General features: G+C 46.6%; 1 long non-coding RNA gene across 2 annotated transcripts; it reads right to left on the bottom strand.

The window, feature by feature from the left end:
• Positions 1-14,597: 14,597 nt before the first annotated feature.
• LOC139266747 (uncharacterized) lies at positions 14,598-51,397 on the bottom strand. 2 transcript variants are annotated; one of them, XR_011593758.1, is made up of 4 exons: positions 51,320-51,397; positions 39,633-39,871; positions 27,452-27,755; positions 14,598-14,783 (listed from the first exon to the last, which is right to left on the bottom strand). It is a non-coding gene; the product is annotated as an uncharacterized lncRNA (long non-coding RNA). The 2 variants fall into 2 exon arrangements; XR_011593759.1 differs by lacking the exon at positions 51,320-51,397 and adding an exon at positions 51,246-51,290.
• Positions 51,398-72,089: the final 20,692 nt, after the last annotated feature.

The following is a 72,089-nucleotide window of genomic DNA, read 5'->3' as shown; positions in this document are numbered from 1 at the left end:
TCTGTTGTTGTATTGTCAGTCATTTAAATGCTTCTATGAGGTCGTTATCCTGTGACAAGCCTGGGTTGTTGGTTGAATTGTATTCCTGGCAGCGTCCTCTTCCCCGGCTGTGACCTTGCTGTTTTGCCCTGCATGTCTTGGCCCAGTGACCTTCTTTCCCACAATAATGACATTTTCCAGGTAATTTTCCTAATGACTGTTTATCAGAATCCTGGGATTTCCATCCTATAGCCTGCACAGCTCAGACTTTAGCTCCCATATCCCTGTCTAATTGGTTACATCGATCCACCAACGCTGCAAAGTTAGTTCCTCTACCTTCCCAGTCCGGTATCACTACCTTAAGCATTTTGGACAGTTCTGGCTTTAGACCTGCCACAAAAGCTGCTTTCAGGGGTCCAAACACTTGTCCATCCATTTCCTCATCCCATATGATTCATACCCGAATGTTCTAGCCACGTGCATCTAAACTGCTCGTCATACTCCAGGACCTCCTCTGTTCCTTTCTGTTGGCAGGCTGCAATTTTTCCCCAGTCTGTCTTAGCTGGACTGAAGGCTTGCAGCCAGTGTTTAATCGCATCCCACCCTGCGTCTAATTCTTGCTCATCATAGAAGTTTCTTCTACCTTGGCGTGCAATTTTCTTCCTTGTGTTTTTGGCACCATTATAGTCAAAATTTGCACTCCGTCCCAGGGATGAAGTTGATATATATTTCTTAGACGGTCTAATTGGTCCCACGTTTTCACTCCCCCTTTCTTTGGATTGGGCAACTCCTTGGACCATTTATCAATTTTCTCTGGGTCTGCTGGATCATGAAATAAATATTCTGCATACACCCTTTTCTTCGTTTTTTTGGTTCCGTCCTCATCCGCAGTCTCTTCTGATTTGACTACAACTCGTCTTTTTTTTAACGGGGCAAAGCGCACCCCTAATTCTTCATCCTCTGACCCTGTATTGTCGGAGGACTCAGAATCCGTATCTATTCCTTGGTCGTGTCTTCGGGTTTGCGGTTTTAATTTATCCAAACATGGGTACCCTGGGAATTGACCGATACATTTCCCTTTTCCTATTACTGTCTCTTGACCTAATGATTTTTTCCATTCTTTAATTTCACCTTTAAGATCTTTAACTTTCACTTCCAACTTTTCAAGTTCAAGTATTTTCTGTCTTAGTTGTTCACAAACCACTTGCAATTGGTCCTTTGTACTGGTCAGGTCCCTATCATGTTGGGACCATGTCATGATTTCATTCCGCTGTCGGATCTGTCCCATAACGGCTAGGGACCATCTGGTTCGTTCTTTATTTTTCATACAGGTCGTTTTTCCCCAGACCCTTTTGATCTCGTCCAAGGACCATTGTCCTTTGGAGGTTCCGTACTTTTGTTCAATCTTGATACAGGTTTTAGATAAGTCGAATTGTTGCTCTATGTATTCTTTCAACTATTGGAGGATTTCATCTATCGAAACCTCAGGTGGGGCCCGCCCGCCTTTAACAGTTGTTGGCAATTCTTTGCTCTTATTTTCTGCTGCCATAATACTAATTTCTTTACTGGGGTCTCGAGTCGTAGGCTTTCCAGCCAGGTCAGTGGGTCGGTAATTAATTAACTAACACACCGCCGAATTTAGACGTCTATATGGGACCTCGAGCCGACTACCAACCGGAAGGTTTGCAAACCGGAGGCTTTCGGAATCGCGTAGAGGGGGAGGTGAATTTAGACAATTGACGGAGGACTTTTATAAAAAGAAGTCCTTACCTCAGTATGTAGGTCTGATGTCCAAAATTCAGTTTCTTCCCTCAGCGATCCTGTTCGTGACGCCAAAATTGTTAGATCTTTTAATTTTCAATGAGATGCGAAATCCGGTTGTAGGTTTAAAGTAACTTTATTCCAGCAGCAGCAAACAAGTTCCTGGCTGATTGCCAGGTCTTTGTCCTTCTGAAGCACATGGCAAAAAATGGCTGTACTTATACCTGGAGCAATTTACAATAGTGAGCTCGCCCCCTTTGACCTTATTGGCTCAACCGATTCAACAGTATGCGTTGTTAACCCATAATTGGCTCTCAGCCTAAAGTCCTGAAATGTCAAGTGTGAGTTATGGCTTAATGCATTGTGCCACTTCACATGTAGCACAATCTAACTGCTATCTGTGTGTTCTCCCAACTTTGCAGCCTGCTTGAATTCTCTATCAATGACTGCCCGCAAGTTCAGGATTTAATGCATGCGTTAGGATGCACCTGCACTAAATCCTGAAGTTGCGGTCAGTTCCAAAGGGGCAACAACAGCGAACCCTATTCCTTCGCAGTTATTACCCACCACAAATTCCGGGCCGTTATGTATGATACTTGCATACTGCTAACTGAACACTAGATTGCACCTGATGGGAGTAAGCACATTGTAACAATTACATTTCTCATGTGTCGTCTTTGTTATTCTTTGAGGGGAATGTTTTAGCGCGTCTGGAAATAAAAATAAAAGTTAATTATTACCATACCAATATGAGAGATTGTTTGAACATAACATTAAAGATCTGCAGCTTGCCATTAAAGGGGGTTGAGGAGTGCAGCAACTTTGTGAAGGTGCAGGTGGAGCTGATATGTCGACATGTGTACAATGATGGTCATGGGGAAGACTCCCAGTTTCAGGAACGATGCCTTGGAGGTGCAGTGAAGGAGGATGGCTCTCTTCAAAGCAGAGACTCAAACTACTTGGGAGGAGGTCATAGGGCAAGTGAGTGCAGTTTCTCAGGGCTGCAGATGAGGAAGAAGTTCATTAGCAGCAATAGAAATGCCAAGTTAAGCATAGTTACCTTTGCATAGGTTAGATTTTCCATCATTTTTTCATGCATACCACCCACTTAACGTCCATTTTAATGCTGAAATGAGGTGTAACACCCAGATATCGCCCATTTAGCCACAAAATGGAAACTGATGCCCATTTCTCGGTCACTTATCGGCGAGCGTTACTTTCAGCATGTACGTAACTCCAATAAAAAATAATACCGTCCGCCCACTTTTTTTGGACGGAAACATCAGAATGGGCGAACACAACGCCCATAATATCACCCAGCGTTACTTTCGGCGCGTAATTTATGCCGAAATTCAATAATGCCGCCGCCCACTTTTTGTCGTAAACATCACATTTGCCGAAACTAACGCCCAGTATATCGCCCAGCGTGACTTTCAGAACCTTGCACACATATCGCCCACAATTTCACTTGGCGAAAAAAACGCTGTGAAAAAGTTGAACTGACCTGAACTAATCACAGTGGTGTGGGCGCCATTTTGTAAATCGCAGGTTGCTTAATTGAAAAGGCTGCTTCAACTTCGGGGGAGTTTGGATGTACTCTGGAGTTCTTTTAAGGTGATGTGACCATCTGAACAGACATCTTATCATACTGTGGACGATTGGATTTTACTTTAGGTGTCTTAGTGGGGACATTTATTGCTTGTGAACAATCGACATTATACTTATAGTTATTGGAATTGGGCCAGCCATTTCACAGCCTGCCTTGATGACAACGCAGATGCTGCAGAGTACAAATGGCGCAAAGTCTAATCCACAGCATTATGTGCCCAATCTAAGACGTGCCAGACTGATGAGGAGGACCAGACTATACACCCCTTGCACTTACAGGGAGAAGTGGTCTTACCTCGACTTATTGAGAACACCTGTCTTCGGAGACTGCGCTTCCACAAAGTGGTTATCAGTGAGATGTGCCAGCTCATCAGGGCAGAGCTGCAGCCTGCCAGCACCATCTGGACCGCACTGTCCGTTGAGGTCAAGGTGACCACGGCAACATTTGCGCTATATCTCAGCATGCCACACATTGCTGCATTAGACAAGTCACTAAAGCCCTGTACGAACGTAGGATGTACTTTATCAACTTTCCTGTGACCAAGGTGGCTCAGACTGACAGGGCTCTAGGATTCTACCGAATTGCTAACTTCCCCAAAGTGCAGGGAGCAATAGACTATATGCACATCGCTATGCGGGCACCATTTCAGGACGCAGAGGTTTTTCGCAACCGAAAAGGATTTCACTCCCTGAAGGTCCAACTCATTGTCAACCACAACCAGATAATTACTGGCAGTGAATGCCAAATTTCCGGGCAGCATCGATGAGGCTCACGTCCTGCGTGAGAGCGCTGTATCTGTCATGTTTACCAGTCAGCCACAAGGTCAATGCTGGATGCTTGGTGACAAATGATATGGCCTCGCCACCTGGCTGATGACCCCCCCTGCGTGAACCCACACCGAAGACGAGAAGCGATACAATGAGAGCCACAGAGCCACTCGCAATATCGTGGAGAGAACCATTGGCGTGCTTAAGCAGCGCTTTAGATGCCTGGAGCACTCAGGAGGGGAACTACAATACAACTCTGATCAAGTAACTCAATTCGTGGTGGTGTGCTGCATGCTGCACAATTTGGCTATCAGGAGGGGGCAAGAATTGCCAGAAGGGACTGATGGTCCACCTCAGGAGAGAGAGGAAGAGGAGGATGAGGAGGTGGACGCCGACCTCTGGCCAGACAATCAGGCTGACGCTGAAACCATGCCCCCACCCCCCTCTAGACCTCAGGAAAGGGCCCGTGGTTGCTGCATAGTATCATTAGCCAATCTATCTTAGCCAATTCATGCCTCATACCTTCAAAGTTACCCTTCTTTAAGTTCTGGACCATGGTCTCTGAATTAACTGTTTCATTCTCCATCCTAATGCAGAATTCCACCATATTATGGTCACTCTTCCCCAAGGGGCCTCGCACAACGAGATTGCTAATTAATCCTCTCTCATTACACAACACCCAGTCTAAGATGGCCTCCCCCCCTAGTTGGTTCCTCGACATATTGGTCTAGAAAACCATCCCTTATGCATTCCAGGAAATCCTCCTCCACCGTATTGCTTCCAGTTTGGCTAGCCCAATCTATGTGCATATTAAAGTCACCCATTATAACTGCTGCACCTTTATTGCATGCACTCCTAATTTCCTGTTTGATGCCCTCCCCAACATCACTACTACTGTTTGGAGGTCTGTACACAACTCCCACTAACGATTTTTGCCCTTTAGTGTTCTGCAGCTCTACCCATATAGATTCCACATCATCCAAGCTAATGTCTTTCCTAACTATTGCATTCATCTCCTCTTTAACCAGCAATGCTACCCCACCTCCTTTTCCTTTTATTCTATCCTTCCTGAATGTTGAATACCCCTGGATGTTGAGTTCCCAGCCCTGATCATCCTGGAGCCACGTCTCCGTTATCCCAATCACATCATATTTGTTAACATCTATTTGCACAGTTAATTCATCCACCTTATTGCGGATACTCCTTGCATTAAGACACAAAGCCTTCAGGCTTGCTTTTTTAACACCCTTTGTCCTTCTAGAATTTTGCTGTACAGTGGCCCTTTTGTTCTTTGCCTTGGGTTTCTCTGCCCTCCACTTTTCCTCATCTCCTTTCTGTCTTTTGCTTTTGCCTCATTTTTGTCTCCCTCTGTCTCCTTGTATAGGTTCCCATCCCCCTGCAATATTAGTTTAACTCCTCCCCAACAGCACTAGCAAACACTCCCCCTAGGACATTGGTTCCGGACCTGCCCAGGTGCAGACCGTCCGGTTTGTACTGGTCCCACCTCCCCCAGAACCGGTTCCAATGCCCCAAGAATTTGAATCCCTCCCTGCTGCACCACTGCTCAAGCCATGTATTCATCTGCGCTATCCTACGATTCCTACTCTGACTAGCACGTGGCACTGGTAGCAATCCCGAGATTACTACTTTTGAGGTCCTACTTTTTAATTTAGCTCCTAGCTCCTTAAATTCTTTTCGTAGGACCTCATCCCTTTTTTTACCTATGTCGTTGGTACTAATGTGCACCACGACAACTGGCTGTTCTCCCTCCCATTTCAGAATGTCCTGCACCCGCTCCGAGACATCCTTGACCCTTGCACCAGGGAGGCAACATACCATCCTGGAGTCTCGGTTGCGTCCGCAGAAACGCCTATCTATTCCCCTCACCATCGAATCCCCTATCACTATCGCGCTCCCACTCTTTTTCCTGTCCTCCTTTGCAGCAGAGCCACCTACGGTGCCATGAACTTGGCTGCTGCTGCCCTCCCCTGATGAGTCATCCTCCCCAACAGTACTCAAAGCAGTGTATCTGTTTTGCAGGGGGATGACCACATGGGACCCCTGCACTATCTTTCTTGCACTGCTCTTCCTGCTGGTCTTCCATTCCCTATCTGGCTGTGGACCCTTCTCCTGCGGTAAGACCAACTCACTATACGTGATACTCACGTCATTCTCAGCATCGTGGATGCTCCAGAGTGAATCCACCCTCAGCTCCAATTCCGCAACGCGGATCGTCAAGAGCTCGAGGCGGATACACTTCCCACACACGTAGCGCCCAGGGACACCGGAAGTGTCCCCGAGTTCCCACATGGTACAGGAGGAGCATATCACATGGCCGAGCTCTCCTGCCATGTCTTAACCTTAGATACCCTTAAATTGGTAATAACAATAAAAAGAAAAGAAAAGCTACTCACCAATCACCAGCCAATCACTTACCACATTGGCTGTGACGTCACTTTTTGATTACTTTCTACTTCTATTTTGCTTTCTCTCCCGCTGTAGCTGCACCGGTACGCCTTTTATAGGCCTCTCCGACACTGCTCCCACCTCTCACCAACTGCCGCTGGCTCTCGATCTCCCGCTGGGCCTTTTATAGGCCGCTCCCCTCTCACCAACTGCCGCTGGCTCTCGATCTCCCGCTGGGCCTTTTATAGGTCGCTCTCGCCTCTCACCAACTGCCGCTGGCTCTCGATCTCCCGCTGAGCCTTTTATCGGTCGCTCCCCTCTCACCAACTGCCGCTGGCTCTCGATCTCCCGCTGGGCTTTTGACAGGTCGCTCCCCTCTCACCAACTGCCGCTGGCTCTCGATCTCCCGTTGGGCTTTTGACAGGTCGCTCCCCTCTCACCAACTGCCGCTGGCTCTCGATCTCCCGCTGGGCTTTTGACAGGTCGCTCCCCTCTCACCAACTGCCGCTGGCTCTCGATCTCCCGCTGGGCTTTTGACAGGTCGCTCCCCTCTCACCAACTGCCGCTGGCTCTCGATCTCCCGTTGGGCTTTTGACAGGTCGCTCCCCTCTCACCAACTGCCGCTGGCTCTCGATCTCCCGTTGGGCTTTTGACAGGTCGCTCCCCTCTCTCCAACTGCCGCTGGCTCTCGATCTCCCGCTGGGCTTTTGACAGGTCGCTCCCCTCTCACCAACTGCCGCTGGCTCTCGATCTCCCGCTGGGCTTTTGACAGGTCGCTCCCCTCTCACCAACTGCCGCTGGCTCTCGATCTCCCGTTGGGCTTTTGACAGGTCGCTCCCCTCTCACCAACTGCCGCTGGCTCTCGATCTCCCGCTGGGCTTTTGACAGGTCGCTCCCCTCTCACCAACTGCCGCTGGCTCTCGATCTCCCGCTGGGCTTTTGACAGGTCGCTCCCCTCTCACCAACTGCCGCTGGCTCTCGATCTCCCGCTGGGCTTTTGGCAGGTCGCTCTCCTCTCACCAACTGCCGCTGGCTCTCGATCTCCCGCAGGCCCTGGTAAAATGATGGAATCAATTATTAAGGATATCATAGCAGCGCATTTGGAAAATGGTGACATGATAGGTCCAAGTCAGCATGGATTTGTGAAAGGGAGATCATGCTTGACAAATCTTCTGGAATTTTTTGAGGATGTTTCCAATAAAGTGGACAAATGAGTACCAGTTGATGTGGTATATTTGGACTTTCAGAAGGCTTTCGACAAGGTCCCACACAGGAGATTAATGTGCAAAGTTAAAGCACATGGGATTGGGGGTAGTGTGCTGACGTGGATTGAGAACTGGTTGTCAGACAGGAAGCAAAGAGTAGGAGTAAATGGGTACTTTTCGGAATGGCAGGCAGTGACTAGTGGGGTACCGCAGGGTTCTGTGCTGGGGCCCCAGCTGTTTACATTGTACATTAATGATTTAGACGAGGGGATTAAATGTAGTATCTCCAAATTTGCGGATGACACTAAGTTGGGTGGCAGTGTGAGCTGCGAGGAGGATGCTATGAGGCTACAGAGTGACTTGGATAGGTTAGGTGAGTGGGCAAATGCGTGGGAGATGAAGTATAATGTGGATAAATGTGAGGTTATCCACTTTGGTGGTAAAAACAGAGAGACAGACTATTATCTGAATGGTGACAGATTAGGAAAAGGGAAGGTGCAACGAGACCTGGGTGTCATGGTACATCAGTCATTGAAGGTTGGCATGCAGGTACAGCAGGCGGTTAAGAAAGCAAATGGCATGTTGGCCTTCATAGCGAGGGGATTTGAGTACAGGGGCAGGGAGGTGTTGCTACAGTTGTACAGGGCCTTGGTGAGGCCACACCTGGAGTATTGTGTACAGTTTTGGTCTCCTAACTTGAGGAAGGACATTCTTGCTATTGAGGGAGTGCAGCGAAGATTCACCAGACTGATTCCCGGGATGGTGGGACTGACCTATCAAGAAAGACTGGATCAACTGGGCTTGTATTCACTGGAGTTCAGAAGAGTGAGAGGGGATCTCATAGAAACGTTTAAAATTCTGACGGGTTTGGACAGGTTGGATGCAGGAAGAATGTTCCCAATGTTGGGAAGTCCAGAACCAGGGGTCACAGTCTGAGGATAAGGGGTAAGCCATTTAGGACCGAGATAAGGAGAAACTTCTTCACCCAGAGAGTGGTGAACCTGTGGAATTCTCTACCACAGAAAGTAGTTGAGGCCAATTCACTAAATATATTCAAAAGGGAGTTAGATGAAGTCCTTACTACTCGGGGGATCAAGGGGTATGGCGTGAAAGCAGGAAGTGGGTACTGAAGTTTCATGTTCAGCCATGAACTCATTGAATGGCGGTGCAGGCTAGAAGGGCTGAATGGCCTGCTCCTGCACCTATTTTCTATGTTTCTATATTAAGACTCTTACGTCAGCAGCTCATAAATGAGGGCTTTGTCTGAAAGAACGTTGCTGTTACTAACAAAGCTGACACATTGCCGTGTGTGCAGCTGAGACATCAATGCTGGGCATCACCTTGGTGCTAGTTAAAATTTAAGTTGATTGAAGTTAAGTTTAATTATACCCTTTCATGTTAAGGAATCACCAGTGTGTAACGGTGTAGCTATCTGAGACAATGCGCAACAAGGTTATGTTAAATAAAAAACAGTTAACCTGACCATTTGTCTGAAATCATAAGTATAACTGTCAAAAACACCCCATCCCCACCCCATGACACATTTTATAACATTGACATCAATCCAAATGGTCAACATTTCCAGCAACACAGAACACAAATGCAAACCAACAGGGTGGCCCCCTCTTCCCTCACCCCATAGCTTACAACAACTTTCATACACCGAGATGGAGATATAACACAGCCATCACCTGCGGACATGCATCTCACTTTCCTTCCCCCACCCTTCTTCTGCCCACCTCTACCCCTTCCCCTCCTTGCTCCACGCTGCCTGGCCGAAGCGCTTCTCAGGCGGTACCTCATTGGGGGGGATGAAGGCAAAACCGGTGGTTGCACGGATACAGGAGCCAGGGGTCCCGAGTGTAGGGGGTGCTGTGTGGGGTCAGTTTGCCTTCCCTGACCCAGATTGTCGCTCCCACTCCCTGGTTCTCGAGCTTGGATTTATTAATCAGGGTATGATAAAGTGCAGCAGACAACTGCTTTGTACAAAGAAGGTATGGATTTTATTCAAGAAAGCAAATAACACAAATGCACTCCAATAAAACTGTAAAATCTTACAAAAAGGTTCTAAACAATGGGGAATACTTTATTATAGGTAATAAACACAACAGAAATACCTCCCACCTCCCACTTACTCTCTAACTAAGTTAGACTCTAGGGCAACAGGGATAATGCTCAGCAATCCTTCCTTTGACAGTTAGGGCTGTTTCGTGGTTTCGGGGTTCTTTGATTATAACTGGTTTGCCTTGTCGTACCCCAGACGTGGCAGAAGGCCTCTGCTGCGTATTGAAGCCAGTTGGGGCAAGTTCTTTTCTCCGATGTCGCGATGATTCTTCCTGCTTTTTCTTGCCGTGTGCTCTCGATCTTGTTGTTCTGAAGTGCTTGGTCAGAATAGAGATAGCTCTCTTGGTACGATAGGCCCTATTATACTTTGAGAGGCTTCCTCATCTGCGCCCGAATCAACCTTGGTTCTTTGTTTAAGTTTTGCAGCCCAGCTAACTGAAACTTGATTAAGTGGTTTTAATCTGGTGTTGATAGGCTTTTCTCAGTTGATGAGCTTTTGTCCATTGTGATAGTGCTGTTTTTTTTCCGGAAGTCTGGCCTGAGCCAGATATTTCTATGCCTGTTGAAAAGGTGTTGGAATATGTATGTGACATTTGGGTCCTCAGGGTGGGGTGGATAATGTTTCTTCTGTGGTTGATTGTTTAAATGTAAATGTCTTCTAGGGACAGGTTTTGAGAGTAAACAGCTCCCAGACAATTTGATTAGCTCCAATGTCCAAACTGGCCCTTTAGAGATGACCCCACCCCTTTTCTTGCAAACCCAACATTCACCTTTTAAAAATCCTAAATTCGATTAAAGTTCACAGTTTCTTCCATGTGCACTTTAGGATTTCAAACTTTCTGGTAGATAGTTCCAAATTAAATTTCCTCTCCAATGAGTCCAAATACTGGGGGGGGTTCTCCCACGAATTTTGCACCCTTCATGAAGTAGGAACCTTCTCCGATCCAGAAGCAAGATGTTGCTCCTGCCTCGCAAGTGTCATTGGTAATGGGGGCACAGCACCTTGGGGTGCAGTGCCTTGCTCCGGGACCACTGGGAGGCCTCTGCCACCAGTGTTTCTGGCTGTCGCCTCCAGGGCCTCCGCCATCCACGGAATGTACTCCGTCACGGTGCTGGACATGCTGGCCAGCTGTCAGGATATGCCCCCTAATGTCTGCTGACCTATATCAACAGTTCTCCTGGACAATTCTACTATGTCGCCGGTCAGACTTGCCGCTGGTGGACCAGACCTGCCGTGTCTAAGAAACCTCCGCGGGGTCGGCGCCATTCTGAGGTACCCTGTGGCGAGGTGCTTGGCCCGGTACCTCCAGAGTGGAGGTGTGAATGGCCGCAGGAGCACTAGATGGCATTGGGGTTGAATGCGTTCTGGAGCCTGGTGATGCAGGCAGCTCAAACTCCATGCTTTCATCTGTAGAGAACGAACCCAGCAGATTGACGGGCAAGAATCGGTGCTTCTCAGCACCAGATGCAGGATCGTCCGGTGAGTCGGGCCCCGCGCCCCCACCTTCTGGGCTTGGTGGTCTTGCCTGGGGATGTGCTGCTGGCTGAGCTGCAAAACACAAATGAGGTTATTAGAGGAGAAAGGGGTGCTAGGGTCACAAGGTGATTACAGTGCTATACACAGCATATGCACGTCAAAAGCATCACCGCTATCAAAATCATCACAGACATCACCTTTCATGACATCAACACATTTTGTATTGCATTGTTTCTCATGAGGCCAGCATTATTTAGAGAACACTGTTAGCAATCATCTATCATATATTATTGTTCGGATATGAGTGGGCGTGGCATCTATTGACTTTGCATGAATGGTGTATACTTTACTCACGTGGCATCACTTCAGGTTCTGCAGCTGCTTGCGTGGCTGACCGGGGGTGTCTCCCCACTAGTGCGAGCACCTGCCCCTCTATATCAGTGATGTCGATGATAACTGGTGGCCCCCTACCCCTTCGCCTTTGCTCGGCCCGAATCCTTGAAACCTTCTTTTGTAAAAGGTAACAACAGCACGACATGGCATGAGATCATTGCGTGATATCATTGCTAGGTACTGTCACAGAGACTGATACAACACATAAGCAACAGATGTAATCATGATTATTATGATAATTATCATTCTTTACCTAAAGACGTACACCGTGAATGCAGGCTTGGAGTGCAACAATCCCAGTAAAAGTGAAAGAGCTCACATTTGATTTTAATCACTCATGACACTTACAAATCAAAGTATATAAATACATAAGTACATGTAATTAAATGTTATACTTACTCTGGCGGATCCGACAAGATCGTTCCATCACTTTCGGCATTGGTTGCCCTCACGCACCTCGTTGGTCGCCGACGAGACCACCTCTGCTATCTCGGCCCATATCTTCTGGTAGGCCTTTGGGGTGGGCTTCCCACGCCCTCCTTGAGTCAAATCACCCCAGCGTGACTCGACCTCCTGCATGAGGGAGGCATTTGCCTCGTCCGAGAATCTCCTCGCTCTCTTTTGTCCTCCCAATTGTTCCTCTCCCAGCTCACTGCTCTCACCAGTGTCAGGCTCCACAATGTGCTGTGTCTCCTCCTCCAGTACCTCCATTATAGGCACCAGATGAGCGACAATATCTGGCTGGTAACAGCTAACTCTTTTCTCACAATGTTGCATTAAGGTCAAAATTCTCCCTCCTACCTCCTAAAACAGCCAAACAAGCAGCTACACCACACCCACATACGCCTTCACTCCCTCTCTGCTCCCTCTCTTTCTGGCTCCTCTTATGCGCATGTAATGATGACCCCTGACCTCCTGAAATGCGGGAAATGAGCGTTGCCATCCATTGCTAAGGATGGCGACACTTTATGGCAGAAGGTCAGTGAAATTTAACGCTAATGCCCATTTCAGATCGCTTGCGGTAACGCCCATTTTATAAAATGGAAAGTAGGCGTTTTGAAAATGGGCGATAATCCAGCGATCTGAAAACCCATATTTACCGCCCACGCCAATAACGCCCATTTTTGCCGATCTGCACAAAAGTGGAAAGTCTAGCCCATAATATGTATTGGTACTATTCCTTCGCACAAAGTCTGGTCCCAATGTCTCTGACCATTAACTTCTCCTTCAGGAAGATCACCTGGTAGCTCCCTACCTGTAACACATCTTCATTAACAGAAGCCATATTGACACTGTGGAGGACAACAGTTCCATGCACAGATCAATCACATTAAAGTTATCCGAGAATACCACTGTGCAAATTCATGTGAGTAGTCGTGGCTAGGGGAAGAAGAGTTTCAGCAGCTTTGCCACTTTCTAACATCTTGTATGAATGTGCTCTACTTACAGTCTTAACCCCAGCTGGACAGTGGCCGGAGGTGCCCATCACTGAATGTAGTAGTGAACTGTGCTCCACTCTACCTGCCTGTGCATCAGAACTGTTTCTGTGGACCACCTTCTCATCATTCTCCTCCTCTTCCTGGGGGCTGCAGATCTCTGGTCCTCCTTCGACTCTTCTGACGGCTAAATTGTGAAGCATGCAGAGCACAGGGAAGATCTTGCTCTCTTTGGCTGCACTGTGCAGCAGCTCCCGTCCTGATGATTGCAACAACACAAGTGTTGCTTGAGCATGCCTACAGTGTGAGATCTATGGTAACTCTGGTACTGCCATAAGCTTCATTGATTTGGCAGATTAATGGTGTCTTGCACTGCGACCCCTACTGTTTGTCTTAGAATAGACTGAATGCAGTTTCCATGGTTCTGATTCTTGTCAGGAATACACGGCACTTTTTCATTTGCATGTTTTTCCAAGTCTCAGGGTGAGACCTTGATGGTGGTGAGCGTACGTCACAAGGTGGAGCTTCTGACTCGTGCTGCAGTCACATCCTGGCCATTTCCCTCAGGCAATTTAATGAAGGTACAGTCAGTCTCGATGCAGGCATGAGAAACACACTTTCCACTGTATAATTATTCAGACAAAGTCTGTGATCACATTTTGAGTTTGGGTAATGCCATTACTGTTGTTGTACAAAGAGTAGGGGCCATAGTGAAGACACCACTGATCTGCTACAAACAGGTGGCCTGATAAACAGTTTCAGCAGATGCATTTGGCATTTCTCCCAACTAAACGTCACTGAGATTGAAATCCTTTACCTTGCAAAAAAAAAATCTATACATAGACAGGAAATGTGAATATTAAATTCCACATAATGCCTACAATAATAACAACAACTTTCATTCATCTGTTTCCTTTAAGGTAGAAAGACGTACCAAGGGGCATCATAAACTTGTATTCAAACTAAAAATGGACGGCAAGACAAAGAAAGAGATATTAAGTGGGATGATTAAAAGCTTGGTCCACGAGGTGGGTTTTAAGAATGGTCTTAAAACAGGAGAGAGCGAGAGAGGCAGAGGGATTTAGGGAGGGACATAATTGAGCATGAGACCTATACGGCTGAAGGCATAGCCGCTAATGGTGAAACAGAAGGGGCAAAAAAACATACGTGGCTAGAGTCAGAGGGATGGAGAGATCAGAGTTGGGGACAAGGTTGAAAGGCGAGAGGAGGTTACAAAGATAGAGTCACAAGGCCACATAGGAATTTAAGCACAAGGATGAGGATTTCAAATTTGAGGCATTGGAATGCAGGAGATAATGTAGGTTAGTGAGGGCAGCGAGGTCAAGCGAGTGAACTTGGTGTGACTTTGGGTGAGCTGATGTTTACAGAGGTGAGAGATGGAAAGCCGGCCAAGAGAGCATTCAGATCCTCAACAGTCCTTCCAGGTGAAACAGCGATTTACATGAACTTCTTTCAATTTAGTATACTGTATAGTTTGCTTACAATGTGGTCTCCTCTATTTTGGGAAGTACAAGTGCAGATTGGGTGATTGCTTTGTTGAATACCTCCGTTCAGTCCGCAAGTGCTGAGCTTCTGGTCGCTTGTTACTTTAATTCTCCATCGCATTCCCACTCTGTCTTCTCTGTCCTTGGCCTCCTACACTGTTCTGATAAACCTCAATGGAAGCTTGAAGAACAAAACCTCATATTTTAATTAGGCATTACAGCCTCCCGGACTCATCATTGAGTTCAACAATTTCAGATCGTAAACACTGCTCCCATTTTTTTGGACAGCAGGTGCTGGTGATGATTCTGCTGTTGCCATTTACAGCTCCTCTAGATCCACCTTTTACTTCTTCACTTGTCCCCTAGTTTTAGTTTCCCCTTTGAGTGGAAATATCCTCTCTGCATCCACCTTGTTGAGCCCCCTCATTATCTTATATGTTTCGATAAGATCACCTGTCATTCTTCTGAACACCAATGAGCATAGGCTCAACCTACTCAACCAATTTTCATAAGTCAACCCTCTCATCTCAGGAATAAACCTAGTGAACCTTCACTGAACAGCCTCCAATGCAAGTATATCCTTCCTTAAATACAGAGACCAAACTGTACATAGAAACATAGAAAATAGGAGCAGTAGTAGGCCATTCGGCCCTTCGATTCTGCACCACCATTTAATATGATCATGGCTGATCCTGTATCTCAACACCATATTCCCGTCTTTTCTCCATACCCCTTGATGTCTTTTGTGTCTAGAAATCTATCTATCTCACTCTTAAATATATTCAGTGACTTGGCCTCCACAGTCTTCTGTGGTAGAGAATTCCACAGGTTCACCACCCTCTGAGTGAAAAAATTTCTCCTCATCTCGGTCCTAAATTTCCTACCCCATATCCTGAGACTGTGACCCTTTGTTCTAGACTTCCCAGCCAGGGGAAACATCCTCCTCGCATCCAGTCTATCCAACCCAGTCAGAATTTTATACGTTTCAATGAGATCCCCTCTCATTCTTCTAAACCCTAGTAAATACAGGCCTAGTCAACCCAATCTCCCCTCATACAACAGTCCTGCCATCCCAGGTATCAGTCTGATGAACCTTCGCTGCACTTCCTCTATGGCAAGTATAGCTTTTCTTAGGTAAGGAGACCAAAACTGCACACAATACTTCATGTACGGTCTCACCAAGGCCCTGTAAAACTGTAGTAAGACATCCTTGTTCCTGTACTCAAATCCTCTTGCAATGAAGGCCAACAGACCATTTGCCTTCCTAACTGCTTGCTGCACCTGCATGTTTGTTTTCAATGACTGATGTACAAGGACACCAAGGTCCATCTGTACATCGACACTTCCCAAGCCATCACCATTTAAATAATACTTTGTCCTTATGTTTTTCCTAACAAAGTGGATAACTTCACATTTATCCACGTTTTACTGCATCTGCCATGTGTTTGCCCACTCACTCAAACCTATCTAAATCACCTTGCAGCGTCTTTGCATCCTCCTCACAACTCACAATCCCACCTAGTTTTGTGTCATCAGCAAACTTACATTTGGTTCCCTCATCCAAATAATTTATATATATTGTCAATAGCTGGGGCCCAAGCACTGATCCCTGTAGAAACTCTTACTATCTGTTTTTATATTTCATGCTAGTTTACTTTCATAATCTATCTCCCCTCTCTTTATTATTTTTTTAGTCTTTCTTTGCTGGGTGTTAAAATTTTCCCAATCCTCTGGCCTCCCAGTAGTCTTGGCCATATTGTATGCCCTTGTTTTCAATTTGATACCATTCCTTATTTCCTTAGTTAGTCACGGATGGTTATTCCTTCTCTTTCAGTCTTTCCTTCTCATTGGGATATATTTTTGTTGAGAGTTATGAAATATCTCCTTTAATGTTTGCCACTGCTCATCAACCGTCCCACACTTTAAATCTATTTTCCTAACTTTGTAGTCTCCTTTATTTAAGCTGAGGACACTGGGTTTAAGACCCAACATTCTTACCCTCCAAATGAATTTGAAATTCAACCATGTTATGGTCATTCATTCCGAGAGGATCCTTTACTAGGAGATCGTTTATTAATCCTGTCTCATTACACAGTAACAGATCCAAGATAGCCTGTTCTCTGGTTATTTCTGCAATGTATTGTTCAAGGAGACTATCCCAGATACACTCTATGAACTCTTCCTTAAAGCTACCCTGGCCAATTTGCTTTGTCCAATCAATATGAAGGTTAAAATTGCCCATGTTATCTCTTATCTGTTATATTTCTTACACAGTGATAGTGAAATATGGTGAAAGTGAAATACCTCAGAGTCAGAAGATTGTGGGTTCAAATCCCACTCCAGGGACTTGAGCACATAAATCTAGGCTGACACTCCAGTGCAGTGCTGAGGGAGCTACACTGACAGAGGTGCCGTCTTTTGGATGAGACCCCATCTGCTCTCTCAGGTGGACGAAAAAGATCACTTGGCACTATTTAGAAGAAAGCAGGTGAGTTATCCCCAGTGTCCTGGCCAATATTTATCTCTCAATCAATATAAGAAAACAGATTATCTGGTCAATATCACATTGCTGTTTGTGGGAGCTTGCTGTGCACAAATTGGCTGCCACATTTCCCACATTACAACAGTGACTCCACTCCAAAAGTACTTTATTGGCTGTAAAGCGCTTTGGAATGACAGGCGCTATATAATGCATGTCTTTTTTCTTTTTCCCTTCCTGATAAAATCAAGGGGAATATATGGTTAGAGCACGTAGGTGGTGGATCGATCATGGAATTGTGCTGATCCATAAAGAACTCCATGGATGTACAGCTTTCCCAGTAAAGTCTCTAACCAGTGCGAGTTGAATCCTGGCAGATGGTAGCTGGAACAAAATCCCTAACTTTTCACAATGTAATGCAACTTCAATTGAGAAATCAGAAGCAGTTTTTACTCATATTTGGCAGGGCGCAGTGATGATTGCAGGGTTCTATATACAGTGGAATGAAAACAAATTGTTCCAGTCCTAACATTAATGAGAAAGGTGGATTTTTTCAATGCTATGAACTTTTGCAAGGTGTAATCTTCATTAGCCCTTGTGATTGTGAAACACCCACTCTATTCAACATGATTGCAGAGTACAAACTGTTTTTAAATGAAAGCCAATTTGACAATCTCTCATTCTTAATGGGCACCTTTTAGCAAACTGAAGAAGCAAATTATTTGTTTTTCGACTTCCCTTTGACAAGAAAGTAAAGTTGTGGGAGATGCTACCGACACCATAGCCCCAGTTTCCATGAGCTGCAAGGCTCACCCATTGGCTGCCCAAAGGACTGCCGATGGCCGCCAAGAGACCGGGCGGCACTTTGCCTGAAAGATTCCTCTAAAAGAGATGGCAATTCTGCCCGGCGGCAAAATAACGGCTTCCGCCGTCAATCTGGGCAGCAGCGGGCGGGAGCTCTCAATCCTGGCGGCAAAGGAGCTTACAGCCCAAGTGCCACCGATGATAGAGTCGGGCCCAGTGAGGGTGGAAGACGTGAAAAATTAAAACATCACCAAAAAAAATCACCAGAACACCTTCAGGGGACCCCATCTAGGTAGGCTTCTGTTACAAAAAATGTTTTCAAAGATGTTCACTAACCTTCATTTGCAGGTTTTCATACCTCCCGTCGGGGTTAGAACAGTCTCCACGAAGCGGTCATTCCCCTGCTGGCGCCGACTCCCACCCGCACCAATCTGGCCTCTCGGCGGGCGGGAGGCTACTTACGCGACTAGGCCGCCAGAGGACGTCAGCGGGCGGTTCCCGGCGGTGCTCCCCTCCCGTCCACTCCAGCCCAAGTGGAAACTGGGAGTGAGAGGAAAACGGCAGGAAAACTCGGCAGCAGCCGACGGCAGCAGGCGGCAGTGGGCGGTAAGGCCACCAATATGGGGGCCCAAGAGTTTGGTGCATTCTTAGTCATGGCCACATTGATAACTGCCTTGCTTGTAGCTGCTGGGCATCAACAATACAGAGAGTGAGGGAGTGTCTTCTGATCCAGCTTCCTGGCATATACTCATAGTAATGAGAGTGAGATAAAGGAATGAAACACAAATACAATTTTACTGGCCAATATTCTTTTAGTTCAGTAGAAAATCAACGTTAGTTTTTAGATGAGAATTAGTAAGACCGTAACCAAATTTCTTCTGATGCCTGTCGTATTATATAGAATTAGGTAGAATGTACACAACAGAAACAGAGCATTCTGCCCAACTGGTCCATGCTGGCTGCCAGGGTTCTCACAGGGGTCTCTTGTCCATCAGCGTTGCTATGGGCGCAAATGAAGGAAATATTTCTTGTGCATGGCATCATAAGTTAGATGTGGCCCTTACGGCTAAAGGGATCAGGGGGTATGGAGAGAAGTCAGGGGTGGGGTACTGAGGTTGCATGATCAGCCAGTGGCCTGCTCCTGCACCTATTTTCTATGTTTCTATGTTTCTATAACACGCCCACTCACAAAAATCACAGAAACTGCTGACTGGCAAAAACGGGCCTGGAACCTGATATAAACAGACCCTGCCTGAACTTTCACCTTCACCCATTTAGATTACAGTGTTTTTATAATGTAAATTGTAAAGTAATTATCATGATTATAGCTAAATCAGATATGCTTCTCAATATTTTAAAGAGCTGGATCATGTTTCCTCTCCATTATTCTTCACTAAAAACAAGGTCAGCTCTCAAATTTTCTTCATTGTGCCTTGAAACTCAGCTACTGTGGGGCAGTTGAGTTAGCCACTAGCTGTTCACCCTTGTGCCCTGGCCCCGAAATTGCCCTTCGCCCCGACTGGGGGTGGCAACCTTCCGAGGCAGGGACTTCCTGCGCCCGGACCGAAGTCCTGCCCCCGACGCGGAATTGGGCCGGCGCTCGGCTTCCTTTGAGGGGTGCCCCCGGGGCGGTAGGGCGGCACTGAGTCCAGCGGAGCCTGACAGCCCTACAACCCCCCTCCCCTTTAATCTGCAGGCCCTTTGGTGGCTGCCACTGGGCCACCAGGGAGGCGATCAACCGGGTCAGTAGCCTGGCACCCAAAACGGACTGCCGGGCCGCACAGTGGCAGCCCAGTCGACGCGAGGGTCGTTTCTGTTGGGCCGACGCAATTGTTGACCGACAAATAAAAATTGCGGCCTGGGGCACGAAAGGCCTCCCCTTTAAGGGGCGCCCTGGCGGCAGAGGTCTGCCCGCACTAGCCTCGGGCCAATTTCCATCGCAAAGAGGTCGGTGCGGGGTGATGAGGGTTTGCCGCGCATGGTGATGAGGTCATCGCCGGTTGCGCGCCGACACGGGACAGCGCTCTCCAAACTTCCAAGGCCGTTTCCACAGAGGTCCCCCTCCCCCAGGAAAAAAAGGCATTGCGCCCCATTAGCGCCCCCCGGAGGTGCCAACGGGGTTATAAAAAGGGCCAATTTTGTCTCCCCCCCTCCTCTCCCCGCCACCCCACTCCCCCACCTCCCCCGGTGTTTAAATCTAGCCCAGATGGATAGGGTGAAAATCTCCTCTATCCGCGAGCAACACAAAAATGCACCTACTTCCCCATTAATTGCCAGTCTTACTTGAAAAAGATCACCTTGGGGTTGAGGCCCATTATTGGACAACATTTAAGACCAAAGCAACTAATCGTTTGAAACATTGGATTGAGTTAAACTGGAACACTATTTCTAAGAGTGAAGTTAGTTTTAACTGTGCCTTGCTCCCCACCTGATTGGACCCCCCATGTGATCACCGAACCCTCCCCCTGCGATCAGAACAGCCGTGATCACTGACCCCTCCCAATGATCACTGACACCACATCTCCGTTCGCCGATCTGTCTCCAACCTCCGCGATCACCCCCGATGATACCCTCCAAACCACTCTGCAACCCCCCTACCTGCTCCTCTGCTGCAGGGTTCCCAGTGGTTCCCTGCCTGACAGGGAGCCACGCCCATCAATCAGGCTGGCTTACTGGCTGGGAACCCGCTAAAAAAAAAAACACATGCAGCGTTCGTGACCCGAATCTCTGGCCCCAGCTTGGAAATCCTGCCCCAGTAAATATCAGGGCCTTTGTTTCTGCTAGTCTCTAAATCCTCTCAGTTGCACCAATGTACTCAAAAGATAAGGGGGCTGCCACCATAACTCTGGTGTGAGAGCAGTAAAACCCCGTGTGAGAAATGGCCGAAGTGGCTGGAGTTATGGCAGGAGACCTCCGGAGCCCCTTGGAATTTTAGTCCCAGGTTTTGGGTGAACAAAGAGTGCTGAAGGGTCCAATATAGTATGTGGTGTTCACGTCCTCAGTGAATGTTGGGATCAGTTTACTTGGGCCCAAAGCAGCCAATCCAGTGGACTTAAGGGCACCACTGAGGCTGCCAGCAACATTTTTATTTAGCTGAATGTGGAGAAGTGCTCCTCCTGGCTCTACATTGAAACTGGAGGCTACTGCCGGTCACCCAGCTCCTGATCTCCGCTTCCTGAACTTAACGTTAACCAACGACCCCGCTGACCAACTTTCCTCTTCTTTGCGACTGGTGCTCTGTCTCTTGGGCTGTGACTAGCACACCATCAATCCAATATTACATAACAAAATCAAATAATCACCCTTAGTGCATTCCCTTAGTGCCTGTCTTCAGTGTGCCTTTGTCTGCCCTTGTGCTCCGACAAAGTGCTACCCCAGTGGCTGCAGCATGGCTGCACTAGCACACCAGTTGCATCATGATGACGCAAGAGGACCAATATCACGTGGTGCTCCTGCACACCAATTTCGAGTGCAAGCCAAATCCCGAGGCCGAAATTTCAATTACGGACTCAACAGTGATGTACAGAAAATTAGAATCACTTGTTTCATCTCAGCTTCCACCCAAACTTTTTAGCAATTCCAAATCAAGGTCGAAGTAAATCTGTATCGTCTCAAACAATAATGGAATTGCAGATGGGAATTGGAAACACACTTTACTTTGTCTTTGCGTGAAATGAATAAGCTTTAATGTCCAGCAACCATCAACTTGTGATTACATGATTATAGTATTTCCGCAGTTGCATTCTTGAGAGAGATTCAACGTACATAATTTGACAGCTAGAATAATTAAGTATAAGCTTGAGAAACATGAAATGAAATTGTTTCTCTAACTTGCACTCCACAACTAGATTTCAATGAAGACAGATTGCCTGAGTCTAGCTAATAATAGGATGGAATCATGTAAAATCTTTTATTTTATTCATTCAAGAAGCGTGGGTGTCGCTGGCAAGGTCAGTATTTATTGCCCATCTCAATTTGCCCTTGAGAAAGTTCTGGTGAGGTACTTTCTTCAACTGCTGCAGTCTGTGAGGTACTGCACAGTGCTGTTAGGGAGGGAGTTTCAGGATTTTGACCCAGCGACGATGAAGGAACACCATGGGAACACCACCACCTGCAAGTTCCCCTCCAAGTTGCATACCATACTGACTTGGAAATATAGCGACATTTCTTCATCGTTGAATGTTTAAGGTGGTGGATGGGATGCCAATCAAGTGGGCTGTTTTGTCCTCAATGTTATCGAGCTTCTTGAATGTTGTTGGAGCTGGACTCATCCAGCCATCACACTCCTGACTTGTGCCTTATAGATGGTGGAAAGGCTTTGGGGAGTCAGGAGGTCAAACACTCACCACAGAATACCCAGCTTCTGACCTGCTCTTGTTGCCACAGTATTTATGTGGCTGGTCCAGTTAAGTTTCTGGTCAATGGTGACCCCCAGAATTTTGATGATTGGGAATTCGGCAATGGTACTCCCGTTCAATATCAAGGGGCGGTGGTTAGACTCTTGTTGGAGATGGTCATTGTCTGGCACTTGTGTGGCGTGAATGTTAATTGCTACTTATCAGCCCAAGCCTGAATGTCGTCCAGATCTTGTTGCATGTGTGCATGGACTGCTTCATTATCTGAGGAGTTGCAAATGGCACTGAACACTGTGCAATCATCAGCGAACATCCCCATTCTGACCTTATGCTGGAAGGAAGGTCATTGATGAAACAGCTGAAGATGGTTGGGCCTAGGACACAGCCCTGAGGAACTCCTGTTGCGACATCCTGGGGCTAAGATGATTGGCCTCCAACAACCACAACCATCTTTCATTGTGCGAGGTATGACTTCAGCCAGTGGAGATTTTTCCCCCTGATTCCCAACGACTTTAATTTTACTCGAGCTTCTTGATGACACGCTCAGTCAAATGCCACCTTGACATCAAGTGTATTCACGTTCAATCACAAACGCAAATAATGAACTTTTGAAAGTAATACTCTTCTTTATTAGTTCTTTGTCTGATTGTGGAACATTCATCCTATTCAAACAGCAGAGTGGAGACTGCTTTTTATGTCAAAGCATTATTCTGGGATGAGTCTGCAGTAAGTCATCATTATCCTCTTTCTTCACTCATTAATTCCTTTCTAGTTTAGCTGAATTGGCTGTACTGCAGTCTTTTCTTAATGCTAAGAAACTTGTATTATTCACATTTTATGGAGTAGAACTTTAAAGATCTATTCTACTTACAATAGTGACTACACTTGAACATTAGCCTTAAACCACTTTGGGATGTCCTGAGGTCAGTCAATATGTAAGTAAGTTCTTTCTTTCTTGTCCTGTTTGTCCCAACTTGTCCTGACACTTTCTGAACATAATCCCCAGGTCTCTCTGTTCCTGCACCCACTTTAAAATTGTACCTTTTAATTTATATTGCCTCTCCTCATTCTCCCTACCAAAAGAAAATAACAATTTGCATTTATATAGCGCCTTTCATGACCTCAGTACATCGACCAAGTGTTTTGCAGCCAATGCAGTACTTTTCGAAGTGTAGTCACTTGTAATGTAGGAAACACAGCAGCCAATTTGTACAAAGTAAACTCCCACAGCAGCAATGTAACAATGACCAGATAATCTGTTTACTTGTGATGTTGATTGAGGTACAGTTTGAATATTAGCTAAGACACTGGGAATTTCTGTCCCCTGCTCTTCTTCAAAATAATGCCATGGAATCTTTCAAGTCAACCTGAGAGAGCAGAGTTTAATGTCTCATCCAAAAGACAACATCTCTGACAGCGCTGCACTCCCTCAGTATGGCACTGGAGTGTCAGTCTAGATTTTTGTGCTCAAGTTTCTGGAGTGGGACTATGAACCCACAGCCTTCTATTCAGAGGTGAGAGTGCTACCCACTGAGCAACAGCTGACATAAAATGCATCACTTCACACTTCTCTGCGTTAAATTTGATCTGCCATGTATCTGCCCATTTCACCAGTTTATCTATGTGCTTTTGAAGTTACTATCCTACTCACTGTTTACTACTTTTCTGAATTTTATGTCATCTGCAAACTTTGAAATAATGCCATGAATTCTTTGATGTGCTCAGTTGGAGTTCAAGAATATGCAGAGACCATGAGAGAAAGGATCATATCAAATCTTTCCTTTGCCATGCTCCTGGTGCTAAACAATTGGATCAGCACCAATCTACATGAGAGTAGTTCGTTCAGTATCTCCAATGCCAATTAAATCTTCCATAGAAACATAGAAATATAGAAAATAGGTGCAGGAATAGGCCATTCGAGCCTGCACCACCATTCAACAAGATCATGGCTGATCATTCACCTCAGTACCCCTTTCCTGCTTTCTCTCCATACCCCTTGATCCATTTAGCCATAAGGGCCATATCTAACTCCCTCTTGAATATATCTAACGAGCTGGCATCAACAACTCTCTGCGGTAGAAAATTCCACAGGTTAACAACTCTCTGAGTGAAGAAGTTTCTCCTCATCTCGGTCCTAAATGGCTTACCCCTTATCCTTAGACTGTGACCCCTGGTTCTGGACTTTCCCAACATCAGGACAAGTCTTCCAACTTATATCCTGTCCAGTCCCGTCAGAATTGTATATGTTTCTATGAGATGCCCCCATCATTCTTTTAAACTCCAGTGAATACAGGCTCAGTCGATCCAGTCTCTCCTCATATGTCAGTCCTGCCATCCCGGGAATCAGTTTGGTGAACCTTCGCTGCACTCCCTCAATAGCAAGAACGTCCTTCCTCAGATTAGGAGACAAAAACTGAACACAATATTCCAGGTGAGGCCTCACCAAGGCCCTGTACAACTGCAGTAAGATCTCTCTGCTCCTGTACTCAAATCCCCTAGCTATGAAGGGCAACATGCCATTTGCATTCTTCACCGCCTGCTGTACCTGCATGCCAAATTTCAATGACTGATTTACCATGACATCCAGGTCTCGTTGCACCTCCCCTTTTCCTAATCTGTCACCATTCAGATAATATTCTGCCATCATGTTTTTGCCATCAAAGTGGATAACCTCACATTTATCCACATTATACTGCATCTGCCATGTATTTGCCCACTCACCTAACCTGTCCAAGTCACCCTGCAGCCTCTTAGCATCCTCCTCACAGCTCAAACCACCACTCAGCTTAGTGTCATCTGCAAACTTGGAGATATTACACTCAATTCCTTAATCTAAATCATTGATGTATATTGTAAATAGCTGGGGTCCCGGCACTGAGCCCTGCGGCACCCCACTAGTCACTGCCTGCCATTCTGAAAAGGACCCGTTTATCCCGACTCTCTGCTTCCTGTCTGCCAACAAGTTCTCTATCCACGTTAATACATTACCCCCAATACCATGTGCTTTAATTTTGAACACCAATCTCTTGTGTGGGACCTTGTCAAAAACCTTTTGAAAGTTCAAATACACCACATCCACTGGCTCTCCCTTGTCCACTTTATTAGTTACATTCTCAAAAAATTCTAGAAGATTTGTCAAACATGATTTCCTTTTCTTAAATCCATGCTGACTTGGACCAATCCTATCACTGCTTTCCAAATGCGCTGCTATTTCATCTTTAAAAATTGATTCCAACTTTTTCCCCACTACTGATGTCAGGCTAACCAGTCTATAATTCCCCATTTTCTCTCTCCCTCCTTTCTTAAAAAGTGGTGTTACATGAGCTAGCCTCCAGTCCATAGGAACTGATGCAGAGTCGATAGACTGTTGGAAAATGATCACCAATGCATCCACTATTTCTGGGGCCACTTCCTTAAGTACTCTGGGATGCAGACTATCAGGCCCCAGGGATTTATCAGCCTTCAATCCCATCAATTTCCCTAACACAATTTCCTGACTAATAAGGATTTCCTTCAGTTCCTCCTCGCTAGACCCTCAGTCCCCTCGTATTTCCTTCGTGAAGCCAGAACCAAAGTATTTGTTCAACTGGTCTGCCATTTCTTTGTTCCCCATTATAAATTCACCTGAATCTGACTGCAAGGGACCTACATTTGTCTTCACTAATCTTTTTCTCTTCACATATCTATAGAAGCTTTTGCAGTCAGTCTTTATGTTCCCAGCAAGCTTCCTCACATACTCTATTTTCCTGCTCCTAATTAAACCCTTTGTCCTCCTCTGCTGCATTATAAAATTCCCCCAGTCCTCAGGTTTGCTGCTTTTTCTGGCCAATTTATATGCCTCTTCCTTTGATTTAACACTATCCTTAGTTTCCCTTGTTAGCCACGGTTGACCCACCTTCCCCATTTTATTTTTACTCCTTCATTGCTCTTTCCAAACAATCACTCAGTCTAACTCAGCAACAGAACCCCAACGTCTCAATGGCATCAGCTTTGGAGAAAAGATTGTCCTATGTTTGTCCCCCCCACTGCTTTGGGTCTTGCATACAGATGGACCTTTCGATGTCACTCTTCTGCCTCTATGTCAATCCGTTCTGCATGACTGCAGTGACCCAGAGCCTTATTTTGCCATGTTTCCTAATGCCACTGAATGCTTTTATGTTTGCTCCAAGCATGCGGGAGCTCGTTCACTCACTCGGCCCCCTCCGCACCAGCACCTTGGACCTGTGATTTAATACCAATAACCAGCACCTTCCATCAACACTCGAGGGAAGCACGACCTCCAGGAGTTTACTAAATAAGGAAGTCTTAGGCTCAGCCCTCACTGCACAGGTTTTGCTGTCTATGCTGTCGCACCTCCCTTCATTGACAGACTGAAAAATACTAAACTCCATATTAATGGCAAGCCGCAAACCTTTAAGAGCTGTCGGCTTGCCCAATTTTGTGCCTGCCAGCCAATCAAAACGTAGCATTCCTCCCTGTGTATGTTTTCAATGTGTAGGGAAAGAATTGAAATGAAGGGGTGGCCAGCCTTGCCTCCTTCGAGGGCAAGTGCACCCAGTGCCTCAGGCAAGTGCAGTTCCAATGTTGGTGGTCTCACAAATTCAGGGTTAGTGTTCAAAATGTGGACTCACCAGTGATTCTCACGAGATTAGAATCACAGATCCAAACTTATAATAAGGGGCCACCCATTTAAAACTGAGATGAGGAGAAATTTATTTTCTTAGAGGGTTGTAAATCTGTGGAATTCGCTGCCTCAGAGAGCTGTGGAAACTGGGACATTGAATAAATTTAAAACAGAGATAGACAGTTTCTTAGCCAATAAGGAAATAAGAGGTTATGGGGAGTGGGCAGGGAAGTGGACCTGAGTCCATGATCGGATCAGCCAAGATCGTATAAAATGGCGGAGCAGGCTCGAGGGGCCGTATGGCCTACTCCTGCTCCTATTTCTTATGTTCTTATGTTCAAACTTGTTGGCACTCCCAAATCAAGGTCCAACTACATCTGGAACTTCAGGTGGAAATCAGAAGCACACTTTTCTTTTTGCTTGAAATTACTAAGCTGTAATACCCAGCAGCCAACCAGTAATAATTACAAGATTAAAGCTTTTCTCATTTACAATCTCCTGAGAGGTCTAAAGTACATGAATTGACAGCTAGAGCAATTAAATGCGAACTTGATAAATTAGATCATTTCCAAGACTTGCATCCTCACCAATAACTTGTATTTTCAGAGTGAAGAAAAGTTGCCTGAGTCCAGGTATTAACATGGACAATAAAATCATACAGAACGTTGAAGTGAAGTCGTGGACTTCTGAAAGTTGTAATTTTCGTATCTAGCTCAGCAGGATGGAAGAGTAGAAAAAAGTATCTAATTTGTTTTCCTACTTTTCTACAATAAGAACGGAACTTAATCCGAGTCAATAATGTTGCAGAAGATACAACCAGCTTTCCACAAAGTACTGATGAACAGTAGCTGTGACGAACATCTTTGAAAACTATTTCAGTTCCTTGAGTGGCTGCAATTAAATAGAAAGTTGAATTATAAGTTTATATATATATATATATACATAGGGTTAGATTTTAGGCTTTTGGGGTGATAATGGCGGTGGGGCGGGAATGTTAGCGGCCGGGAATAGTTTGTGCTCTCGTAGTTAAGTTTGGGCATCTGGGCCCTGCATCAGGGGGAGCAGCACTAATGGAGGCATTGTACACCTCTCTTGGTGCAAGGATGGGAAACTCCTGAGCTAAAGAGTCGGGCCAGGAGCACTCCGAGAGACGTCTGGGGAAGGTGGGGGGGTAAAACATTAAAAAAAACCCGCAAAAACATTCCCAAAATATTACCCACATCACCAGAATACAAATCGCTAAACAATTAAAAGAAAAAACAATCACACTTACCTTGGGAGTCCATTACCTACCGCTCCACTAATGGGATCCTTCTTTCCTTTCCTTTCCCTTCCCTCCCCTTCCCTTCCCTCCCTCCCCTTCCCTTCCCTTCCCTTCCCTCCCCTTCCCTTCCCTTCCCTCTCCTTCCCTTCCCTCCCCTTCCCTTCCCTTTCCTTCCCTTCCCTTCCCTTCCCTCTCCTTCCCTTCCCTCCCCTTCCCTTCCCTTCCCTCCCTTCCCTTCCCTTCCCTTCCTCCCTTCCTTCTTCTCTTCCTTCCTCCATGGATGCGCACTTCTGGGCGGATGGATTGGACAGGAGCTCAAACTCACACCGGTGTCGCAGCCAGGGGTGTTGCACACCGGTGCAGCTCTTCCGGGTGGTGCTGCTCCACGCCACCATAAAACCCGACCTGAGGATCGCTGCAGGGCGCTGGAGGCTGACCGCCCGCCCAGATGAAACCCAGAGCGCAGAAGACCCAAAAATCCAACCCATAGAATGTATAGCACAGAAACAGGCCATGCGGTCCAACTGCTCTATGTCGGAGTTTATGCTCCACACGACCCTCCTCCCATCACTCTTCATCTAACACTATCAACATAATCTTATATTCCTTTCTCCCCCATGTATTTATCTATCTTCTTATTAAATGTATCTGCGATATTCATCTTAACTACTCCTTGTTGTAACGAGTGCCACATTCTAACCGCTTTCTGAGTAAAGAAGTTTCTCCTGAATTCCTTATTGGATTTTTTAATGACTATATTATATTTATTGTCCCTAGTTTTGTTCTCCCCACAAGTGGAAATATCTTCTCTACATCTAACCTATCAAACTCCTTTATTATCTTTAAGACCTCTATTAGGTCACCCCTCATCCTTCTCTTTTCTAGAGAAAAGAGACCCAGACTGTTCAATCTTTTCTGATAGTTTTAACCTCTCAGTTCTATATCATCCTTTATTGTAATTTCTGCCTGCGCAGAAATCAAGCGCAGGCAGCGGAACGAGCGTGCGGCAAACCAGGTTCCTCACCCACCCCTTCCCTCAATGACTGTCTGTCCCACCTGTGATAGAAACTGTGGTTCTCGTATTGGACTGTTCAGTCACCTAAGAACTCATTTTAGAGTGGAAGCAAGTCTTCCTCGATTCCGAGGGACTGCCTATGATTATGATGATGTACAGTATTCCAAGTTTGTTCCAGCCAAGGTTCGATACAAGTTTAACATTCACATCAGCTTTTGTATCCTATTTCCTGACGTTTCCCCAATATATTCAAAGCAAAGCTAACTGACTGGGACCATGCTACCATGATGCTCCATCTACTGGTCAAAGTGAAATAAAGCAGTCTCACAACAGTGGCCGACGAGATTGGTTATGGCAATCGAATCTACACCCTGCTGTTTCAGAGATGGGTGTGGGGGCGAAATTGGGCTCAGTGATGCCCGTTTTTTGGGCACTACTAGGCCCTTAGAGTTCCGAAGGGGCATCCGTGACGTGCGAGCACACTTCTGACGTGAATTGCATGGACTACATATTGGTAAAGGGGGTTAAAGGAGTTCACGCGCACACACTTAACATCCGCCGGAATTATGCAGAGCAGGCAGATCATGTCAGATTAGTGTTATGTCAGTGCTGCCATTTTGGACCTCCATGCTCCAGCAACACCCTCTCTTAAGCTAGCAGAGCTGAACACGTGTTAAGCTCCCCCCCCTGCCCACCACCAGCACGATTTAAAAGGATCATCAACTACTTATAGGTTAGTTGCTGGTTGATTTCTTCTGGCTGTTGCTACAATTCTACACATTTTTGATGCTCTCTATAGTTGTTTCAAGTTGCAAAAGTCTACAGAGAGTGGTGTGGCTGGGGCTGAAGTAATTTTTGCAGACGTCACGGCTGCTGCACAAACCAGTTGCTCTCACACATGGGTGTACTTGTAGGCCGTCCTCTTGGAATGGAGCAAAACTGCACGCACATTGATTTGCGTGTCAACTCTGCCATGTACCTGAACCGAGAGGGATTCCACTCCCACGACATGCAGCTGGTGTGTGAACGTAGACATGCAAGTCAATACCCGATATCTTCGCAGCAGTCATGAAGCCTTCATTCTGCGGCAGTCCGCTGTGCCAGCTGTAGTTCAGCCACTACCGCAAACCAAAGGTTGGCTGCTGGGCGACAAGGGCTATCCACTGACCACATGGCTTGTGACACCAGTTCAAAACCCACGCACACGTGCGCAGTATGCATACAATGAGAGCCATGCTGTCTCAAGAAATGTGACAGAGCAGACCATTGGCTAGCTGAAGCAATAATTCTGCTGCCTGGAAAGTGCTGGAGGAGCCCTGCATTACTTGGCTGAGTGGGTTTCAAGATTTGTGGTGGTATGCTGAATGCTGTACAACTTTGCCACCATGTGGGAACAGCCCTTGCCACCACCTAACAGGAGAGAAGCTCAGGAGCAGAAGCACGAGGAGCAGGAGGTGCTGGAGGAAGGGGAGGAAATGGAGGACAAGGGAGTGGAAGGGAAGGGACAGCCCCTTTCAGCCCAGGCTTTACATGAAGAACTAAGTCAACTGCAATTCCAATAATCTCGACCCCAATTCCCCATTCACCAACAGTCCCACCTTCTCTATGTCACTGACTATCACATCGTCCAATTGACCACAATACAAAAATAAAGCCAACACAAAATACATATTCCAAACCAAATTTATGGATTAAATCATGGCATATTGCATACAATCATAAACTAATCACCCTCGTGCATTCCCTTAGCGCCTGTCTTGCATGTGCCTTTGCCTGTCCTAGTGCTCCAACGAAGTGCTACCCTTCTGGCTGCAGCATGGCTGGTGGAAGGCTGCTGACTTTCAGTGGGGGAGACTGCAGATGGACTTGTAGGATGACTTCAAGCAGCTCTAGCCTTAGAATGTCTGGCTGCGGACTGCATCACCTCGGCGTGTGTGGCAACAGTCTGAGCTGGCTGGCTGACAGGCAGCAGCATGGGCACTGACAGAGTGGTAGGAGTCGGAGGACGAATGCTGTCATCCTGAGAGAGGACAGCTGGTTAGTCCTCCACAGAGCCACTGTCACTCCGCCGGGGCAGCGCCACAGTATTCCTAGTCATTTATTGGTGAACAGATTGCTGGACTGCTGTGATACCCTGGAATCCCCTTTGTATACAGAGCCATGATGGCACCAGTCTGAGCTTCCAGTGCAGCACTCAGACATTGAGTGGCTGCTGTTTGAGCTTCAGTGGAAGCTGAGATGTCACCCATCATACCCAGCATCATGCTTATTTCTACAGGCTCAAGCAGGCTCAAGGGGCCACATGGCCTACTCCTGTTCCTATTTCTTATGTGCTTATGTTCTAAGTATGTTCGTGGAGGTGGCCACCTATTCCATGCTGGAAAAGATGGGCTTCAAGCTCTGTGAAAAGCCCTATGCCAAGATGGTGGCGGACACCACCATGTTCTTTGTCATTGAATGCAGGCTTTCTGGCAGGCTTCCCAATGCAACAAGCATTTCGGTGTGTACATCCAACAGCCTTTTTCTGTAGCCTGGCCCATTGAAGTCCTCTTCTGAGTCCTCTACAGCAGAACACGTGTGTCACCTTGTCCTCCGGCAAACTGACAGCTGCACTATCCTGACCCCTGTCCTGGCTGCAGCGCAATTGTTCTCGGTGACTCACCAGGTGCAGATCCCGCCTCTATCCTATCCTCTAAATTACGCGCAGTGTCAGCATCTGATCTGGTGGCTGACAGTGTGAAATCGAGTGACGGTGTGTCTTCATCATCATTGGCTTCTTGCTCTTCCTCCACTGCCTGGGCAGGTTGCATTTCTTGGGTATATGAAAGGAAAAAGAGACAAGAGTAGGGATGTGGTGAGGGGAGAGGAGAAATTAAGAAGTGCATGCTTACACCACCTGCAGCTTGTAAATCAGAAGAGATTGTGGGATGAGAGGCAAGTGGGATGTGAGAAGGAGGATTAGATATGAGGATACCGTCATCTTCAATAGATTAAACATTGCCGGTGGCCATGACCTCAACAATTGCCTTTCCCATAATAGTCAGCAACGTCTCTTCCATGGGGGGGTAGAACATGCAGGCATGGCTTTCCCCCTCCAGTTAGTTCCTGCTGCCTCCAGTTGTCCGCCACTTTGTCCTGCAAGAGAGAGGGAAGTGTGTCGGTGAGTGTCAGGCAATATGTTTGGGTGATGTGGCTGTCATGGTTAAATAGCTTGCACTGTGGAGAAGATGTGAGATGTGGTGTGAGGCTTGCGACAGTGCTAACTAAGTGTGTGAGAGTGAGGTGAAGCATATGAATGTTAGTTATGAGTCCTGAATGATAGAGATTGTGGGTATGTGGTGAATTGAGCAGTGTGTGAGGCTAGTGGTGCAGTTAGTAGGATATGGCATTTGAAGATGCATTCACTGACCTTGACCTCTCATGTGAGGTCATTAAACTTCATGCTGCACTGCATCTAGGGCCTTGGGCTATCTGTTCCCACTACCTCCTCACGGTGCGTCTGGAGGGCCTACTACCCCGCTGAGGATACAGGACATCTCTCCTCCTTTCCATCTCCTCCACCAGTGCAGTGTCCGAAAACTTGGGTGGCCACTCTCTTCCATGGTCAGCCATTCTTCTCTCTTTTCCAGGTCAGATTCAGTTACAGAATGACTCTTAGTACCTGCTCCAGCCACGCTGCACCTCCCCTTTAAAAGGTGCAAGCGAGCTATAAGTAGTGCAGGCACGTTACTAACGATATTCGGCCCCCTGCTGACGCGTGCAGCCAATGAACTGTGCGATTAGCACTGGCTACAGGCAGAAATCATGATAATAAGCAGGCAACACGAAGTTGGTGTGCTGCCTGCATTACACTGGACGGGCGTGGGTTAATCGCGCATCGTGATCCCCACACCCATTCTCGGGGGCCATCCAATTTAACCCCCGGGCATTCTTCCCTACGCTATCGCTCCTCTGCCTTTTTCATAATAATTTTTTCCCCCGAGACTTCAGAGGCACTAACTAAATACTTGCATCATAAATCTGGACTTTAAAAAACTGACTGATATGAAAATAGAAATTCCAGTGCCTCAGTGTTGTACATTAATCACCAGTGATTTGTAGACTGTGCTGTATGGTATGATTAATTCCCACTTTGAGAAGAACATCAAAATTGCTGGCAAGTGCAAGTGGCGGCTGTGTGTTGCTGACCAATTACACTGACTGAAAAAGGGATTATTGCTCGTTACGCTCATTCCCTATTTGCCAAAGTCCCAGTAGGTTCGTGTGCTGTCTTTCAAACTCCACTTTGAAGTAGGCATTGCATGAGTGGCTGCTTACTTCTTAGTTTCAGTGCTGGGTGGTCAGTCACTGCGAAAGTCTGCTGTTATTGAGTTGGGTTCAGAGCGCCACTTGCTCTACACCTAGTGGAAGAGGATGAAAAAGACTGCAAAGGACAGCCGCTATGTGGGATGGCAAGCAAGCTGTGGAGTGTTCTCTATCCAGCACCGAGCACACATGTTACCATCCTGGGTAGATCTTCTTGGGAATGTCAGAGCAGAAGGATCTTGGAGGATTTTGGTTATAAGCTGGGAAGCCAGTGACAAAGCTCTGCTATTGGCTCAGCCAAGACCTTGTAGGAATAGTGACTGGTAAGTTACCCAAAGGGAGCCTTCGAAGGTGAAGTTTTAACTTGAAAGTTGACCACATAAAATGGAGTTCAGCTGTTGAACTGAATGCTGTGAAAATACCTTTACCCAGGCTTTTAGCCATAAAATAATCTAACCTGAAGGTCATAACGAATCAAAGCTCTAACACTGCTAGGTTAATTGCACCAGAAGGTTTGGGGGCTAAATTGGATATCCCTTGAAAACGGGCGCAAGGATCGTGATGCGTGATTAACCCGCCCCTATTGCTTCCGATGCACACAGCACGCCAACTTCGTGCTGCCTGCTAATCTGCATGAGTGCTGTGTGCAGCCAGTGCTAACGGAGCTGTTGAGTGGCTGCATGCCTCAGCAGGGTACCCACATTTGTGCGAGGCTAGCACCAGTTAAAGCCACCTGCACTTCTTAAAGCCAGACTCCACCTCTTAAAGGGAGGTGTATTCTGGCAGGAGCAGGTGCTGGAATTGTTTGTGGAAGATAGTCTGAGCAGGAAGAAGAGTGAATTATGGCACAACAGGGGAGAGAGCATGGTCAAAGGTTCTCTGACGCTGCACTGGAGGCATTGGTGGAGGAGGTGGAGAGCAGTCCTCTATCCACAGGGTGCCAAGAGGCCCTCCAGACAATATCTCAAAAGGCAGTGGGAGCAGATAGCCATCACAGACAATGCCGGGAGTCAAGCCTCGAGGACCTGGATGCAGTGCCAGAAGAAGTTCAATGACCTCACACGAGTAATCAAGGTCAGTGAATTCAACTTCAAATAGCATATCCCACCAACTGCACCCTATCCTCATACACTGCTCAATGCACCACACCCCCATCACTCACCTACCAGCAACCAATCAGGACTCATTCCTCACATTCATAGCCTCACCTCACCCTCACACACTTAGCACTGCTGCAAGCCTCACACACACATCTCACAGCTTGCACACTCTACCAGTTATTCAACCATGACAGGCATATCACCCAAACACATTGCCCCATGCTCACTGTCACATGTCCCTCTCTCTTGCAGGACAAGTTGGTGCATAATCGGAGGCAACAAGAGGGAACCAGTGGGTACAGGCATGGCTGCTTGTTGTTACCCCGATGGAGGAGATGGCGGTTGCCATCATTGGAGCAGTCAGCGCTGAGGCTATTGCCAGTGGCTGGGCTGAAACCTTCGAAGGTTACGGTATCCTCATATCTAATCCTTCTCACATCCCACTTCCCCCTCATCCCACAATCTCTTCTGATTTACAAGTTGCAGATGGTGCAAGCATGCATTACTTTCTTCTCCACGCCCCTCCCCCCCTCCTCACACTGCAACCCTACTCTTGTGCCTTCCTCCTTTCAGATTCCCAAGAACTGCAACCTGGCCAAGCAGTGGTGGAAGAGCAACAGGTGGAAGAACAGGAAGACAGTGATGAAGAAGAAACACTGTCACTCGATTTCACACTCAATAACAACAACTTATATTTATATACCACCTTCAACGTATTAAAAAGTTTCAATGGAACGCGCAGCTATTAGTTCAGATACTGACACTGCACGTAATTTAGAGAATAGCTTAGAGGCAGGATCTGCATTTGATGAGACACCAGACATGAGAGGCCTGCAGGTCGGGAACAAGAGTAACACAGGTGCCTGCCCGCCAGAGGGCGAGGTCATGATGCTTTCATTAATAGATATTAAAAGAAGCAGTGGTCCTCGAACTGATACCTGGGGAACAGGGTTCCTCCAGTCCAAAAAACTGTTCACCACTGCGCTCTCTTTCCTGTCACTTAGCCAATTTCGTATCCAGGCTGCCACTGTCTCTTTTATTACACGGGCTTCATTTTTGCTGGCAAGCCTATTATGCGGCACTTTGTCGTATGACTTTTGGAATTCCACATACAAGCGCATTACCTTCATCAATCCTCTCCGTTACCTCATCAAAAAACTTCATCAAGTTGGTTAAACAAAATTTGCCTTTAACAGAGCCATGCTGGCTTTCCAGAAATAAGTCACCCCTATCCAAGTGACTGTTAATTTTGTCCCTGATTACTGTTTCTAAAAGATTCCCCACCACCAAGGTTAAACTGACTGGTCTGTAGTTACTGGGTTTATTTTTACACCCTTTTTTGAACAATGGTATAACATTTGCAATTCTCCAGTCCTCTGGCACTACCCTATATCTATGGAGGATTGGAATATTATGATCTGTACCTCCGCGATTTCCGCCCTCAATTCCCTCAGCATCCTAGGATGCATCCATCTGCTCCTGGTGATTTATCTACTTTAAGTACAGCCAGCCTTTCTAATACCTCTTCTTTATCATTTTTTATCCTATCAAGTGTCTCCACTACCTCCTCTTTCACTATTTCTATGGCAGTATCCTCTTCCTTGGTGAGGACAGATGCAAAGTACTCAGTTAGTACCTCAATCAAACCCTCTGCCTCCATGCGTAGGTCTCCTTTAATTGGTCCCACCCCTCCACTTACTACCCTTTTACTATTTATATGCCTATAGAAGACTTTTTGAGTACTTTTATGTTGGCTGCCATTTTAGTCTCATACCCTCTCTTTGCCCCTCTTATTTTCTTTATCACTTCTCCTCTGATCTTTCGATATATTGCCTGATTCTCAGATGTATTTGCAACCTGACATCTGTCATATGCGCTCTTTTTCTGCTTCATCATATTCTCTATCTGTTTCGTCAACCAGGGAGCTCTGACTTCAGTTGCCCTATTTTTCCCCCTCGTGGGAATACACCTTGACTGTACCCAAACTATTTCCTCTTCAAAGGCAGCCCATTATTCCACTACAGTTTTGGCTGCCAGTCTTTGATTCCAGTTTACCCAGGCCAGATCGTTTTCATCCCACTGAAATTGGCCTTCCCCCAGTTAAACATTTTTCCTCTAGATTACTCGCTGTCCTTTTCCATAGCTAATTTAAACCTTATAATACTATGATCACTGTTCCCTAAATGTTCACCTACTCACACTTGCTCCACTTGACCTACCTCATCCCCCAGAACAAAATCCAGCAATCTCCTTCTCTTCTTACGCAGTCCCTCGTAGCCAAGGATGACTTGCTTCCACACTAATGAGTTCTCAGGTGACTGATGAGTCCAATGCGGGATCTACAGTCGCTGTCACAGGTGGGGTAGATGGTGGTTGTAGGGACGGGTGGGTGGGGTGCTTGGGGTATCGTGCGTTCCTTCCACTGTCTTGGCTTCCGTGTGCTCCCGGCGAAGAGACTCAAGACATTCGGCACCTTCCCGGATGCTTCTCCTCCACTTTGAGCGTTCTTGGGCCAGGGATTCCCAGATGTTGGTGAGGATGTTGCACTTTTTCAAGGATGCTTTGAGGGTGTCCTTGAAGCGTTTCCTCTGTCCACCTGGGACTCCCCTGCGTGTCGGAGCTCCGAGTAGAGTGCTTGTTTTGGGAGTCTAGTATCCGGCATGTGGACAATGTGGCCCATCCATCGGGGCTGATCGAGTATGGTCAATGCTTCGATGCTAGGGATGTTGGCCTGAGCGAGAACACTAACGTTGATGCGCCTATCCTGCCAATGGATTTGCAGGATCTTGCAAAGGCAGCGTTCGTGATACTTCTCTAGTGCTTTGAGGTGCCTGCTGTACATTGTCCATGTCTCTGAAGCATACCCACCCTTCTATATGCTTCATCCAGCAATGCCTCCTCCCTCATCAGGCCGGAAACATACTGATCAAAAAATTTCTCCTGAACCCACTTCTGAAATTCTTCCCCTTCTCTGCCCTTACACTGTTATGATTCCTAGCCATATAGATGGTGTCCTTGACCCCTCCAGGATATCCTCCCTCTCCAGCACTGTAAAATTCTCCTTAACCAATACTGTCACACCACCTCCTATCTTTCCTTCCCTATCTTTCCCTAACACCTTATAACCAGGAATATTTAATACCCAATCCTGCCTTTTGAGCCCGGTCTCAGTTATTGCCACGTCATATTCCCATGTGGCTATTTGTGCCAGTAGCTCACTTACCTTGTTTATTACACTTTATGCATTCACATACATGCTTACTTACTGATTTGCCTTTCTTTGACCGATGAGTGTGGCCCAAGAGGAATAACCGCCTTGGGCCACACTCGCGTAACCTGCGGCACACTGAAGCTTCTCGCCAGAGGTGCTGACTCGAGGCAGGCAGCTACGGGGTAACCGCCTCTCACTGCCAGCTGTCTGATTGGCGGGCCAGTGTGATTGGCAGGCCTGTCCAGCCACTTATGTGTGTTTGGGGGGGAAATGGGTTCTGCCTTCTCTTTGCACTGATTGGCCAGGGAACCCTGGTTGAGAAAGCCTGCAAATGCATGTCAGTGGCTGGACAGGCCTGCCAATCACACGCTGGCAGTGAGGGGTGGTTACCCGCAGCTGCCTCCCATCAGCATCTCTGGCACGAAGCTTCAGTGTGCCGCAGGAGTGCGAGTGCGCGGCCCGTTTATGGTCGGGCTTATTTGCACTGTGTTTCTGACTGATTGGCACTCCATTATCACATGACCTGATTGCGGATTGGTCTCCTTGTAGGATAAACCACACCCAGAAGTATCTCTGGAGTGTGTAATTGGAACCGCCCAGCCCAAGTTCTGAGTGACTTTGCAAAGTGTAATTCGAGCCATTCTGACTTCAGAACTCCCCTGCAAGCAGTCACAGAGAGGATAGAGCTCTGAGCAAAAACCTCCCAAATCCCTGAGCCCAGCCCAAGTGCATGCTTCTCCTCCCCCAGCCAAAATCCCTGACACCCCCAGCCCAAGTTCCCATCCCCACCCCAAGCCCAAGTGCTGCCTCCCCCAGCCGAAGTCGATTACCCCAGCACCTTACCCCCCACCACCGCCATAGATGGGGCATTGTGTGTGGGTCATGGATTGTTAACAGGTTTATTGGGTATGAAGTGAATAGTGACAGTGTCCTGACTTCTGAATTTCATCCACTCCAATGATGTCCCCTGTAACACATGCACCAAACTTGCCGTGAAATCGGCTGTGGGTGTAAAGGGGGTTGGAAGAACGTGATACGTCTTCCTTGAGTTCCTTCTCTCTCCTCCATCCCCATCCCACTTCCCCATCTCTCTCTCTCTCCCTCACCGTCTCTCTACCTCTTCCCCCCCACATCTCCCTCTCTCCTCCCCCCGCCCCCCCCGGCTCTCTCTCTCTTCCCCCCCACCCCGGTTCTCTGTCTCTCCCCCCCGCCATGCCGCCTCTCTCCCCACCAGCCCGCCCGCCCACTGCTTTTCTCTGTCCCCCTCTCTCCCCCACTACCTCCGATGTTTTCTCTCCCACAGAAGGCTGCAATGATGCAAAGGCTGGAAGCAATGTTTCAGCAGTGGACTCCATGTGGACTCGTCGGGGCCCCACTTCCAGTTCCGGTTTCGGGTCCGAGGAGTCTGAGCATGCGCGAGAGGCGTCGGGGCAGAATCCTCGAGGATGCAGGTGCAGAAAAAACACAGTGCATATAGTCACTCTGTCCATTTATTGAATTGCGCTGCCCAATCAAGAGTGCTGTGCGGCCACACACACGCGCAAAGTTTGGGGGAACAGTGGCTGCAAGGTGCACAATTTAATGGATGGTATATCTTCAGGGTCCAAATTGAGTGCACTAATTTCAAGAAAGCCTAAGTTGTAAAATTAACCTCAGTCCTGTTAATTAAAATATTAAAAAATATTTCCCTTAGAATATGAGCCATCATATTTCCTCTTGACTTTCCTTCCTCTTTAAACTATTGTTATACAGTAGTCCGCTTCCAGTCTTCTCCTTAGGATAGATTTACACTCAGTCCTCGTAATATACCAAATGCTTCCTTGACAAGACTTCAAAATCCTCTGTGATGCTAAAAATACTAATACATACCAACCTTTTTTTAAGCTGTCAGCTTTTCAGCCCATGTCAGTCATTCAGAAGGAAATGAGATAGCAGGTTATTCATAAGCAGCACTTTGGATCAGTTGGAGGGCAGGACTGAAAGCTATTAGAACCAATCAAATATTTTTTCCAAACTTTGGTTGCACACCAATTTGAGGGAGGAATGTTTCAAGATGAACTGATGGTTTCTAAGAGTCACAGTTACAGGGTATGTATTGCAGATGCTGGAAATCTGAAATAAAAACAGAAAATGCTAGAAATACTCAGTGAGCAAGGGGTACCGTAGCATAGTGGTTATGTTACTGAACTAGTAATCTAGAGATCTGCACTAATTATTCGGAGACATGATTTCAGATCCCACCACGGCATTCTATGATTCATGGGAAGCTAATAATGAAGCTCACTAAAGTTAGCGTAAATAAGAAAACAGTATTAGAACAAATAACGGCACTAAAGATTGACCTGATGGTTTTCACCCTAGGGTTTTAAAGGAAACAGGTGAAGAAGTTGCAGATGCCTTTAGCCATAAATTTCCAAAGCTCTCTTGATTCAGAAATTGTCCCTTTAGATTGAAAAATTGCAAATGTAACTCCATTATTTAAGAAAGGTGAGCGAGAGAAACCAGGAAATTATTGACCTGTTAGTCTAACATCTGTGTGGGAAGTTATCAGAATCTATAATTAAAGGAAAAAGTCATTGAGTACTTAGAGACATTTTGCGCTGATTAGAAAGAGCCTTATTGGATTTGTAAAGAGTAGGTCATGTCTAACAAACCAAATTCAATTTTTTGAGGAAGTAGTAGACAGGGTCCATTGATGTAGAGGTCCTAGGATCATAGGTACACTCGTGCTGGGTCCGGTATATAACCTGAACTTCACCTTTGTATCTTCACTTCTGGAAGCCATTCAAGACTGACCAGATGACACCTAGTCACTGGCTCACAGTACAGAGTTTATTGTACCATTTCATTCACCACAACTGGCGACGAGGCAAATATGAACCCACGCTAAAGCATGGAGAGCACAGCACTATCGAGTACTGTTGGAATTCTCATGAGATTCAATGAGGGAGAGGATTGGGGAGATTTCATGGATCATCTTGACCAGGATTTCGCTGCAAACGACTTAAACAAAGACAAGGATGCAGAGAAACACAGGTCAGTTCTTCTCACCATCTGTGGCCCCATGATCTGTGCACACATCAAGAATCTGCTCTCACCTGCTCTTCCTACAGAAAAGGATTACAAAGAACTGTTCTAGTTCGGGAACACATTAAACTCACGGAAGGAATCCTCGTATCCAAATATCGCTTCTATAAGCATGTTCGTCCAGAAGGCCAGGACGTAGCGACATTTGTTGCCAACTTGTGATGTCTTGCAGGGCCTTGAGAATTTGGGCCTGCATTGGAAGACATGCTGCGTGACTTTTTGGTGATCGGGGTCAACCATGAGGCGAACTTAAGTAAGCTGCTGGCTGCGGCGACGCCGGACCTCAGCAAGGTCATCACCATCGCCCAGGCTTGCATGTCCACGCAGAAAGGCATGAAGCAGATATCACGACAAAACTAGAACTCCACGGCAAGCACGGTGCACCAAATTGTTTCGACGGCCGGCAGAGCTGCACATGGCAGGGCCTACTCGACTGTGTCTTCAAGACCGGGAGCCGCTCAAAGTTCGCCATCGAGGGCCTATTCGACTGCGTATGCGAGAACGGGAGCCGCTCAAAGCCTGCCATCGGGCGCAAATCCAAGTTCAATGTGTTGGCGTTGCGGGGGCAATCACCGACTCCATCAGTGCCACTTCAGGCAGTATGTATGCAGAGGGTGTGCAAAGACGGGGCATCCTCAGCAGACGTGTCCACAGCAGAGCAAGCGAGCTGCGACACATCACGTGGATGATGATCAATCCAGCGTGGATCTGGCGATGCAGCCTGAGGCATTTGAGAGCTCCGAGGAAAAATGTATAGCGTACGTGCATTCCTAACAAAGAGCCAACCGATAATGATGGAAGTAAAATTACTAACAAAGAGCCAACCGATAATGATGGAGCTAAAATTAAATGGCATGCCGGTATCCATGGAATTAGACACGGGTGCGAGGCAATCAATAATGAGCCTGAGGACTTGCGAAAAACTGTGGGAGACCAAGGCAGAGAGACCCGAGCTGAGTCCGATAAATGTGAAATTGCGTACCTACACCAAAGAGCTCATACCAGTGATCGGTAGTGCAGCAGTAAGAGCGTCATACGAGGGAGTGGTTCATGAGCTACCATTATGGATTGACCCGGGCAACGGCCCATCGTTATTTGGCAGCAGTTGGCACTTGAAAATAAAATGGAAATGGTACGATATCAAACCTTTGTCATCAGCGGATGATGATTTGTGTGCTCAAGTGCTGAGCAAATTTCCCTCACTGTTTGAACCAGGAATTGGCAGCTTCAAGGGAGCCAAGGTGCAGATTCACCTAGGCCCAGACGCAAGGCCCATCCATCACAAAGCCAGGGCGGACCCGCACATGATGAGAAAAAAGGTCGAGCACGAATTGGATAGGCTACAATGAGAGAGTGTCATCTCACCGGTCGAATTTAATGAATGGGCCAGCCCATTGTTCCGGTGTTAAAGAGCGACGGCACGGTGAGGATTTGTGGAGACTCCAAGGTCACGATCAACTGAGTTTCGAAACAAGATCCGTACCCGCTACCAAAAGCTGATGACCTGTTTGCAACGCTAGCCGGAGGAAAATCGTTCACCAAATTGAATCTAACACCAGCCTACATGACACAGGAACTGGTTGAATCATCAAAGAAACTTATGTGCATCAACACACACAAAGGACTGTTTATTTACAACAGGTACCCTTTTGGCATTCGTTCGGTGGCAGCCATATTTCAGAGAAACATGGAGAGCCTATTGAAATCCGTCCCCAGGACTGTGGTATTCTAAGATGACATCCTAATCACCACCGAGCACCTGCACAATCTGGAAGAGGTTCTGCGTCGTCTGGACAAAGCGGGACTCAGGCTGAAATGTTCGAAGTGTGTTTTCATGGTACCAGAGGTCGAATTGTTTGGACGAAATATTGCTGCAGACGGAATCAGGCCTACAGACGTGAAAACAGAGGCCATCAAAAATGCGCCCAGGCCCCAGAATGTGACGGAGCTACATTCGTTGCTGGGTCTTCTCCTCTACTTCGGTAACTTCTTACCCAAATTGAGCATAATATTAGAGCCTTTGCACAAGCTGCTCAGGAAGGAGATGACTGGGTATGGGGTGAACTTCAAGACAGAGCCTTTGAGAAGGCTAGAAATCTGTTGTGTCCCCACAAGCTACTGGTACTGTATGACCCATGCAAGCATCTAGTTTTGACCTGTGATGAGTCGTCCTGTGAGGTCGGCTGCGTACTCCAGCAAGCCAATGAGTCAGGCAAACTACAACCAGTTACATACGCGACTCGAAGCCTGTCCAAGGTGGAAAGAGCCTACAGCATGGTAAAGAAAGAGGCTTTAGCATGTGTTTATGGGGTAAAGAAAATGCACCAGTACCTGTTTGGGCTTTGCTTCGAGCTGTAAACCGATCACAAGCCGCTTATATCGTTGTTTTCGGAATATAAAGGTATCAATACCAACATGTCATCCTGCATCCAGAGGTGGGCGCTGACATTATCTGCCTATGATTATGTCATTCGCCATAGACCAGGCACCGACAGCTGTGCTGATGCTTTGAGCCGGTTACCCTAGGTGGAAACGCCAATGCCCGCAGAACTACTCATGGTCATGGATGCCTTTGAGAGTGACGTGTCACCCATCACTGCTCAACAAGTTAAGACCTGGACCAGCCAGGATCCGACCCTATCGGTTGTAAAACGTTGTGTTCTTATCGGGAACTGGTCGACAATCCCCAAGGAAATGGGTGATGAAACCAAACCGTTCAGCCATTGCAAAGATAAGCTTTCCATCTAGTCTGACTATTTACTGTAGGGTAATCGTGTTGTAATGCCCAAGAAAGGCAGGGCAAGATTTGTACGGGAGCTACATAGTACGCATCCCGGTATTGCCATGATGAAGGCCATCGCCAAGTCCCATGTTTGGTGACCTGGCATTGACTTAGAGTCATGCGTGCATCAGTGCAGCACTTGCATGCAGTTAAAGCAATGCCCCAAAGGAAGCTCCGCTCAGTCTGTGGTCATGGCCTTCCAAACCGTGGTCTAGAATCCACATCGACTTTGCGGGCCCCTTCCTCAGTAAAATGTTTTTGTGGTGGTGGATGCATACTCCAAATGGATAGAATGTGTGATCATGTCATCCAGCACTTCCACTGCCATCATTAAGAACCTGAGAGCCATGTTTGCCACATGGTCTGCCAGACATCGTTGTCAGTGACAACAGACTGTGTTTCACGAGCCTGGAGTTTCAAGAGTTCATGAAACGCAACGGCATAAAACACGTGAGGTCAGCCCAGTTCAAACTCGCATCCAATGGTCAAGCGGAGCGGGCAGTTCAAACCATCGAGTAGAGCTTGAAATGCGTAATTCACAGTTCCTTGCAGACACGCCTGTCACGCATACTGCTCTGTTACAGGACAAGGCCACACATGCTCACCGGGGTCCCGCCTGCGGAACTATTGATGAAGGGAGGCCTCAAAACCAGGCTCTTTTCTAGTCCATCCTGACCTTAACGATCATGTCGAAACCCGACGTCAACGCCAGCAGTGGTATCACGACCGTGCCGCAGTGTCACGCGACATATCTGTAAATGACCCAGTGTATGTACTTAACCATGGTCAAGGGCCCAAGTGGCTCCCGGGAAATGTTACGGATAAGAGGGTAACCGGGTGTAGATGGTTAAGCTCAAGAATGGGTAGACGTGCAGGAAACACATTGATCAAATCAAGCTAAGACACACTGATGAACCGGCAGAGTTGGAAGAAGAAACCGCGAGTTTAGATGGCCAACCAACTCCATTCCAGCCATCAGAAGAACCCACTGTGGTCAACGCCCAGCCCCAAGTCGTGAGAGACTCGGAAACACTGGGATTGTACTGAGACCCACGGTGGTCAACACCCAGCCCCAAGTCGTGAGAGACTCGGAAACACTGGGATTGTACTGAGACCCATGGTGGTCAACGCCCAACCCCAAGTCGTGAGAGTCTCGGAAAGCACTGGGATTGTACTGAGACGGTCAACCAGGGAACGAAGGGCTCCGGACCATCTGAACTTGTAATATGGACTTGTGCCAAGAACTGGGGAGGCGGGGAGGGGGAGCGTAAAATGGTGTAATATATGTACATATTGTCTGCCCATCAACAGAGGTCACTACCGTCGGCGGCCCTAGGGTCATAGGTACACTCGTGCTGGGCCTAGTAGATAACCTGAACTTCACCTTTGTATCTTCACTTCTGGAAGCCATTAAAGATTGACCAGGTTACACTGGGTCACTGGCTCAGAGTACAGAGTTCATTGTATCATTTCATACACCACACATTCGATATGGTTCCACATAAGAGACTGTTAGTTCAAATTAAAGCTCATGGAATTGAAGGCAAATTATTTACCTGGTTAGGAGATTGATTAGGCAGTAGAAGACAGATTAGGGATAATGGGTATGTACTCAAATTAGAAGGCAGTAACTAGTGGTGCCCCACAAGGATCTGTGCAGGGGAGTCAAATATTCACTATATTTATTAATGACTTAGATAAAACAATAGAGAGCCATTGTAGCCAATTGTGTACTAGCTCAGAATCCTGGGACACATAGGACCATGATTTTAGACATGCTTCCTTAATATATAGATGGTATATAAGTATCTAATTTATGCATGGCAATGCACACCACCCAGGGAGTACACGTGATGGAATTATTTGAAGAGGAACATCATCCTCAGAAGGAAAGCTGGCTCAATGGCTGATAAGAATTCTACTCAAGCTTATCATCATCATCATCATAGGCAGTACCTCAAAGCGAGGATGACTTGTTTACATGTCAAAAAGGGATGAGTTCACAGGTGTTTCAATGAAGGACCTAATATTCCAGATCCAGAACTACATCGTGAAGGGTGGAAGATGCCTGTGCTTGGATTTTTTTAATGTGTGATGGCCGTTGCACACTAGCCACCACACGGGTTTGACAGAGCTAGGTCTTGGTCCAATGGCAAGGATTACCCAAGACTAACTGGAGACCAGCACTGCTGCACAGACCGAGCGCACACACATATCGCAGTGTGGGCTGGCTCGTGCTGGCCCTGGGCCCTCGCCTCTACTGGGCCCCAGATTCACACCTCTCCTGGGCCCCGGTCACTTCCCTCTATGGACTCTTGCCACTCCTTCACCCCTCCTGCTGTGCCTGCCCGCACTGCAATCAGCGACCTGGCTTCATAGCTGTCGCCCTCCTGCGCTGCTCCCTGCAGTAGTATGCCTTTGCATGCTGCTCCCTCCAATGGCCCCGGCCTGCTGATGGTCTTGCAGGCCGGGACCATGCCGATTTCCAGGTCGGGCCGCCGCACGCTGCTCACCCCAATGGCCCCGGCTTGCTTATACTCAAACTCAGTTCACCATGGACTGCTGTTAATGTCAGACCAGTGTCCACTATGCTTACACATAGTGGATCAAGCTGGGTTATTTGCCATCTTCACTTCTGAAAATTGACAAAATTGTTACATTTAAAGAAACTATTACAGCTGTGAAGAGGGATGATATGTTAGAGGGATCATCAAACGAGGCCATATGGGTCAAACTGAAAAACAAAAAAGGGGTGATCACACTGCTGGGTGTGTACTATAGACCCCCAAACAGTGAGAGGGAGATAGAAGAGCAAATATGTAGGCAAATTTCTGATAAGTGCAAAAACTATAGGGTAGTAATAGTAGGGGATTTCAATTATCCTAATATTAAATGTGACAAAATTAGTGTGAAGGGTATAGCGGGTGCGGAATTTCTAAACTGCATTCAAGAGAACTTTTTTAGCCAGTACGTAGCAAGCCCAACACGGGAGGGAGTGGTTCTGGATTTAGTTTTAGGGAATGAAGCTGGGCAGGTGGAAGGGGTATCAGTGGGAGAGCATTTAGGAGCTAGTGACCATAATTCAGTCAGATTTAAGGTAGTTATGGAAATGGACAAGGATAAACCAGGAATAAAAGTTCTAAATTGGGGAAAAGCCAACTTTGCTAAGCTGAGAAGTGATTTAGCCATAGTGGACTGGAAACAACTATTTGAAGGTAAATCAGTGTCAGAGCAGTGGGAGGCATTCAAGGAGGAGATCCTGAGGGTTCAGACCAGGGCAATGCCCTTAAAGAAAAAGGGAGGGACTAACAATTCTAGAGCCCCCTGGATGTGGAGGGACACACAGTGAGGGTAAAGAAAAAAAGGGAGGCTTATGACAGATACCAATGGCTAACTACTGCAGAATCTCTGGAGGAGTATAGAAAGTCCAAGGGTGAAATTAAAAATGATATTTTGAAAGCAAAGAAATAGCATGAAAAATTCTTGTCAAGTAAAATCAAGAAAAACTCAAAGATGCTTTATGAATACATTAAGAGCAAGAGGATAACTAAAGAAAGGGTAGGGCCTATTAGAGACCATGAGGGTAATCTGAGTGTGGAGGCGGAAGATGTGGGTATGGTTCTTAATGAATACTTTGCATCTGTTTTCATACAAGAGAGGAGCGATGCAGACATACTATCGAGGAGAAGAAGTGTGAAATATTAGATTAAATAAATATAGTGTGAGAGGAGGTATTAAGGAGTTTAACGGCTTTGAAAGTGGATAAATTCCCAGGCCCAGATGAAATGTATCCCAGGCTGTTAAATTAAGCAAAAGAGGAAATAGCAGAGGTTTTGATGATCATTTTCCAATCCTCTCTGGCTTCAGGTGTGGTGCCAGAGGACTGGAGGACTGCTAATCTGATACCTTTGTTTAAGAAGGGAGAAAGGGATAGACAAGTAATTACAGGCCAGTCAGCCTAACCTCAGTTGTGGGAAAATTATTGTAAAAAGTCCTGAAGGACAGAATAAATCTTCACTTAGAAAGACACGGATTAATCAAGGACAGTCAGCACGGATTTTTTTAAGGGAAGGTTGTATCTGACTAACTTGATTGAATTTTTTGAGGAGGTAACCAGGAGGGTCGATGAGAGCAGTGCATATAATGTAGTGTATATGGATTTTAGCAAACCTTTTGATAAGGTCCCACATGGCAGACTGGTCACGAAGGTAAAAGCCCATGGAATGCAGGGCAAAGTGACAAGTTGGATCCAAAATTGGCTCAGAGGCAGAAAGCAAAGGGTAATGGTCGATGGGTGTCTTTGTGACTGGAAGGCTGTTTCCAGTGGGGTTCTGCAGTGCTCAGTACTAGGTCCCTTGCTTTTTGTGATATATATCAATGACTTAGACTTGAATATACGGGGTATGATTAAGAAGTTTGCCGATTATACTAAAATCGGCCGTGTGGTTGATAATGAAGAAGGAAGCTGCAGACTGCAGGAAGATATCAATCAACTGGTCAGGTGGGCAGAACAGTGGCAAATGGAATTTAATCCAGAGACGTGTGAGGTCATGCATTTTGGGAGGGCTAACAAGGAAAGGGAATACACATTAAATAGTAGGATACTGAGAAGTGTAGAGGAACAAAGGGACCTTGGTGTGCTTGTTCTCAGATCCCTGAAAGTAGCAGGCCAGGTGGGTAAGATGTTAAGAAGGCATACGGAATGCTTGCCTTTAATAGCCAAGGCACAGAATACAAGAGCAGGAGGGTTATGCTTGAAGTGTATAAAACACTGGTTAGGCCACAGCTGGAGTACTGCGTGCAGTTCTGGTCACTGCATTACAGGAAGGACGTGATTGCACTGGAGAGGGTACAGAGGAGATTTATGAGGATGTTGCCGGGAGTGGAGAATCTAAGCTATGAGGACAGATTAGATAGGCTGCATTTGTTTTCATTGGAACAGAGGAGGCTGTGGGGAGACCTCATTGAGATGTATAAAATTATGAGGGGCCTAGATATAATGGATAGAAAGGGCCTATTTCCCTTAGCAGAGGGGTCAACAACCAAGGGACATAAATTGAAAGTAATTCGTAGAAGGTTTAGAAGAGATTTGAGGGGAAATTTCTTCATGCAGAGGGTAGTGGGGGTCTGGAACTCATTGCCTGAAAGGGTGGGAGAGGCAGAAACTCTCACCACATTTAAAAAGGACTTGGATGTGCACCTGAAGTGCCGTAACCTACAGAGTTACGGACCTAGAGCTGGAAAGTGGGATTAGGCTGGACAGCCTCTTGTTGGTTGGCGCGGACACAATGGGCTGAAATGGCCTCCTTCTGTGCTGTAAACTTCTATGATTCTATGATTGTCCTGCATGTTGGAGAGCATGTCCCTCAACAGATTCTGCAATGGAGGTACATGATGATTAGCAGGAAGAGAAGCAGCAGGAGGAAAAAGATCTCAAAGAAATATCAGCAGGAGATGAGGCACTGCAGGCTAGGATGGCTGCCTAACCCACCTCTTTTTATAGAATCATAGAATGGTTACAGCATGGAAGGAAGCCATTTGGCCTGTCGAGCCCGTGCCACTCCCCGCCCTTTCCCCACAGACCCGCAAATTGTTTTCTTTCGACTAATATCCAACTCCCCTTTGAAAGCTGTGATTGAGTCTGCCTCCACCACCTTTTCAGGCAGTGCATTCCAGATCCTAACCACTCGCTGTGCAAAAACGTATTTTCCCATGTCGCCTTTGGTTCTTTTGCCAATCACCTTAAATCTGTGTCCTCTGGTTCTCGACTTTTCTGCCAATGGGAACAGTTTCCCTCTACCTACTCTGTCCAGACCCCTCATGATCTTCTCTGCTCCAAGGAGAACAATCCCAGCTCCTCCAGTCTATCCACATAACTGAAGTCCCTCATCCCTGGAATCATTCTCGGCAATCTTTTCTGCATCCTCTCTAAGGCCTTCACACCTTTCCCAGAATTGGACACAATACTCCAGTTGAGGCCAAACCAGTGTTTCATAAAGTTTCATCATAATATTTGTACTTTATGGGGGCAAAATTGCCCTCCGCCCCAAATGGGGTGGATAATTCAAATTAAATGATTCTTCTCCGTCCGAATCCTTGGGGCGGTGAATAGAGGGATTTTGGCCTCTTAAACTTTATCAAATTGTCCGGGTGGTGTTTCGGGCGGCTGCGGGGTGGAAGTGAGAGGGGAGCTGGGTTGAAAGTGCGCGATGTCATCAGCAGTGGGCTAAGCACGTCTGCACGATGCGGACCTCCTCCTCGCGATGACGCGCAGCAACGATCCTCCCCTTCAGTTAAAGGGCCACCAGGGAGGGCTTCAGCACGGCCAAGAGGGGGTGCAATGCTGCCTGTGGGCAGCCCAGTCGAACCCGTGGCCAGCACTGTCGGGCCGACTTCAAAGTCCGTTGACAATTAAAATAAAATGGCAGTTGCGGCAGAAGCCTTCCCCTTTAAGGGCAGATGCACTGCCCAGCCACTGGCAGCTTCCCACTGGGATAAGCTGTCAAGGGCACCGAACGGCGGCTGCTATGCTCCCGCGGGACAATTTCCCTCATGGAGCGGAAAGGGTTCGCCGCCGATGGGGCAGAAACCTGCTTCTGCCTCTCCCAACATGGGGGCAATTTCTGATGGGTCGGCCCATCCGCCTGCCCCCGGTCGGAAAGGCCTTACCGCGCCATTACCAGCTCTTAGAGGCAGTAATGGACCTTAAAGAGGGGGGCAATTTTGGCCCCAATACCTCTACTCATGAAGCCCAGGAGCCCATAAGCTTTTAGAACTGCTTTCTCAACCTGCCCTGCCACCTTCAATGAGTTGTGCACATATACCCCTAAGTTTTGCTGTTCATGCACCCCCTTTAGGATTATACCCATTAGTTTAAATTTCCTTTCCTCAGTCTTTCTACCAAAATGTATCACTTCGCACTTTTCTGCATTAAATTTCATCTGCCATGTGTCCGCCCATTTCACCAGCCTGTCTATGTCCTCTTGAAGTCTATCACTCGCCTCCTGACTGTTCACTACACTTCCAAGTTATGTATCATCTGCAAATTTAGAAATTGTGCCCTGTACACCCAAGTCCAAGTCATTAATATATAATCAAGAAAAGCAATGGTCCTAGAACCGACCCCTGGGGAACACCACTGTATACTTTCCTCCAGTCCGAAAAACAACCGTTCACCACTACTCTCTGTTCCTGTCACATGGCCAATTTCATATCCATGCTGTCATTGTTCCTTTTATTCCATGGGCTTCAGTTTTGCTGGTAAGCCTTTTATGTGGCACTTTGTCGAAGGCCTTTTGGAAATCAATGTACACCACGTCAACCGCATTGCCCTCATCAACCCTTCCTGTTACCTCATCAAAATACTCGATCAAGTTGTTTAAACATGATTTGCCTTTATCAAATCCGTGCTGGCCTTCCTTAATTAATCCACACTTGTCCAAGAGATTGTTAATTTTTTCCATGATTATTGTTTCTAAAAATGTTCCTACTACCAAGGTTAAACTGACTGGCCTGTCGTTGCTGGGTTTATCTTTACATCCTTTTTTGAACATCAGGTCCTGGAAATTTGTCAGTCTTTAGTGTCAATATTTTTTCTATTACTGTTTTGTTGCTTACATTGGGGGGAAAATTGTGGTTGGAGGCTTCCTTCATACAATCGCCTCTGACCCGAAAAAAATCTATGAAAGTACCTGATGGTTCCGGAGGAACGTAGGATTCGGTTGGAGGCGGAGATTCGCCACGCAGCGCACAGGGAGATGACTTCGAGATACTCACGTACAAGCTGGAGTCACATGGGCCTGGACCACCAATCACTATCCAGTATTCTCATTGATAAAAATGGCAGCTGTTTGTACGGGCTCCCATTACTATCAATGAGAACAACCCCTAAAACATCGAAACACAGCATAATAAATAAACAAAACACCTCACATATTTATAAAATTAATTGAAATTAAATGTGATTAAATGTTTTAGAAAAAAATATATTTTGGGGAACTTTTTTTAATGTTTTAATAGTGTTAAAAATAAACGTGCCTTAATGGACAGGGTTTTTAATATAAAAATGAGTGTTTAAATTTAATTTTTATATGTTTTAAAAGTATTACGCTGGTAAAAGTAAGCTATGAGCCTGCTTTTACCAGGCATAAAAGTTTGAAGGACATTCGCTGGGCATGAGTTGGGCAAATAGCCCAATCTCTCCCGCGCGGATGTCCTTCTCCCGGGGATGCGGAGATTCTGTACGGAGAAATCTTTGACAGATCGGAAAAGCCGGTTTTCGGCGCATGTGCATTGCGCCCCGAAAACGGGCTTTTGCAGACCCAGCGGCACCACAATTTTCAGCCCATTAACTTTAGTGAGATTCATTATTCGTTTCTCAGGAATATCAGCTATATTATCCTCTTCATCTACTGTCAAGACTGACACAAAGTAATTATTCAACAAGTCAGCCATTTCCTCATTTTAACTTGCAATAATATGGTTTTCACAACATCATCAGAAGCAGGAAAGCTGGACTGACCATGTATCTGGCAGACATCAGTGCTGCTACCAATCGCTTTGCCTGGCTGTTGGCTGCACACATCGTCCCCCGTCAACAATTGTGATTTTGTAATAACTGCTCACAAGCAGCTGTGCTGCAGTATATGGCAGAACTACTTCATTTATGGGCAGCTGTGTCGTCAGCTGGAAATTGTAAAGGTCCGCTTATTGAACAAAGGCTTAAGCAGAGATTGTTAACAATGATAAAGGAAGGCTCCTACAGTGATGTGACAACATCACTGATTATATCTGCCACAGGAACAATTTAACATTTTTAAAAATGAAGGTAATCATTTTAGGGAACCGAGCTATCTTAATGACTCTCTCGGCACTAGAGACTGGGGCAGTACATTAGAATCTCCATGAATCCCTGAAGCCTCTTCATTCTCTCTCATTACCATATTTATGGCATTCCCAAGACTGACCTTGAAGGAAGATTATGTTATTATGGATCAAAAGGCTTTGCATATACCAATGAAACTGCAACCGTGCATGCAGACCAAATCAACACATACTTCCATGTCCAGACAACATTAGACCTATTTATATTGGTTTTGCAAGAACCATGGGGTGGAAATTCAGTTGCACCTCAATTGCGGCGTTAACCCGGGCGGAACAGTAAATTTTACATCGGGTAATGATTTGTGTCTCCAGCCGCAAAATTCACCAGCTGGGCTCTGGGTGTGGAGCGGAGTGCTAAGGGAGGCGTTCCACACCTCTTTTTGGGGTGCTAGGCCAGCTGAGCAACTGAAAATCCCGAGGTAAACAGCCGGCCTCGGAGCACCCTAAGGGAGGTTTCCATGAAAAAAAATCCGGAAAAAACCACCAAAAACACTCCCAACACTTTACTGATGCCACATCCACATGAATCGCAAAAATAAAATAAATTAAAAACAATGACACTTCCCCCAGGTCAACATTCCCTCCCTCACTGCGGCCGCTACAGCTCGGATGGCCAGCTTTCACAGGCGGTCCCACTCGGGAGCGTTACGGTGCGGTACGGATCAGGCGAATTTTAAATTTCAAGCCGGTGTCACAACCAGTGAGCTCTCCCGGGCGGTTCTGCTCCGCACCCCACAAATCTGGTAACGAATGTCCCGGCAGGGGCGCTAGAAGCTGGCCGCACACCCGGAAATGCTTTCCGACGCTTTTACCGCCTCTCCGGGGCGAAAGCAGAGGCAGTAACGAAGCAAAATTCCAGTCCCATATCTCTTAGAATTGTTATCATGGGTCACTAAACTGTGTCTCTTCCAAAATAAAATACTGTGGTACTTCCCTGCAGTCATGGTGTTCCATAGTCATCTGCTTCTAACTGATACCTTTCCATTCACTCAGTCAAGTAAGGAACAATTTGAACCACATATTTCCTATCAAGTTATATCTTTCAAAGAACTGTTACAGACACACTGGAATGAATTGCATTCAATGTATCGTCAAATTCTGTGATTCCCCCCAAAATGTTTTATTATCTCTACATTGCTTCCTTAAATTGAATCCACATTTTGCATATAGAACACTGAGGGGGTGAATTTCCGCAGGGCTTCTTCTGCTGGTCTGCTGTAACTTTAGTGGATGAGCCCGCAGAAACCCCAGAATAATAGTCCGCAGTTTTCCTGAGGTTTCCACAGTTCTTCCTCCTGAAAGTATTTTAAAACATCTGCCCAGAAAATGGCCCTTTTTTACAAAAATAAACTGATTGTGTTCTTCAAGCAGGTGCTGGGGACTTGCTTTTTTATACTCTCAGATCAGGTTGACTGTGCTTTAGTTGCCTTGTAATGCTCCCTTCACTCTGCACGAACAGTAGAGTGAGGGTCACTATGTGTAATGACATTGTGGAGATTTCCTCGGTTTGATACTTGCACTGAGAACATTAGCACATTTTTGAAAAAAGTGTTCTTTGAATTTTCTAGTAACTAAATAGAGGAAATGCATTAATGATGTTGCTTAACATGGTGACCAGAGACATACTTCTTCTTACATTAAGGTTTAACATAACCGTAGAATATCACCCCGGCTGCCCGAACGTACCATTTCTATTTCCCAGCTATTCCTGCAATCTTTCAGAGTGGAATTTGCTAATTTAGCTCCAGTTCGTATCAAATGATGTGTACCGTGTGCTGTACAGTTGAGCCAAAACAACAACTTGTATTGTTTTATTGATAGAGTGGTCCTCACATCAGAAAGACATCCCAAAGCACTTTACGGATCAGAGACGGAAAGGGACAAATTAGTGGGAGGGAAAGGAACGGGTAGACTGGAATCAGGGGAAAGGACTAAAAATAGGGTTGAAGAAAGGCTTTCTGAAGCTTTTGAAAGTTGGGAAGGAGGAGGTAAGATGGAGGGATTTTGTGAGCAGGAACATGGTGGCCTAAAGGAATGACTATTGGCAGAGAGGCAAAGGTTGTGAGCATTAGGAATTGAATGAAGATGGCCTAAAATAAAGACCTTTACAGCTGGCAGACAGGAGACTATCATTCCAGTACATATACTTTCTACAACACATCCCTTGGCCAATTTTGCTTTTTTAATAACATAAATACCTATTGTAGAATGGTATAAACCAATTCTATTTTTAGTGCAGGTACAGGGATTTTAATCTTAACCACTGAGAATGTAAAACAAATTGGGCATCAAGTAGCCCTGATGCTACTGTATGAAGGGGTATGGAGATCGGGCGGGAAAGTGGAATCAAGGTCGATGACCAGCCATGAAAGTCAGCTCTTAGCTCTCACCATCTGCAGTACACACATTGCCCTTCCAATGGTTGGAAGTGGATGACAGTTTGTTAAAACCTACCTCTTTAACCAAGCTTTTGATCATCTGCCTTCATTTTTTCTGTGGCTCGGTGTCAAATTTATCTGTTTGTAACACTGTTGTGAAGCTCCTTGGGAAGTTTTATTACGTAAAAGGCGCTATATAAATAAAAGTTATTATTAATAATAAAATACTTCTTTTTAAGCTGAGTAGATTGCATTCCCTGGAACATCGTTCACTGTCATCATCATCATTATCATCATCATCATAGGCAGTCCCTCGAAACGAGGATGACTTGCTTCCACGCCAAAAAAAGATGCGTTCACAGGTGTTTCCATGAAGGGCCTAATATTCCGGATCCCGAACTACATGTTGAAGGGTGGAAGGTGCCTCTGCGTGGATTTTTTTAACGTGTGGTGGCCGTTGCACACCAGCCACTACACGGGCTTGACAGAGCTAGGTCTTGGTCCAGTGGCAAGGATTAACCGGGACGACTGGAGACCTGCTCTGCTGCATGGACCTAGTGCGCACACATATCGCAATGTGGGCTGGCCCATGCTGCCCCTCCGCCCCTGGCCCCAAACTTACGCCTCTCCTGGGCCCCGATCAACTTCAGGTGAAAGAGGGACTGAGTCAGCTTCTTCAAGGGAAACACACGGTGCACAGTGCAGGTGAAATCCATCCTGCGCGTCGGCGGCCTGGTGAGAGGAAGGTGGGAAGCAGTGTAAACTGGGCTGGCAATGTGCTATTGCCGGTTCTGTGCCGTGGCCTAATGGGACCACCAGTTAACCATTAATCTAGAAAACCCTTAAGCAGGCACATATTAGTCCACTTCCACTCTTTCTGCAGGAGAAGTTGGCACATAACACCATGGAGAGTCCCAGCACAGGAGAAGGTCCTGCCATACTGCAGATACTGACCATTGGAAGAGGCTGCCAGCATTATTATTGGCAGAGAGAGAGAGAGCACGCAGCTGAGGCTGAAGGCCAGACACAGCGGGGTGCTTGGGCATCTTCCCTCCCTTTTTCTCTTTCTATTTAACTGTCTCACTCCCACAGTTGCACATGGAGCATGACAACTTGGTGATACATTGCGCTGCCACTCATCTGATACAACTGACCCTTATCACTACGTGCGAGCACGGTCCCTTCCCATTGCCTGACTGCCCCGCCGGATCCACGCAACTGCTGACTGTGTGGCATAAATGACCTGATCGCAGTCCTTGTCCTTTGGTCTCCCAGCCTAGCCAAAGCAGAGGAGACGGTAGAGCCCAGAGCCTGCATGACTCCAGTATGAGCATTTCTCAGAGATGCTGTTAGTGATACCAGAGACTGTCCAGGGAGGGCTCTGCTTCAGCCTCCATTGAGGAGACCACACGCTCCATAGTTGACTGCAGAGTGGTGATGCTATGAGCCAGAACACCATACGAGTTGGTCGCGGACTGCTTCACACTATCCAAAATGTTTGCAGGCAATCCAATACATTTAGCAATCACTGGTGCACAGAAATCATTTTTTCTTTTAAAAGCTGGACCCCTAAACCTGCATCACCACCCTCTTGAGCAGCGATAGGACGTGAGCTAGGAAGTAACCTGTTTCCTGGACTGTCCTTCCCATCTACATCTGTTCATTTGTGCTGAGTGACTTGTCCATTGCAGAGCTCTCTAACTCATATGGAGTGCAGATTTCTGTGCTGGAGCCTGGAAGGGTCAGAGTAAGTGATGGTGCATCTTCTGGAGCTTGCTCTTCTTCAGTCTGTGTGCCTGCAACACCCAAGTCATCTGATAGACCTAAAAAAAAAGGAGAGGGGGGAGTCAGGCAATGAGAATGGAACATGCTTGCATCTCCCATGATGGGAGCCTTATCACCCTCTCTACCCCCTCCACCCCACTGCCCCGGTGTCCGAAAGTTAGCTGAGCCAGACTGCCTCAACAGAAACCAAGACCTAGAAATTGGATTGTTCCCTTAAGTAAAATGATAAACGTTTACCTTTCCCTTTAAGGACCTCTGGTTGGGCTGCAAAGTGCCTGAGAATATTAACCGTAGCATGCATGACACTAGCTCCGGTCAATTGCTAATGAATTTTGGAACGAGGGGCCTCAAAAACCGATGTGAGGCCCCCTGTTTGCATATTTAAAGGGCCTACTGCCTGTTTCAACCACAGGCCCTGGTTGACTTTACAGGAAACTTTACCAATATGGCAAGTGGTGCACTTCCGGCATGGAATATTCGCATGGACGCCTCCCATCATATTGGACGCTTAGGTGCCAACACATATCTAGGCCCCAATATCTGCAAATCTTCATTTAGATTGTCTCAGGCCCAAGCTCTGTTGTGCATGCAATGACTGTTAGACTGAGTACTGTTTAACTCCAAGAGGTACAACCTTGGTTCTGCTTTATTAAGCCCAAAGTTACTAATATACAAAATGGCTGGCCTTTTATACTTGGGCTGCACACATCTAGTGGCTAGTGATCCCAAAAGTACATACATGACAAGCTCCAAGAGGTCCCCTACTATGGGCATCTCACGAGGCCTTGACTGAGTTACAGCAGCCTTCCACCACCCCTGCTGCATTAGCACCTCCTGGACTCACTAGCGTAGATAAGAGAACATGACAGCCTCATCCAGATGACAAGGTATTCTAGAAACAATTCCTGCTCACAACTTCAGACCAGCCAGCTGCAAACACCTTCTGGATGTCCCCAGCTAGCTTACTGGTGAAGACCTCTCATATTTTGGGCCGCAGCAACGGCCCACAGGTAAGTCTTAAGGAGGGGGTGGGAAGCGATTAGAATGAAGGTGCATTACCAGGAAAATCTTGGATATGCAGAGCAAAATTATGCAGCATAGTGCAAACCGTTCATCATCATCATCATCATCATCATAGGCAGTCCCTCGGAATCGAGGAAGACTTGCTTCCACTCCTGAAGTGAGTTCTTTGGTGGCTGAACAGTCCAATACGAGAGCCACAGACTCTGTCACAGGTGGGACAGATAGTTGTTGAGGGACGGGGTGGGTGGGACTGATTTGCCACACGCTCTTTCAGCTGCCTGCGCTTGATTCCTGCACGCTTACGGTGTTGAGACTCGAAGTGCTCAGCGCCCTCCCGAATGCACTTTCTCCACTTAGGGCGGTCTTTAACAGAGACTCCCAGGTGTCAGTGGGGATGTCGCACTTTATCTGAGAGGGTTTGAGGGTGTCCCTGTAATGTTTCCGCTGCCCACCATTGGCTTGTTTGCCATGAAGGAGCTCCGCATAAAGCACTTGCTTTGGGAGTATCGTGTCTGGCATGCGAACTGTATGGCCTGCCCAGTGAAGCTGATCGAATGTGGTTAGTGCTTCAATGCTGGGGATGTTAGCCTGGACGAGGACGCTGATGTTGGTGCGCCTGTCCTCCCAGGGGATTTGTAGGATCTTGAGGAGACATCATTGGTGATATATCTCCAGCGACTTGAGGTGTCTAATGTGCACGGTCCATGTCTCTGAGCCATTCAAGAGGGCGGGTATTACTGCAGCCCTGTAGACCATGAGCTTGGTGGTAGATTTGAGGGCCTGGTCTTCAAACAGTCTTTTCCTCAGGCGGCCGAAGGCTGCACTGGCGCACTGGAGGCGGTGTTGAATCTCCTCATCAATGCCTGCTTTTGTTGATAAGAGGTTCCCGAGGTATGGGAAATGGTCCACGTTGTCGAGGGCCATGCCGTGGATCTTGATGACTGGGAGGGCAGTGCTGTGTAGTGAGGACAGGCTGGTCGAGGATTTGTGTTTAGCATAAGGCCCATGCTTTCATATGCCTCCGTGAATACATTGACTATATCCTGGAGTTCAGCCTCAGAATGTGCGCAGACGCAGGCGTTGTTCGCTTGCTGTAACTTAACGACAGAGGTTGGGGTGATCTTGGACCTGGCCTGGAGGCGGCGAAGGTTAACCAGCTTCCCACTGGTTCTGTAGTTTAGTTCCACTCCAGCGGGGAGTTTGTTGACTGTGAGGTGGAGCATGGCAGCGAGGAAGATTGAGAAGAGGGTTGGAGCGATGACGCAGCCCTGTTTGACCCCGGTCCGGACGTGGATTGGGTCTGTAATGGATCCGTTGGTAAGGATCACGGCCTACATGCCGTCGTGGAGCAGGCAAACAATGTTGATAAACTTTGGGAGCAACCGAAATGGAAGAGGACACTCCATAGACCCTCGCAGTTGACAGTGTCAAAGAGAGGCTTATGAGAAGAGAGAGTAATGCTGGGGGAGAGAGTGAGAGAGGCTGGGGAGGGGGAGAGAGAGAGAGAGAGGCTGGGGGAGAGAGAGAGATGTTGGGAGAGAGAGAGAGAGAGAGGCTGGGGGTGGGGGGGAGAGAGAGATGCTGGGGGAGAGAGAGAGATGCTGGGGGAGAGAGAGTGAGAGAGAGAGGCTGGGAGAGAGAGAGAGAGAGGCTGGGGGAGAAAGAGAGATGTTGGGAGAGAGAGTGAGAGAGAGAGGCTGGCGGGGGGAGAGAGAGAGGCTGGGGGTGAGAGAGAAGCTTGGGGGGAGTGTGAGAGAGGCTGAGGGAGAGAGAGAAAGGCTGGGAGGGAGAGAGACTGGGTGAAGAGAGGCTGGGGGAGAGAGAAAGAGGCTGTGGGGGGAGAGAGAGAGAGAAAGGCTGGGGAAGGGATGCACTTGGACTGGTGTAAGGCACTTCGGCTGGGGGAGGCATACACTTGGGCTGGGGTAAGGCACTTTTGCTGCTCCTTGCTGTCTTCTGGGGAGCTCTGTCCTCTGTCGCTTCAGGAAGTCAAAGTGGATCGAGTTACAATTTGCAAAGTCTGTGAGACCTTGGGATGGGCAGTTCCAGTTACACATTCCAGTGAAACTTCAGAGTGTGGCTTATCCTCCAAGGGGACCAATCATAGACAAAGGATGACGCATTCCGACCATTTTGGCAGTACAAATACGCATGTCCTTTTCCAATTTGCTGGGACCTCACCAAAGTCCAGGGAATTTTGATAGATTACAACCAATGGATCCACTATCTCTGCTGCCTGACGTGCTGAGTGTTTCCAGCATTTTCTGTTTTTATTTCAGATTCCAGCATCTGCAGTATTTCGCTTTTATATTGAGATTCACAGAGTTAACTTCAAAATCATTACCACAGCTTGGAGACCAGAGGGTTTTATTAAAGGAACCTGAATGCATGACGGCACAGGTCACAATGACAGATTTTTGTAAAGAATCTGAAAAGGAATTGGAATTGGTTATTGGTGGGCGGCTTTCATGCAGGCTTTATACATTGCTAAACACCCAGGAAGAATTATTCATATAGTTCACAGGCGTAATACAGCAATCTAGTACGAGTTCAAAGAAACAGCTTGCTTCTTTGACATAATTAACTTCAGATTCTATTTAGTGAGCTTCATGGATTCCTTAGGTTACGCTTCCTTAATGATTTTACTCTTGCTACATTGATATTACTCAATTTAGTGCAAGCTGACACAATCAGGTCCTTATTTGTCATAATTTGTTACCAGTAGAACTCAGTTAATTTAAAGGGAATTTTGAGGAAGAGAAATGTCTTAGTTCCTCACTTTTAAGAACCTTTCTGGATAATCCTGATCATCTATGTAGGAAATTGCTGTCATCGTGCACTGCAGTGAGGAGGTGCTGGATGGAGGTAAAGTTCCTTCCCTGGGCGAGGTGGTGAAATTGTACAGGTGGGGTGGCTGGAGGGCAAGTGGAGCCTCATTGGGCTGCTCTTGTGCACTTCAATGCAGCTGGCTTGTTTCTGTGCGTCTCCTGTTGGCCTGCAATGGTGTGTGGTGGACAGAGAGCAAGAAAGAGGAATGGGAGAAAAGACCTAAAGAAGAGAGAGTTGGACAACTTGTCCAATAGCTCAGCAGGTTCACGCAGTGAGTGGTTAAGCTGTACAGACCAGACCACTGGGTTAGTTATCTCAGGTAGGTGTGCATCAGTTGGCCCAGATATCACTGGGCTGGGAGCACAAGATCACCAGGGGGGGAAAAAAGAGGGTCTTTACCCTCCTTCCAAAAATATATTTTTTAAATGCCCACAATTTCCTCAGAACTGTTCCTGCTCTGCCGCCATAACTTCCCCAAAGTGCAGCTGAGCGGGATCAGCTCTGAGGAAATTCCAGGTAAATGGAAGTGCTCTTCATGGTAAATGGAGGTGCTCTTTAAGGGAAAACTAATGCTAATTTGTATAACCTGACACCATCTTTCATCACTGACACATTGGGATGCGTGCTTTCGGCGGTGTTGGATTTGATTAGTTATAAAATGGTCGGAAAACATTCTTCTGGGTGGTAGGTAGATCATTTAGCACCAGCTTACATTTTCCACTTGACATTAATAACTGTCCATCTTACATAGAAACATAGAAACATAGAAAATAGGTTCAAGAGTAGGCCATTTGGCCCTTCGAGCCTGCACCACCATTCAATAAGATCATGGCTCAGTACCCCTTTCCTGCTTTCTCTCCATACCCCTGGATCCCTTCAGCCGTAAGGGCCATATCTAACTCCCCCTTGAATATATCCAACGAACTGGCATCAACAACTCTCTGCGGTAGAGAATTCCACAGGTTAACAACTCTCTGAGTGAAGAAGTTTCTCTTCATCTCGGTCCTAAATAGCTTACCGCTTATCCTTACACTGTGTCCCCTGGTTCTGGACTTCCCCAACATCAGGAACATTCTTCCTGCATCTAACCTGTCCAGTCCCATCAGAATTTTATATGTTTCTATGCGATCCCCTCTCATCCTTCTAAACTCCAGTGTATAAAAGCCCAGTTAATCCAGCCTCTCCTCATATGTCAGTCCTGCCATCCAGGGAATCAATCTGGTGAACCTTCGCTACAATCCTTCAATAGCAAGAACGTCCTTCCTCATATTAGGAGACCAAAATTGAACACAATATTCCAGGTGAGGCCTCACTAAGGCCCTGTACAACTGCAGTAAGACCTCCCTGTTCCTATACTCAAATCCCCTACTATGAAGGCCAACATGCCATTTGCCTTCTTCAACGCCTGCTGTACCTGCATGCCAACTTTCAATGACTGATTTACCATGACACCCAAGTCTCGTTGCACCTCTCCTTTTCCTAATCTGCCGCCATTCAGATAATATTCTGCCTTCGTGTTTTTGCCACCAAAGTGGATAACCTCACATTTATCCACATTATACTGCATCTGCCATGTATTTGCCCACTCATCTAACCTGTCCAAGTCACCCTGCAGCCACTTAGCATAAATGGGTCCTTTTCAGAATGGCAGGCAGTGACTAGTGAGGTGCCGCAGAACTCAGTGCTGGGACCCCAGCTATTTACAATATATATCAATGATTTAAATGAAGGAATTGAATGTAATATCACCAAGCTCACACCGCCACCCAGCTTAGTGTCACTGCAAACTTGGAGATATTATACTCAATTCCTTCATCTAAATCATTGACATATATTGTAAATAGCTGGGGTCCCAGCACTGAGCCCTGCGGCACCTCACTAGTCACTGCCTGCCATTCTGAAAAGGACCCATTTATCCCGACTCTCTGCTTCCTGTCTGCCAACCAGTTCTCTATCCACGTCAGTACATTGCCCCCAATACCATGTGCTTTAATTTTGCACACCAATCTCTTGTGTGGGACCTTGTCAAAAGCCTTTTGAAAGTCCAAATACACCACATCCACTGGTTCTCCCTTGTCCACTCTATTAGTTACATCCTTAAAAAATTCTAGAAGATTTGTCAAGCATGATTTCCCTTTCATAAATCCATGCTGACTTGGACCGATCCTGTCTTTCCAAATGTGCTGCTATTTCATCTTTAATAATTGATTCCAACATTTTCCCCACGACTGATGTCAGGCTAACCGACCTATAATTACCCGTTTTCTCTCTGCCTCCTTTTTTCAAACCAATGACTCGAGGTTGTGACTGTGGGAAAGATATCCAACAAAAATATTCAAACACAATTTTGAGTCTCAGCATTGACAGCATTGAGGTTAACTTCAAATTTTAATTAATTTCTCTGAAATATTGCATAAAATGTCTTTCGAAATACATCCTGTTATGTTGTTCACCACATAGAAACATGTGGCCCCAAGTTTCCACATGATTTGCTCCTGATTTTTAGGAGCAACTGGTGGAGAACGGAGTATCTTAGAAATCGGAATTCTCCACATTTAAGTTTTCTGCAGTTCCAGTCAGGTAGAACAGTTTCACTTTTGAACAGAATTTTTTTTCAAAAGGGGGCATGTCCGGCACTGACGCCTGATTTGAAAGTTTCCACAGTGAAAACGTACTCCAAACTAAATTAGAATGGAGCAAGTGAAGATTTTTGTAGGCTTGAAAAAACCTTGTCTACACAGTAAAAAATCAGGCGCAGGTTACAAATTAGGCGTCGGGAACGAGGTGGGGAGGGAGGGGGGGGGCGGAGGGAAGTCATTAAATTCTACAATAAATCCTTAGTTATACTTATTCAAATATTAGACAAATAAATGCAACCTGAATAAAAATTTATAAGCAAAGAAAAGATTAAATAAACCATATTCCTACCTGTGTGAAAGTGCTTCAGGCAGGCCTTTCAGGGAGTGGTTTGCCGTCGGGACCGACGGACGGCAGGGGGTGGGGAGGGAGGGAGAAAGCTGCAAGAAGCCTCAGTACTTGAGGCAGCCGTTTGCCGTCGGGACCGACGGACGGCAGGGGGTGGGGAGGGAGGGAGAAAGCTGCAAGAAGCCTCAGTACTTGAGGCAGCCGTTTGCCGTCGGGCCTGACGGACGGCAGGGGGAGAAAGTTGCAAGAAGCCTCAGTGCTGATCATGGAAGGGCAATGTGGTTTTATTAAAAAATGTTAAAAATTGAACAGCTACAAAGAATTTGAATAGTCTCAAACAAGTGCATGTGTCCCGTTTATCACAGTCTATCTTTAATTACAGAATGCACTCCCTCACCCTCACACACAGAAATATCAAGAAAATTAAAATGCAAGCCTTTGCAAGGGTTCAATAAACAAATTTTTACTTTTTCTGCAGCACTTTTAAAAATGGCCGAGTGCCAATGTTTACTTCAGACTGCGCATGCGCGAACGCTCCAACGCGCACGCGCAGGGTTGCCGGCACGAAAAAAACTCATTTAAATTGTACCCGCCCCCTCCTACTTACAAAATCGGCGCGAGTGGTAGGCTCCGCCCCCTGTGCACCGCGCCAAGCAGACATCGAGCTGCAAAGCGCTCGAGAATAGCGCGTTTTTTTCAGGCGCCGTTTTCAGCGCGTAAAACTGGCGCCCAGCTCGGAGGGGCGCCTGTTTTGCCACGTGTGGAAACTTGGGGCCATAGAAACATAGAAAATAGGTGCAGGAGTAGGCCATTCAGCCCTTCGAGCCTGCACCACCATTCGATAAGATCATGGCTGATCATTCCCTCAGTACGCTTTCCTGCTTTCTCTCCATACCCCTTGATCCCCTTAGCTGTAAGGGCCATATATCCCTCTTGAATATATCCAATGAACTGGCATCAACAGTTCTCTGCCGCAGGGAATGCCACAGGTTAACAACTCTCTGAGTGAAGAAGTTTCTCCTCATCTCAGTCCTAAATGGCCTACCTCTTATCCTAAGACTGTCTTAGGATAAGAGGTTCTAGAAGCTGCATCCAAGTCATTAATATAGATTGTAAATAGTTGGGGCCCCAGCACTGATCCCTGTGGCAGCCCACTAGTTTGCCAACCTGAAAATGACCCATTTATCCAGACTCTGTTTTCTGTTTGTTAGCCAATTCTCTATCCATGGTAATATATTTCCCCCAACCTTGTGAGCTCTTATCTTGTGCAGTAATCTTTTATGTGGCACCTTATTGAATGCTTTCTGGAAATCTAAATACACCACATCCACTAGTTCCCCTTTATTAACCCTACTCATTACAACCTCAAAGAATTCCAGCAAACTTGTCAAACATGATTTCCCTTTCAAAAAACCATACTTGACTCTGCTTGACTTTCTAAATGTCCTGCTACCATTTCCTTAATAATGGACTCCAGCATTTTCCCAATGACAGACGTTAGGTTAACTGGTCTATAGTTTCTTGATTTCTGTCCCATAGAAACATAGAAACATAGAAAATAGGTGCAGGAGTAGGCCATTTGGCTCTTCGAGCCTGCACCACCATTCAATATAGTCATGGCTGATCATGCAACTTCAGTACCCCATTCCTGCTTTTTCTCCATACCCCTTGATCCCTTTAGCCACATCTAACTCACTTTTGAGTATACCTAACGAACTGGCCTCAACAACTTTCAGTGGTAGAGAATTCTACAGGTTCAAAATTCTCTGAGTGAAGAAGTTTCTCCTCATCTCGGTCCTAAATGGCTTACCCTTTATCGTTGGACTGTGACCCCTGGTTCTGGACTTCCTCAACATCAGGAACATTCTTCCTGCATCTAACCTGTCCAATCCCGTAAGAAGTTTATTTGTTTCTATGAGATCCTCTCTCATTCTTCTAAATTCCAGTGAATATAAGCCTAGTCGATCCAGTCTTTCTTCATATGTCAGTCCTACCATCCTGGGAATCAGTCTGGTGAACCTTTGCTGCACTCCCTCAATAACAAGAATGTCCTTCCTCAGATTAGGAGACCAAAACTGAACACAATACTTAAGGTGTGGCCTCAATCAAGGCCCTGTACAACTGCAGTAACACGTCCCTGCTCCTATACTCAAATCCTCTCGCTATGAAGGCCAACATACCATTTGCCTTCTTCACTACCTGTTGTACCTACATACCAACTTTCAATGACTGATGTACCATGACACCCAGGTCTCATTGCACCTCCCCTTTTTCTAATCTGTCACCATTCAGATAATATTCTGCCTTGCTGTTTTTGTCACCAAAATAGATAACCTCATATTTATCCACATTATACTGCATCTGCCATGCATTTGCCCACTCACCTAACCTGTCCAAGTCACCCTGCAGCCTCTTAGCATCCTCCTCACAGCTCACACTGCCACCCAGCTTAGTGCCATCTGCAAACTTGGAGATATTACATTCAATTGCTTGGTCTAACTCATTAATGTATATTGTAAATCGCTGGGGTCCTAGCACTGAACCTTGTGGTATCCTACTAGTCACTGCCTGCCATTCTGAAAAGGACCCGTTTATTCCTACTCTTTGCTTCCTGTGTGGCAACCAGTTCTCTATCCACATCAATACATTACCCCCAATACCATGTGCTTTAATTGTGCACACTAATCTCTTGTGTGGGACCTTGTCAAAAGCCTTTTGAAAGTCCAAATACACCATATCCACTGGTTCTCCCTTGTCCACTCTACGAGTTACATCCTCAAAAAATTCTAGATTTGTCAAGCATGATTTCCCTTTCATAAATCCATGCTGACTTGAACTGATCCTGTCACTGCTTTCCAAATGCTCCATTACATCTTTAATAATTGATTCCAACATTTCCCCCACTACCGATGTCAGGCTAACCGGTCTATAATTCCCTGTTTTCTCTCTCCCTCCTTTTTTAAAAAGTAGTGTTACATTAGCTACCCTCCAGTCCATAGGAATTGATCCAGAGTCTATAGAATGTTGGAAAATAACCACCAATGCATCCACTATTTCTAGGGCCACTTCCTTAAGTACTCGGGGATGCAGACTATCAGGCTTTGGGGATTTATCGGCCTTCAATCCCATCAATTTTCCGAACACAATTTCCTGACCAATAAGGATTTCCCTCAGTTCCCTCAGTTCCTCCTTCTCGTTAGACCCTCAGTCCCCTTTCGGGACTGTTCCCCCTTTTCGGGAGGTTATTCCTATCTTCCTTAGTGAAAACAGAACCAAAGTATTTGTTCAATTGCTCTGCCATTTCCTTGTTCCCCATTATGAATTCACCTAATTCTGACTGCAAGGGACCCACATTAGTCTTCACTAATCTTTTTCTCTTCACATATCTATAAGAGCTTTTGCAGTCTTTTTTTATGTTCCCTGCAAGCTTACTCTCATACTCTATTTTCCCCTCCTAATTAAAGCCTTAGTCCTCCTCTGCTGGATTCTAAATTTTTCCCAGTCCTCCCAGGTTTGCTGCTTTTTCTGGCCAAGTTATATGCCTCTTCCTTGGATTTAACACTATCCCTAATTTCCCTTGTTACCACGGTTGAGCCGCCTTCCCCCTTTTATTTTAATGCCAGACAGGGATGTACAATTGTTGTAGTTCATCCATGTGATCTTTAAATGTCTGCCATTGCCTATCCACCGTCAGCCCTTTAAGTATCATTCGCCAGTCTATCCTCGCCAATTCACGTCTCATAGCATCAAAGTTATCTTTCTTTAAGTTCAGGACCCTAGTCTCTGAATTAACTGTGTCACTCTCCATCTTAATGAAGAATTCTACCATAATATGGTCACTCTTCCCCAAGAGGCCTCGCATGACCAGATTGCTAATTAATGCTCTCTCATTACACAAGACCCAGTCTAGGATGATCTGCTCTCTAGTTGGTTCCTCAACATATTGGTCAAGAAAACCAATCCTTATACACTCCAGGAAATCCTCCACCACAATACTATTACCAGTTGGGTTAGCCCAATCTATATGTAGATTAAAGTCACCCATGATAACTGCTGTACCCTTATTGCACGCGTCCCTAATTTTTTGTTTGATGCTGTCCCCAACCTCACTACTACTGTTTGGTGGTCTGTACACAACTCCCACTAGCGTTTTCTGCCTTTTGGTGTTTCGCAGCTCTATCCATATAGGTTCTACATCTTCCAAGCAAATGGTCTTAAAGGAGAGGGATGCTTCGGAGGCCTAGTGAGGCCTCCTTGGCATCCACTGGAGTATCAGGGAGGGATTCGCCTGGGCTAGCAAAAGAGGGTGACGAATTGCCTGTTGGCAGACCTGGCGAACCAGTGGCCACTATTGTTGGACAGACTGCAGATGACAATTAAAACAAAATAGCAGTGGTGCGCACTCCCCTTTAATGGCAGCCGCACCGCCCAGCCAATGGCAGATTCCCGCCTCACGAAGCTGTCGGGCTACCGACTAGTGATGACCGCGTTCCCGCAGAGCAATTTCCCCTGTTGGGTGGAAAAGGGGTTCCCGCCGGGCGGTAGCTCCCACGTCTCCCTCCATCTGCTTATAGAGGGAGTTGCAGTACACAGGGAGATTCTCTTCCCTTCTAATGGGCGGAAGAGATCTCCCCAGGAGACCAACGCAGCTTGGTTGCGCATTGCACAGGAGGACACAAGCAGGGATGTTGTCAGGGGGACCAGGTTGCAGTGTCGCAAACCTTTCAATGATCTCAGTCGATCATGAAACATTACAACAAAGCCACACTCTACCTCATTCTGCTGTGCCACTCATCACATCATCATCACTCTGCCTTCCCTACCCTACTACTGCACATCCTTACTCACACCAACTTACCTTGCACCTCCAACGATCCCTCTCTTCATTGTCACTTCCCCATCTCATTGCCATGCCTCACACTCCCCTTCATCCAAGTCCAATCATATCAACTAACAATATAGAAGGGTAGGCACTTGGGTGTTTTATGCAATGCTCATGTAAAGGTACTGTTAATGTGATGTCAAACATTGAAACCTTTATTTACAACACTTTGCCTTCTTGGACAGATCTGTGTGCACCTTTTGGAGTGGTTTAGTGAGTTGCAGTGAATGGTGAGACATAACGCTACCTCCCGCAATGGTGATGAATGTGAAAGGAATGGCTTGGGCATTGTAGGGATGCTTTATGGTGTTGGTGTGGGGTGATGCCAACCTGGTACATCATGTGGCAGCCAGGGTGTACAGTGTCAAGTGAAGTAAATCTGTCCATGAGTCCATTCCTGGCCTCCTAGGCAGCAATATGATTGGGTGCTAATGCCCTGTGTCCTGTGTCCTGTTGATTGCAGAGAAGGTTGGTATCATTTTAGTGCTGCTGTTGTGCCTGATACTGCTGGTGTTGGGGCTGATCGAGGTGGGATTTTGAGGACCAAGGTGAGAGTTTCAAGGGCACCGATGCTGATGGAACAGATGGCAGGTGAACTTGAGATGACAGAAGCAATCTGTCAGTGGTGAGAGAGGTTGTTCCTATGAGGTGACACTGGATAGAGAGTTTACTCCAAACACTTGCAACCTGCAGAAAGCTCAATCTGTCTTCTAAATTCAGTAAGCAACAGCTTCTGAGCTTGGAAAGTGAACAGCTGTAAGAGGGGAGCTTTTGAAACACATTTGCCGCTGTCAAGTAAAGAGATGATCCTATGGCCATTCAACTCATGACCTGTTCACCTGACATGATCCCTGAGCAGCGTGGACCCTGTAAGTGACCTGGTAAACTCTGAAGGTGAGCTCAAAATTGTTCTTAATGGTCTGTTAACAAGGTCATAATGACCTGAATTGCCTCCCACATTGCTACGTGTCGGGTCTGCTCAGCGCTGACAGACGCGACATTTTGGAAAGGCATGTGGTGTCACATTGACAGCAGGCTCCCGACCTGCTGTCACAGAAAACATTTTCCCACCCGACCTGCCACTGATCGCGCTCATTGTCACCCCTGCAAAACTCCCCCCTTTATGTCCATTTTAAAAGTTTTGCGGGGGAGAAATTCGGCATGTTAGCACCTCCAGATAGTGCCAGGGCGAATCCTGCATCACACGGCAACTTCGCTGGCCCAGTAGCGCCGACGATGAAAGTTATCGCCCCGGCACCTTTCGCCATGCAGATTGTGATGTCAGCGAGCGTGCTAATCTTTTCTTATTCCCTCTCTGGTCCTCCAGTATTAACTTTCTCAATTCCCTCATGGACTTTCCATAATCTTGCTGGTTATTAACTGGTTATCTTGTTCCTGACATTTGTCATAAGCCTCCCTTTTCTGTTTTATTTGAACTTTTATTTCCTTTGTCATCCAAGGCGCATTAGCTTTGGGTACTCTACCTTTTACCTTCAAAGCAATAAGCTTAGTTTGCATCTGATCTATCTTTTCCCTGAATACCCTCCTGATTGCTCCGGATCCAACACAGCTTCCTTCCTGCTTGGACTGGAGACATATTGGTTGAGAAAGTTCTCTGGGACAGACATCAGAAATTCCTCTCCTTCCCTCCCCTTAGCACTCTGTTTTCCCACAGTCTATATTAGGGTAATTAATGCCTCCTAATATTACGGTTCTATTTTTGTTATACGCCGTTGAAATTTGCCGACACATTTGCTCAGCTTTCTCCTTTGGAGCTCTATAAAAAAACTCCCAACAATGTAACAGCTCCCCCTCTGTTCCTCAACTCAGGCCAAATAGATTCAGTCCTAAAACCATCTAGTGTTTCCTTTCTATTTTGAACTGCAACATCAACCTTAATCTATACTGCCATACTGAGACAATCACTATCACTAGGGGGTAGTGCTGGACAGACTAATGGGACTCAAGGTAGACAAGTCCCCTGGTCCTGATGAAATGCATCCCACGGTATTAAAAGAGATGGTGGAAGTTATAGCAGATGCATTCGTTATAATCTACCAAAATTCTCTGGACTCTGGGGAGGTACCATCGGATTGGAAAGCAGCTAATGTAACGCCTCTGTTTAAAAAAGGGAGCAGACAAAAGGCCGGTTAGTTTAACATCTGTCGTGGGGAAAATGCTTGAAGCTATCATTAAGGAAGAAATAGCGGGACATCTAGATAGGAATAGTGCAATCAAGCAGATGCAACATGGATTCATGATGGGGAAATCATGTTTAACTAATTTACTGGAATTCTTTGAGGATATAACGAGCATGGTGGATAGAGGTGTGCCGATGGATGTGGTGTATTTAGATTTCCAAAAGGCATTCGATAAGGTGCCACACAAAAGGTTACTGCAGAAGATAAAGGTACGCGGAGTCAGAGGAAATGTATTAGCATGGATCGAGAATTGGCTGGCTAACAGAAAGCAGAGAGTCGGTGGTTAGTGGTGTGCCACAGGGATCGGTGCTGGGACCACAACTGTTTACAATATACATAGATGACCTAGAAGAGGGGACAGAGTGTAGTGCAACAAAATTTGCAGATGACACAAAGATTAGTGAGAAAGCGGGTTGTGTAGAGGACACAGAGAGGCTGCAAAGAGATTTAGATAGGTTAAGCGAATGGGCTAAGGTTTGGCAGATGGAATACAATGTCGGAAAATGTGAGATCATCCACCTTGGAAAAAAAAACAGAAAAAGGAAATATTATTTGAATGGGGAGAAATTACAAAATGCTGCGGTGCAGAGGGACCTGGGGGTCCTTGTGCATGAAACTCTTTTTGGAGTTCACCTGCAAAACATAAAACATTAAACTGTGCCACCCGACCTGGGTGACACTCCAGACATTTACAAGGCCCTTTTTTTTTTTCCCCCTTTTTTTTGTTTTTTTTTTCTGTTTTTTTTGTTTTTTTGGGGTTTTTTTGGGCACTAAATTCACAATTTTCCCCAGTGCACCCTATAAAAGGGAAGGGGGACACTAAAAGCACCGGCAATGAAAACAAATTAAACTTTAAAACGTAAAATCAAATTAAAATTTGGTTGCCGGGCGTGATGATGCACTCCAGTCCCTCCGGTGCCCACCTCTCGCGGAAGGCCGCGAGCGTACCGGTGGACACCGCGTGCTCCATCTCCAAGGACACCCTGGACCGGATGTAAGAGCGGAAGAGAGGCAGGCAGTCAGGTTGAACGACCCCCTCGACCGCCCGCTGCCTGGACCGGCTGATGGCACCCTTGGCCGTGCCCAGGAGCAGTCCTACGAGGAGGCCTTCGGACCTACCCGCTCCCCTCCGCACAGGGTGCCCAAAGATCAGGAGAGTGGGACTGAAGTGCAGCCAGAATTTCAGGAGCAGCCCCTTCAAATAATGGAACAGGGGCTGCAACCACGTGCACTCAATAAAAACATGGAACACGGACTCCTCCAGACCGCAGAAATTGCAGGCGGCCTGGGAGTCCGTGAACCGGCTTAAAAATTTGTTGCACGGCACTGCTCCGTGCACCACCCTCCAGGCCAAGTCCCCGATGAATAGTGGGAGGACCCCTGCATAGAGTGCCCTCCATCGGGGACCCCCGCCTCCTCCGGACGGCAAGATGGTACGCCATGGCGTGTCCGGACGGCCGGCGAGGATGGCAAAGTTGAGGGTGTGCAGGAGCAGCCCGTACAGGAAACCCCTCCGCGCGGAACTGAAAGGCACGGAGGGGATTTCCCCGAGGCG

Source organism: Pristiophorus japonicus, chromosome 7, assembly GCF_044704955.1.
Source record: "Pristiophorus japonicus isolate sPriJap1 chromosome 7, sPriJap1.hap1, whole genome shotgun sequence".
In the NCBI taxonomy this organism is placed as follows: domain Eukaryota; kingdom Metazoa; phylum Chordata; class Chondrichthyes; family Pristiophoridae; genus Pristiophorus; species Pristiophorus japonicus.
The sequence above is the reverse complement of the archived record's forward strand: the minus strand, read 5'-3'. Positions and strand labels throughout refer to the sequence as shown.